The sequence below is a fragment of the Podarcis vaucheri genome, assembly GCF_965113315.1.
Source record: "Podarcis vaucheri genome assembly, chromosome: 8".
Taxonomy (NCBI): Eukaryota; Metazoa; Chordata; class Lepidosauria; order Squamata; family Lacertidae; genus Podarcis; species Podarcis vaucheri.
In genome coordinates, this window is record NC_138766.1 from 78,760,841 (window position 1) to 78,832,929 (window position 72,089).

General features: G+C 46.7%; 2 protein-coding genes across 2 annotated transcripts in view; both read left to right on the plus strand.

The window, feature by feature from the left end:
* Positions 1-14,296: 14,296 nt before the first annotated feature.
* On the plus strand, positions 14,297-48,130 carry COLEC10 (collectin subfamily member 10). Its single transcript, XM_082235906.1, has 6 exons — positions 14,297-14,620; positions 24,007-24,078; positions 33,861-33,932; positions 41,045-41,098; positions 46,089-46,184; positions 46,738-48,130. Exons 1-6 carry the CDS (start codon positions 14,482-14,484, stop codon positions 47,127-47,129), a joined length of 825 nt encoding a protein of 274 aa, XP_082092032.1. The 5' UTR covers positions 14,297-14,481; the 3' UTR covers positions 47,130-48,130.
* A 15,288-nt stretch (positions 48,131-63,418) lies between these two features.
* MAL2 (mal, T cell differentiation protein 2) overlaps positions 63,419-72,089 on the plus strand; it is a 24,547-nt gene continuing 15,876 nt past the window's right edge. The window contains exons 1-2 of the mRNA XM_082236019.1: positions 63,419-63,557; positions 67,843-68,013. Of these exons, the coding sequence (XP_082092145.1) occupies positions 63,423-63,557; positions 67,843-68,013 (306 nt within the window). The 5' untranslated portion in view covers positions 63,419-63,422. The remainder of the gene's footprint in view (positions 63,558-67,842; positions 68,014-72,089) is intronic.

The window sequence follows — 72,089 nt, forward strand, 5'->3', positions numbered from 1 at the left end:
GAAGCTAATCCAAAAAGAAACACCCCCCAAAAACCAAGACACAGAAGAAAACAATGGCATGGCCCTCCTTCCTTATATCAAGGGCACTACAGACAAAATTAGCAAAATCCTCCATAAACACAATATCAAAACAGCCTTCTGCACCAACCAAAAAATAGCCAATATCCTCAGAAACCCAAAAGACAAAATCCAGCTGGAAAACCAAGGGGTCTATGAAATACCCTGCAAAGTCTGCCCAGCCACGTACATTGGACAAACAAACAGACGAATAAATGCACGTATCGCAGAACACAAGAATGCCGTCAAAAAAGAAGAAAAAACTTCCTCTCTTTTCCAACACATGAAAGAAACAGGACACGAAATTAATTTTGCAGATTCCAAATTGCTCTTTAACATGGAACATCACCACAAGAGAATAATCATGGAAGCCATCGAGATAGAGAAACACCCTCACAACATGAACAAGCGTGACGACACGTCCCGCCTGCCAGACATCTGGAAATTAGCCCTCCCCACAAAAACCGACACCAGAACCAGAGGCACACAGAACGCCGTCACCAATCAACCACACCAGACCCAAACCCAGACCCTCTCCACAGACATATTACAGACTCCATCCAGTAGCCAAACTATAGTGGCACCTCCGGATGCTGCACCCCCCTGCAATCCCTACACAGATCTGGCTGGCACAAGGCACAAAATCACAGCTCGCCCCTATACACGAAGCCAAGCCAGAGCACAACTAAATGCAGCACAGCCATCTTCTCAGAAAAACTCTTCACAAGCTCAAGAGGTCAAGACACGAAAGCTTTAGCAACTAATCTACACTTAATGACCCACCCAGTGGTATTCAGAATATCACTCATGAAATCACTCAAGATATCCCTCAAGTAATTAAGGAACAAAAGAAGAAAAGGCACACTAATCTAGGAACTTCCTCTCTGCCCAGAACGTTGGAGGCTATACACCACACCCCTCAACAGTATTTATAGGAACTCAAACACCAGATTCTGCTCTGTTCCAGTAACAAGAAGCCGAAAGCACCAGCCTGAAGATGACGAGTGAGACCTCGTCGAAACGTCGCCCAGACACCCCGACTCTTACACGGGAAGACACCCGAAGACACCAAAACCTGCATATATATATATATATATATATATATATATATATATATATATATATGCTTTCGTAGATTTTCACGGGTACAGGAATGCAGGTTTTGGTGTCTTCGGGTGTCTTCCCGTGTAAGAGTCGGGGTGTCTGTGCGACGTTTCGACGAGGTCTCACTCGTCATCTTCAGGCTGGTGCTTTCGGCTTCTTGTTACTGGAACAGTAACAAGAAGTAACAAGAAGCCGAAAGCACCAGCCTGAAGATGACGAGTGAGACCTCGTCGAAACGTCGCCCAGACACCCCGACTCTTACACGGGAAGACACCCGAAGACACCAAAACCTGCATATATATATATATATATATATATATATATATATATATATATATACCTGCATGAGCCTTTCATTGCTATAGACCTCCAGTTCTGGATATTTGTAGACCACTAGGAATTACTAGTAGCTGTGATGAGTAAAGGTTGGTCAAAGTGAGGGAACTTCTATTTGGATCAGGGTTTGTTTCCACAAAGTCTGTTGAGTCTTTGCCACTGGGACACACGGAAGCTGTTATCCACAATGCAGTGGTATTTGCTGAAAAGTAACGGTAGGGTGACTCACACTGCTCTATGTTGCGCTCCAATTAAAAGCACTATAATTTGGCTGAGCGGTAGCTGTTTCAGTGTTACCTTTCGGGCTCAAGGGTTTGTTTTGATGCGGCAGTGAAAGTTTACCCAAGCTGCATGCAGCTACTAGTCATGCCCTAAGGGACTATGCCATCTCAACATTGACTTCTTTCCGTAATGACTCATGCAACTGACTAACTCCAGTGTCTGTCCAGGTCAAGAAAAATGCTGTTTGTTTGTTGTTGCTGTTTATTACTCTCTCTCTCTCTCTGTGAGATATATATAGCTATATATATCTATATCTGTATCTATAGATGGATATAGATATAGATGATATAGATAGATATAGGTGATATAGATATAGATATAGATGATATAGATGATATAGATGATATAGATGATATAGATATAGATATTCATATAGATATAGATATATAGATATAGATATAGATATAGATATAGATATAGATATAGATATAGATATAGATATAGATATAGATATGAAGAGTTGATGATCTTTTAAAGTTACTGTGTATTTTAATCATGGATGGATTTTATAGTTGTAAATGACTTCGAAGCCATTTTGGCATATAAGCAGTATATAAATTAAATAATATTACTGTACTAATCTGTCTTGAAATTGTTTTAAAGATGTTTCTAAGATGTTCTTATTGTTTTATCACTTGTTGGTTTGCTGCCCTGGGCTCCTTTGGGAGGAGGGGTGGGATTTAATTTCAACAAATAAATAATAGAAATAAATTTCATGTGGCCTCAGGCAGTCAAATCAATTTTAATTAAGTTCTGGCAAAAATTTTGTCTTTGGCTTCACTCACAGTGAAATAGAAAACTGTTTTCTAGTAGTACAAAATAGAGATATTCTGCAGTTCATAATACTACATCTCTGACTGAGAAAAGTCAGCCATAGAGCTGAAAGTACTTAACAGAACTTTTGAGGCTTCAATTTGGTGACTGAGCGGAGAAAATATTACTAAAAGGTTTGCACAAACCATCAAAATTCCCTCTAACCCAGACGATGCCAGAGTGAGGGAAGGATAGGGATGGGGGAGACATTTGATTCAGTTCACAGATTGTTCTGAAACAATATGTGAATGAAACTAAGCCATTCTTCTAAATTCACACTTCTCTGAATTTTGCAATGCAGTTCCCCAGCCAAGTAATGTGTGCAAAAGTGTGCACAAGAATGCATATATTAGAAAAATTCCTTTACAAAGATGTGCATACAGTGGTACCTCGGGTTAAGAACTTAATTCGTTCTGGAGGTCCGTTCTTAACTTGAAACTGTTCTTAACCTGAAGCACCACTTTAGCTAATGGGGCCTCCTGCTGCTGCCGGAGCATGATTTCTGTTCTCACCCTGAAACAAAGTTCTTAACCCGAGGGAATATTTCTGGGTTAGCGGAGTCTGTAACCTGAAGCGTATGTAACCTGAAGCATATGTAACCCGAGGTACCACTGTATTAGGGTAAAGTTCATACAAAAAAAAATGTGTATATTGTATTTGCATAAATTTGCACTTGGATAAATTAGCACTAAAATGCTAACAAATATTCACGAAGACTTAAAAAAATAAGTTTGCAAACTGCTGTGGAAATGTGGAGAGCTGAACATAAGATCGGAAAAATGAGAAACGGAATTTGACAAAATTGCCTATGCCAAGAGCAGGAAGTTTTGTGCTATTCTGAAACTAAAGCAGAGGGAGGACAGAAGCAGGAAATGGAACTATTGCTTCCTTCCTTTCCCCTGGTGTCTTCTGGGTAGAAGAGATTCCGAAGAAAACTGGCACTCAATAGCAGCAGGGAATTTGAAGCTACCACCCCCTAAGTGGGACAAACACTTTGCCCCTCGTCATGCCCCTCCCCTCCCCATCTCCAAAAACACCTCCCCCAATTTGGCATCCCATTAAACGTGTGGCGAAATTAGGAGAGGTATTGCAATTCAACTGTCCCTGACTTTTAGACTGGGAACAATCAATCTGAAACTCTAGGGCAGCCTTCACAACCTTGGGTTGCCTGATGCCGTTGGACTACAACTCCCATCATCCCTAGTGAGAAGGGCCATGATGGGATGATGGGAGTTGTAGTCCAATAACCTCTGGGGACCCAAGGTTCAGAAAGGCTGCTCTCAGGAATATCCAAGTTATCAGACAGTCCACTGGTCTTGTGAGTTGATGCAAAATACATATTTACGGGTTAGAGGATGGGGGCAAGGACAGAAGATGTTGTGAGGGTCCTTTCAGTAAAATATTTGTGCATCGTTGGGTAAAAGCAATGTTTAAAGGCGAGGGAAGCTGACTTCTCATTCCTGACCATATAAGTCTCAAAGTCCATGTATTGCTACATCAATTTGGAATGCTACCACAGAGGATAAAGATACACTTTGTCAGAGTGCCCAGTCCATATGAAAGAAGTCCACATTAATGACGCTGCGATGGAGAGAAAGCAAAGTGCTGTGCTGTGGTGGGTATCCTGTCGCCCACACATGATGGGGAATGACTCTGCGGGTTACTGACTCATGCCGGTTGTAGCTGATACTCTGTAGAGGAGAACACACACACACACATTTGGGGAAATTCTTTCTGGTGCTGTGCTTGCTTGTGAAGCATGCAGGAGGCCGGAGAACGGTCGAGCCACAATTGGTTGCTCTCGCTGCCGGTTGCCAAGCAAAATCCATCTCTGGTGGAGATCGGCACCCTACAGGAATTGGCTTACCACACTAGCGCGAAGGCTTCATACCACGTTTCCCGCCAGGCGTGGAGTGTGCCGCTCCATAGCCATATGTGGGCATTGCCTAGCGGCATTTGGGGAAGAGTTCCAAGCCCAGAAATGTGGCTGAAGCTGTGTGGATGGGTTTTGTTGCACATATATGGCCATTGACAGGACATGGTCAACAATAGCTGGGTAGCTGGATGCACATCAAAGCACAGATCCAATGTTCTGATTGGTCAGATCGATGCCACAGGCTTGCAGTGGTTTCGTGAAAAAGCTCAATCATAGGAACTGGAGATCTCTAAGAGATAATGTGAAGGTAAAACATAGGCACCATTCTTAGCAGCTGTTGACAGCCTTATCTTCCATGGATTTGCCTAATTCACCTTGAAAGCCACGCAAGTTGGTGGCCAACACTGCCCCCTGTAGGAGCATATTCACCCCATAGTTAAATTATGCACGTATTTTCTTTTATCCATCCCGAATTATCTTTTGTCCCTGCCATTTCCCCTTCTGCATATAATTTCTCCCGTTGCTGTTCTGCCATCACTTCAGTCTCATGTACATCCCTGTATCCAGTCTACTGCCTCCAAATGCCTCCTTTTCCTTTGCTATCTGGCGTCAGAATTCCAAAGGGAGGTCCCAGCATGGCATTGCTGAATTACAACTTATTTAGGTCTGAACAGAGACACTGGTTTACTTTTCGACACAGAGCCGGCCCACCCATGAGGCAAGGTGAGGTGACCTCCTCAGGCAGCAGGATTCCCAGGGGCAATGAGATCCTGATGTAGATCTTCCCTCACCCCTTTTTCCCTGGCATGGAGGGGGCTGCCATTTTGGGATCCACCTTGTTGTTTAGTCGTTTAGTCGTGTCCGACTCTTTGTGACCCCATGGACCAGAGCACGCCCGGCACTCCTGTCTTCCACTGCCTCCCGCAGTTTGGTCAAACTCATGCTGGTAGCTTCGAGAACACTGTCCAACCATCTTGTCCTCCATCGTCCCCTTCTCCTTGTGCCCTCAATCTTTCCCAACATCAGGGTCTTGGGATCCACCTTAGGTGCCAATTTGTCTTGGGCCAGCCTACAGATGCTAATCTGCATCATCACATTGATTGTTTTGCCACTTAACGCTGCTGTGATTGGTTTATTACCTATCACATTGCTGCTGAAAAGTGTTGCCGCATTGTAGCTAAAATTGAATTATCACCATCTGTACTTTTTTACGTTTCCCTATGAACCTCACTACTTACCTACCATTTTACGTCTGCCACCTTTATTAATCTAAACTGAAGACATTTCAGAAGTTTCAGCTGGTGCAGAATTCAGCAACCAGGTTGCCCAGTGGGACGAGATGGTTTGAGCACATTTCATTGATCCTGACCTGGTTGCACTGGTTGCCAATTTACTTCCAGACCCAATTCGAAGTGTTGGTTTTGACCTCAAGGGCTACTTCTCCCCATATAAACTGCCCCAGACTTTGCCTTCCTCATCTGAGCTCCTCCTTCATGTGCCTTCTCTGTGTGAGGTCCAGAGGGTGGCAACATGAGAATGTGTCTATTTTATATATAATAATTTTTATTATATTTTCTGTTTTACAATTTCAAACAAACATTTTACAAACTTTAAAATATCCTGTGGCTTCCTTTCTTTCCTTCCCTTGGTTCATTTTGCATATCTTACATCCCTGCATATTTTACTATATAACCATTCAAATCAATTTTCCACTCTTACATCCATCAAGAATTATTCACGCTGTTGAATTTAACTTTAATACTGCCAGCGTTTCCAGCTGTACACAGTTATTTTCCATATATTCAATAAATGTTTTCCAATCTTCTTTAAAACATATGTTCTTGCTCTCTTATTCTGTATGTTAAATCTGCAAGTTGTGCATATTCTATCAACTTGAGTTGCCAATCCTCTTTAGTTGGGACCTCACTCGCTTTCCATTTTATGGCTAACAAAACACGGGCTGCAGTTGTTGCATACATGAATAACCTTTTCGGAAACCTGGGAATTTCAGTCTGGGTTATCCCCAACAGAAAGTACTCTCATTTGTTTTGTTTGTTTTTTGAGAACATGTCTTTTCTGTAGAGGTTTCCAGTTTGTGGAATGCTCTCCACATGGAATTTTGCCTGGTGCCTTCATTATATATTTTCAGGTGCCAGGCGAAAATGTTCCTCTTCAACTGGTCTTTGGCTGATTACTATTATAAAGGTAAAGGTAAAGGTAAAGGTAAAGGGACCTCTGACCATTAGGTCCAGTCGTGACCGACTCTGGGGTTGCAGCACTCATCTCGCTTTATTGGCCGAGGGAGCCGGCGTATAGCTTCCGGGTCATGTGGCCAGCATGACTAAACCGCTTCTGGCGAACCAGAGCAGCGCACAGAAATGCATTTACCTTCCTGCCAGAGTGGTACCTATTTATCTACTTGCACTTTGACGTGCTTTCGAACTGCTAGGTTGGCAGGAGCAGGGACCGAGCAACGGGAGCTCACTCCGTCACAGGGATTCGAACTGCCGACCTTCTGATCGGCAAGTCCTAGGCTCTGTGGTTTAACCCACAGTGCCACCCGCATCCCGATTACTATTATACAGCCTTTTAAATGAGTCTGTGGGAAGGGAGGGGTTATTGTTTTGGTTTAATTATTTACTTGTGTATTGTATTGTATTTTATTTTGCAAAACACCCTGAGATCTTCTGACGAATGGAAGTACAGTGGCACCTCAGTTCTCAAACATCTCAGTTGATGAACATCTCGGAACCCAAATGCTGAAAACCCGGAAGCAAATGCTTCTATTTTCGGACATGCCTCGGAAGTTGAACGGCTCCTGCTGCGTGTTTTTAAATTTTCTCAATTGAAGCCCTTTGCTTTTGGAAGTCGGACGGTCTTCCAGAAAGGATTAGGTTCAAGAACCAAGGTGCCACTGGATATAAAAGCAATAAACAAATAAATGAGGTGCATCCTGGTCCACAAACGATTGTGTAGTAATAAAATGTGTTCGTCTTTTAGGGTGCCACAATCTGACCTCTGTGTGACCTTCTGAATGAGCGCTGTAATTACAAGCTTCCTCCATGAATGCTCAGAAATAGCTTGTCTTCCAGCACATAACGCCGCGGCGTGTGTGCTGCTGATGCCATGCCCCCTGGGAATCCCTGTGCCATTTTCCTATCCCGCCTCACACCACCAAAATGTAATTCCCAGCACCAGTCGTGGCACACAGCCAATTAGAAATTCAACCACAGGGCCACCCCTCTCCAAACATACTCGGGAACAGCGGGAGGTCAGCAAGGGTATGGAAGCTGACCTTAAAAAAGAATGTTTGTGTATCGGCCTACAAAGCAGCGTTCTTTGGGCAACTAGCCTGCTGAATGTTAAAAATGCATGCACAGAACCGAGACAGAGAAGAACTTGGGGAGCGGCGAGGCGAACGACACTCTGTGCTGGACAAATTGGCGCTCCAAAGAATTGGGAACATGGGACACATCAGATAACCTTTAAATAGAGTCATGAGATCTTCAAAGGTGCTGCGAGGGACCTCAAAATGCATGTGGTGGGATGGCTTATTAGGGGGATATAGAGACAAAACATTACATACCGAGGGGGCTGTTTATAGCACATGACATCCCCCCCACAAATCCTGAGAACTGCAGTTTGTTAAGGGAGCAGCGTGAGAGCCAGTGTGGTGTAGTGGTTAAGAGCGGTAGTCTCGTAATCTGGGGAACCGGGTTCGCGTCTCCGCTCCTCCACATGCAGCTGCTGGGTGACCTTGGGCCAGTCACGCTTCTTTGAAGTCTCTCAGCCCCACTCACCTCACAGAGCGTTTGTTGTGGGGGAGGAAGGGAAAGGAGAATGTTAGCCGCTTTGAGACTCCTTAAAGGGAGTGAAAGGCGGGATATCAAATCCAAACTCTTCTTCTTCTTCTTCTAAGGGAGCAGCGAATTGTAGCTCTGTGACAGAGAAAATACATTTCCCATGTTATGTGCTTTAAATGTATGGTGGTGTGTAGGCCCCCTCAGTCTGCACCTTACTCCCATGTTGCTGCCTGAGGCAAAGGGCAAGATTGCACCCCACCCGCCCCCCTCCATGAGTAGAAGCTGACTGGACTAGCACTTGAAATTTACTTGAATGGGATGGCATCCCACAGTGCACCTGAAGGCCGCAAGCTAGTTAAGGGAATGTATGACTGGCATAGGGACGCAGGTGGCGCTGTGGGTTAAACCACAGAGCCTAGGACTTGCCGATCAGAAGGTTGGCAGTTCGAATCCCCGCCATGGGGTGAGCTCCCGTTGCTCGGTCCCTACTCCTGCCAACCTAGCAGTTCGAAAGGACGTCAAAGTGCAAAATAGATAAATAGGTACCGCTCCAGTGGGAAGGTAAACGGTGTTTCTGTGCACTGCTCTGGTTCGCCAGAAGCGGCTTTGTCATGCTGGCCACGTGACCCGGAAGCTGTCTGCAGACAAACACCGGCTCCCTCGGCCTATAGAGTGAGATGAGCGCACAACCCCAGAGTCGGTCACGATTGGACCTAATGGTCAGGGGTACCTTTACCTTTATGACTGGCATAAGGCACACAGAGTCACCTGAGGGTGGTTGCCTCATCTTGTCTAATGGTAGGGCCGGCCACACAAAGCAGCAGCAAGAAATTACTTGTAGGCGTCCCAGCTTGCTGCATCAACTGGCAGGTTGAAGGACATACTTATAAGTGGAACTACTTATGAAAAGGGCTCCACTTGCCCTATGGCCCGATAGCAAGAGTCTGTGGCGCTCCAGATGTTGTTGAATTCCTAACTCCCATCATCCACAGCCAACAAAGCCAATGGTCTAACATTAGGGGAGTTGTAGTCCAACAACATCTGGATTTTCATAGGTTCCCAACCCCAGCTATACATCAAATGGAGCTTTTCATCATTTGATTTGGTTTCCAGTTTCTTTGGTTTCCAGTGGAAGGAAAATTACTGTCCCTGTGGGACCTAACGAAATCTTGGCTTGTGATACATAGCTGGAAAACAGATTTAACTCTGAGCTTCTCCTGTGATCTGCTGTTGTATCATATTAATTTGACCCTTAAGGAAACATTTTGAAGTTACATCTGCTATATAAAGGGTGGACAGATTTCAGGCTTGCAGGATACATTTTGGGTTTTTTAACCCAACTAGATCGTCCACCCAGAGCCAGGTGGAAAAGACTCCCACCCCAAAAAAGTCACCCAAAGATCTACCATTAGATTCATACCTACCTTCTGCCAACCTCTGTACTACATGGGCATTTCCAAAATGTTTTGCTTGGTGGTCCTCCAATGGAGCTTGGTATTTGCTTAAGATTCACTTGCTAGGCTGCCTAGCTCTCTGATCTGGTAAATAAGGAAGTAAGAACTGCTTTGCTGCATCAGACAGCCTAGCCGAACAGTGGCCAGATGAACTGCAGCAACTGAGCTGGCCCCACCATTAGACAGAGTGAGGTGTCTGAATCTGTTAGTCTTGTTTAATTTGATTTTACAAATTAAGTGCTGTGGATGCCAGTCGCAAAATGGATGCAATGGGGCATAGCACAAAAGAAAGTGGCTGCTCTCAGGAGTTGTTGTTGTTTAGTCGTTTAGTCGTGTCCGACTCTTCGTGACCCCATGGACCAGAGCATGCCAGGCACTCCTGTCTTCCACTGCCTCCTGCAGCTTGGTCAAACTCATGTTCCTAGCTTCGAGAACACTGTCCAACCATCTCGTCCTCTGTTGTCCCCTTCTCCTCTGTCGCCCCCTTTCCCAACGTCAGGGTCTTTTCCAGGGAGTCTTCTCTTCTCATGAGGTGGCCAAAGTATTGGAGCCTCAGCTTCAGGATCTGTCCTTCCAGTGAGCACTCAGGGCTGATTTCCTTCAGAATGGATAGGTTTGATCTTCTTTCAGTCCATGGGACTCTCAAGAGTCTCCTCCAGCACCATAATTCAAAAGCATCAATTCTTCGGCTCTCGGGGGTATGAGAACATAAAAAGACTCTCCCTTCTGGAGGGAGGTCTATCTAGTCCAGCATCCTCTTCTCACAGTGGCCAACCTGATACCCCTGGGAAGCCCACAAGCAGGACCCAAGCTGGTGAATCTGGAAATCGGCCATCTGAGTTGGAGATCCTCTGCACTGTAAGCTGCTGATTCTGACAGGTCTTCCCAGAGGATTTCCCCTTTACTGTTTATGCTGTCTTTGTATTTCTTGCACTGTTATCTATCTATCATAAACTGAAAAAAGAAGGGGATAAAAATGTGAACATGAATAACTAACACACGTTTATTATTAGATTCCCTCACACGCAACAGCCTTCCAGCACCATCGCAAAATTTCTGAACCTGTTCAAGGTGGGCATTAGCATTTGCCCCTAAATCTCCCCTCAGCCTAAGCAAACCACTTCAAATCTAAACAGTTATCTCTGCGACAGGAAGACGTGTGTTCACTTTTCTCAAGGCGAAACGGGTGCACCAGAAGGAATTGCATAAATATTTATGAAAACGAAGCAGGAAATATTTTCCCAGGGTAGTTTTTTTCTTCAGAGCTTTATCGGGTCGTGGAAGTTAGCGTTTATTTTAAACTTAGATCTAAGAGCTCTGACACGGGAAAAGGCTGCCTTTTAACAAACTAAGCTGGGACGTGTACATTGATTACCTTACAGCAGGGGTCGGCAACCTTTTTAGGCCTGTTTTATTTCGTGAGCATGTGGTTCTTGGTGTATCCGCTTTGCTGTTGTTGGTTGTTTTGACAACTCCAGTTGAAAAGCGGGATAGAAATCTACTAAACCAGTCAGTGGTTTTCAACCAGTGTGCCGTGACACCCTGGGTTGCCTTGAATGATGGTCAGGGGTGCCATGGGCAACCCTGGTCAATGTCCCTCTTTCCTTCCCTCCCTCCTCTGCTGCCCTCTCACATCTCTGGCTCCTAAAGGCTTGCACAGCTGTTTGCTGCAGAAGCCCTGGCTACTCCCCCCCCCCATTTTTTAAAATTAATTTTCCATAATTTTTTTTTTTTAAGACAGACAAACACTTAACATCTTTCTTTCTTTACAATTCAACTTTAAACATATTAATTCGTCACATTGCATATTTTAATCCTAAGGCTATCTGGTATTTGCAAGCTTTCCAGTGAAGTTAATTTAACTAAATAGTCTTTAAACAGCAGCCCTGGCTACTGCTGCCTCTGGGGCTGGCCAGGGGGTGCTGGTTGCCAGGAGCTGAGGCGGCTCAGAGACCGGGGGGGGGGGCTGCAGCGACTGCTCAGAGGGCTCCCAAGGAGAGGGGGCTGAGGGAGTACCCCACAAGGGAGGGTGTTTGAAAAAGGCTGCCAGCTCGGCAGGCGGGGGTGACACAACTGGGCTCCTGAGCCCCACAGGGGTGCCACAGAAAGAATGTAGGGAGGAAGCCGTGGACTCAAAACGGCTGAAAACCTCTGTACTGAACCAGAAAGAGCAGTTCTCTGCCGCATGTTCTTTCCTCCCCACATGGGGAAAACCTCCCTCCCCCCTTCCATCACCACTACAGTCATACCTTGGGTTACAGACGCTTTGGGTTGCGCAATTTCAGGTCTGCGCATGTGTAGAAGCGCTGAATCGCAACCCGTGCATGTGCAGACACGGCGCTGCAGGTTGTGGACGCTGCGGGTTGCAAACGTGCTTCCCGCGCAGATCATGTTCGCAACCCGAGCGTCCACTGTACATCGTATGTCAACAGAAGCAACATCACATCTCCATTGGCCCTTATTTGGTAGGACTGTGTGCCTACGGAGTCTCCATTTTATGCTTCTAAAGGAGAAAATAGCCCACAAGCAGAATTACGGAGGAAATGTGAACAGGCAGGCCTGGCTCAAGACATTTTGCTGTCTGAGGAACAGCAGCAAATGGAAACATGCATTAAGGGGGCATCACACCCAAGACTGGTCAAGTTATTTTGGCAGCTGAGGCACAAAATCGCAGAAGGGCCTCCCCTCACTTCTCAAGCAATATAAATTATTTACAGTGGTGCCCCACAAGATGAATGCCTCGCAAGACGGAAAACCCGCTAGACGAAAGGGAATTTCCTATGGGCTTGCTTCACAAGACGAAAATGTATTGCGAGTTCCTGCGGGTTTTTTCCCCTCCCTCCCCTTTTCCCCAAGCCGCTAAGCCGCTTAACAGCTGATCCGCTAAGCCGCTTATCAGCTGATCCGCTAAGCCGCTTATCAGCTGATCCGCTAAGCCGCTTATCAGCTGATCCGCTAAGCCACTAAGCCGCTTATCAGCTGATCTGCTAAGCCGCTAAGCCGCTTATCAGCTGATCCGCTAAACCGCTTATCAGCTGATCCGCTAAACCGCTTATCAGCTGATCCGCTAAGCCGCTAAACCGCTTATCAGCTGATCTACTAAGCCTGCTAAGTCGCTAATAGCGCTAATCCGCTAAGCCGCTAATGGGCTTGCTTCGCAAGACGAAAAAACCGCAAGACGAAGAGACTCGCGGAACGGATTCTTTTCGTCTTGCGAGGCACCACTGTATCCATGAATTAAATGACCAACAGTTTGATACCCTGTCATGACCACCAATATCTGCTGCCTGAAGCAGCTGCCACACTCTGCTTATTTGTATGCTGGTCTTGTGAACAAGGAACTAATTATATTATTGAGTCCCTAGCAACACTATTTATAATACCACTTTGAACAGTCATGGCTTCCCCCAAGGCACCCTGGGAACAGCAGTTTCTTAATGGTGTTGAGAGCTGTTAAGAGACCCTCCCCATTGCCCTCACAGAGCTACGCTTCCCAGAATCTCCTGGCTAGAGGGCTTGTGAAATGCAACTCTGTGAGGGGAACAGGGGTCTCCTAACAACTCCCAGCATGCTTAGCAATCTACAACTCCCAGGATTCTTCAGTGGAAGCCATGACTATTAAAGTGTTGTTGTCGGCATCCATCTGTCTCAAGAGGCAATGGAATGTGCATCTGGGGGTGAAGGCAAACTGCTGTGTTACCAGCACCTCCCTGGGGCGCAACCTGGGTAGTGTGTATGGAAGTCCTGAGCTGCCCAGATGACAAGACCCCCAAAAATATTGCTTAAAATGTATCGTGCAGATGTGGTCTGAGTTCAGCAGGGCTTCCTGGGTGGATCTACACACGGGGGGTGGGGGGGGTGGGAATGCTATAAATAAGTCAGAAATCAAATCGTTATAACAAAGGGACAGAAAACACTATGAAAATATCGCATAGAATTTTTGTTGCATGTTTATAACGAATTCAAAATGTCATTTTTTAACTAATGTAGCTGAGTCCCCTGAAAACCAGTCCAAGCCATTTTGCAGTCCAGGGCAGAGAGCAAGATGGCACTGCCTTTCTCACGTTCTATGCACAGATGTGGCAGAATGGCAATGGGACTTCCACTGCACTTGAGAGGCGCAGGTCACCTTAGCAGGCAATGGCATAGGCAGCTCTGTCCTCCAACACCTCATTCTGCTCCCTGACTCCCCAGCATCCTTTTTTCTGAAGTGCCCATGTCTCTCTCCGTCCAATGGTAGAGACGGCCGTGTCAGCCTTAGAGTGCAAGGTGTGTTTACACATCCTGGAGTCCCATTATCTCCAACAGGGATTACTCTCCAGGCAGTGTCTTTAGAATGGCTGCCTTAATGCCTTTTCTATTATATTTCTCTGAGGAACATAAGAAATCAGCTCTCAGATTCCAGCAGGCAAATACAGAGGCCGGCTTGTGCATTCAAGACATCTCCTCTGGCCAGTGCACTTAATTATTTCACAGCCAAGAGATAAACTTTAATAAACAACTGTCACTGCTGCATAAATATATTGCACAGTGTATGCTAACACACACACACACACAGACACAGACACACACACACACACACACACACACACACCCCACACAGGGCCTCTTGATAGTCTTTCTCTATTTAGCTCTAATCAAGCGGGATCTTCAATTGAGCTTGCTTTCCAGAGTTATATGGGAAATCTTATTTTAGCAATTATTAAGGCTGGAACGAGGAAGGGCATTTCCTGTGGAGCTGAACGGCGCAAGCAGCATGAAGAACCAACTTTGGAAACACGAAACCTCCCTGTTGCTTTTTCTTGTCCTCCTAGCGCAGATTTTTGGTTTGGATGACGACAACCGGTCAGCGACGGAGATCTGTTCCACTCATACCATTCTACCAGGACCGAAAGGTGAGCCTTCTGTGTGCTAAACATCTTTGCTGTTGCTGAAGAGACACAGTAGTGTGTGCTTCAGGGGAAACCAACACACTGCTTATGATTCTCCCCCCAGCTCTTGTGTCACATAGGATTGGGGAAGGAAGGTTGCCAACTTTTTGGCTGCTTCTGCAACTGTGCCTTTAAGAGCAGAAGACCTTGCAGGCTTCTGCAGCTAATCATGGTGAGAGCTTATATTTTTTTTGCTGCACCAGATTTGGTGCCGCTGAAGGTCCAAGCTCAGGCATTTTGCTAGTCAGTTGGCAATCCTTCACAGAACAGGCGGGAAACTTAATTGCATTTTAATCTGATCAACAATGCCTGTTGTGGAAGAATAATTCAAATGTCAGTTGTACAATGCTTAATCAGTGTTTCATTATGTAAACCAGGGGTGGGAAGCAGTTGGCCCTCCAGTCTTGTTCTGTTTTCTCGCTTGACTACAACTCCCATCATCTCAGATTACTGGTCATGCTAGCTGGGGCTGATGGGAGTTGGAGTCCAGCAATATCTGGAGGGACAACAGTTCCCCATCCCTGATCTAATCATCTCGTTGGGGAAAAGTAAAGTACTGTAAATTATAATGGAGCAGAAGAAATATGTAGTGTTTGTTTGGGTTATAAAGGGTTAAGCACCTCCCTGCCCCCTGTAGTTGGAAATATTTTAACTTGAATTAACGCCAGGGCTATGCCCCTGGTTTGAGGAGCCCCTCAGTTTGTGGTGTGCTGCAAAATATGGGACTTTTGCTGCAAAACTGTTGGCACTGGTTTGGAGCGATTTGGACACGGATGGTGTTAACTACAAACCCTGTGTTTGATGTATCAATCACCCATTTTGTGGGGTGCTGTGAAACATGGGTTTTTTAACGCTGCAAAAGAACTACAAAACTTTGGCACAGGTTTGGAGGGGACCCGAAATTCTGGGGTCCGTAGTTAATTATCCTGCCAACCCAATTGGAGGAGAGAGACAACTATTCTTTTTCCCACATTGCCTCAGTTCCAGCAGTGTTCTATGATTATGATTTCGCTTCCACCGTATAAAAAAAGCTAGTGCAGCACAGTGGTGGCAGTAGCTGTTTGGTTAGCATATGAAACATTGAGGCTGGAAATCCCTGCCCAGTTACGCTGCTTGTTGGGGAACCCCATGAATCAGTCTGCCCCAGCTTGGACTACCTCACAAGGCAGTTGTGTAGATAAAAAAAATAAGAGGGCAAAGACATGTGCTCACTGTTGCCCCACAGGGCAGGGTTAGATCAAAGGGGTCGTTTTCAGTTGAACAAGAGGAGAAATTTCTGGATAGGAAGAGCAGTCCCAGAGATACACCAGCACAGCTTTGTTGTCTTGGCAAAGAAAGGACCATTCTGAGAATATGTCAGTATCAAAACCAAGCAGTGGGGCTTTATGCAGGATCCTAACTCTGTTCAGCTCAGTCACATGACCTGGCAAATAGGGTGTTTTTACAGCCAAACTCTATTTTAAAGACTTGTTTTCGTTCTGAGAGGCTTGGAACTGCGTAGCCAGCAGCAGTCTTGCTCCTGAATGGGGTTTGGATCTGGCACAACTTTATCCCGGCTTACTTGCTTAACACCAACTCCTCATGAGTAGGAGCGCTCCCTTAGTCTGTCTCACTGTGGTACACATGGAACCCTCGTACTTTTATTTATTTATTTGCTTATTATTTGTAAACCGCTTCGCATTTTAAAATCCGGTAAGTGTATACATAAATACAACGTAAACGCAACCGAACTCTTGTGAAGACCGAGATACAATACCAAAACTAGAATTTCCTTCCCATTTCCCGTAAGTGCTCCAGGATCCACGCTGCCCCAAGAGGAGCACAAGACCTCAGACGTTGAACAGCATCTTTCCCACCAGTTTCTGATTGTAAGCTCCTTGGGGCAGGGGACCTGCCTTTTGCTTACGTTTTTATTCTGCAAAGCACCCTGCAAGCTGCTAAACAAGGTGCACTTCCTCCTCAGTTCTGTGTGTTCACCCAGATGTTACGGTTGTGATAAAAGTCGTGGGCTAAAAATACACTGCAAGGATTACTCAGGGCAGGCCTGATAATCTCAGTGGCCCACGCTGGCTTTAAAAGTCAGTCCTTGATAAGAGCAAATAGCTCAGGCTGCTGTCCTAAGCACACTAACCTGGGAGTCAGCAGCACTGAATCAAATAGGACTCGCTTCTGAGAAGATATGGTTGGAATTAAAAAGTGCCTAATAAAAAGGACTGATGAAACCCCTTGCTTAATAGATATTCAAGGCTGCCCCCAGGTGGCCACGAGAGATACCTGTACTGCAGACCTTCATATCAACAGCCCTGTTTCAATATTAAATGTGCTACTCTCACTTCCTGCAGGCAAGACCAACCTTGGCCTCTGCAGCTTTTTTCCAGGCTCATACAATAATTGTGAAACGATTAAATTCTTTATCAAAGAAATAAAATGACTGAGACTCTAATAAGATGGGTTCTGCTGGTTTGATGTGTCTTTTGTACATTAGCCATAAAGGAAGCTCGGGTATTTAATGCAGGTATGCTGCAGAGGACACAGGTGGCGCTGTGGGTTAAACCACAAAGCCTAGGACATGCCGATCAGAAGGTTGGCGGTTCGAATCCCCGCAACGGGGTGAGCTCCCGTTGCTCAGTTCCTGCTCCTGCCAACCTAGCAGTTCGAAAGCACATCAAAGTGCAAGTAGATAAATAGGTACTGCTCCAGTGGGAAGGTAAACGGCGTTTCCGTGCGCTGCTCTGGTTCGCCAGAAGCGGCTTAGTCATGCTGGCCACATGACCCAGAAGCTGTACACCGGCTCCCTCTACCAATAATGCAAGATGAGCGCAGCAACCCCAGAGTCGGCCACGACTGGACCTAATGGTCAGGGGTCCCTTTACCTTTACCTTTGTGCTGCAGAGCACCTGAATAAAGTTTGCAGGCCACTGGTGGTCTGGTGACCTCCATTGTCTTGGCCTAATTCTCAGGAATGCTATGAGCAGGGAGAAATGGGTGAAGAATTGTACTTCATCCACTGAGAAGTACTTGGGAGATTATTAACACATTAAGGATTAAGCCAGAAGAGATCCAGGTCTCGTTTTTTTTCCACCTAAAAGCAGCTGCAGGAGAGTCAGTTAACCCTTTCATCCCATCTTGCTTCCCTGATCTCACTCACCCTCAACTCCAAACTGCAGTTAGCCTCACATACAAGATTCCTTCATATGAACATACCAAGCTGCCTTTTGATGCAGCTAGTTCAGTGTGCTCTCTGCTCTGCAAGGTAGCTGTTCCCCAAGGCCTCAGGTAAACAGCCTTGCTTCTCTCTTGTTTCTTATTATTTATTGCATTCATACCCCACCCTTTTCTCCAGGGTCTATTGTGGGCTGGTAAAAGGAGTTCATCAGTTGTTTTTAGAAGACACCGGAAGGCAGCCCTTCATAGGGAAGTTTTTAATGTTTGTTGTTTTATTCTGCTTTTATGTAAGTTGAAAGCCAGAGCCAACCGGCAACCCAGTCAGATGAGCGAAGTACAAGTAAAATAAAATTATCATCATCTAATGGAATAAACAATTGCCCATTGTGTGAAACAGGATGCTGGACAAGATGGGATTTTGGTCTCATCCGGAAAGGCTTTTCTTACATTCATACGGCATCCTCAAAAGACTATAATCAATTTATTTCACAAGCCAGAGCCCCCTTTTGACAAATGCATGGCATCACCCAAAGCACAATCTCTTCCTCCATTTTTAATGGTGCCTCATGACTCATCGCAGCGTTGTCTGTAACGAACCAGCACAGCAACACGCCTAGAACGTGTTGAAGGAGTGGTGTTGTTGTTTCAAGCACTATCCAAACTTCAACATGCTGCGTCCTCGTCGAACTCTCCTGAGGACGTAGGAGAGGTGCGACTCCGGAAACATTTTGAAGTAATTGCACGATGGGTTGACCGCGTCGAAAAGAAAAGGAATGGGTGACCTCAGCCAAGGTTGGCGGGATTGTTGCTGAGAACTTCAAAGGAATCTGAATTGGGTCCTATGTGTTCAGTAACTGGAATGGAAGGCAATTGGAAGGGGGAATAATGGGAGTTCACCCTGCAGCTGTGTGGTGTGTTTTGGAACGCTCCCCTTTCATTATTTTGACAAATGTCAATTATAAACTCCTTGACATCAGTCAAGCCCTGCTTCTTGTGGTCACCACTGCTGCTGCTGCTGACCATCTTCCAGACCTGATAGTGGCACTTGCACAGTTCTGCTTCTGGAAAAGGGTGAGCTCAGTCTGAAGAGGAGTTTTCCACGTTCCGAGCTCCCTGTTGGAAGTGCAGAAAGACCTCACCCCACATCCTCCAGGCTGGCCGGACTCTTGTTCCTGTGGTCTCTGTCATCACTCCCTTCTCTTCTGACCTATGTGTTCTCCGTGCTAAAAATGACGATTAAATAATATTTAATTAAAAATCCGAATTCTGTGCCAAATTCTGCAACGAGAAAATCCATGTTCTGTAACCTGTAGTGGAAGAGCATGTGGCTTGCACACACAAGGGCCCGGGTTCAATCTCTGGTATTGCTATGTGTCAGGGAACTGACATTGGAGCTAGAGGCGGAGGGGAGGCTCTCAAATGATGCTGGAGAAGGGCCCAGCAGGGAGAGAGGCAGCTCCGCAGATGGGGAAGCAAATCAGCACAACACCAGGGATATAGAGGGGCTGATGGGGGAATCGGCGAGAGGGCTCCAGGACTCTTCACCAGACACCAGCGGGGAGAGCACGGGTCCTCCGCTACCCACACCCACCCTGCGCAGAAGACTTCCACGCAGAGAGAGGAGGAGGAGACTGGGTGTCAAACAACTTTTATGCTGGAAAAGATTTAAGAAACGCCCACTGACGGATTCTGCTAGCGACTGAGGCAGCCACGAAGTGAAGGGCTGCCCAGACTGAAAGGTTTAGCAAGGCAACAAAGCCTGGAGTGGCGGCAACTTACGCACGAGCAACCCATACACATTACACTATGTAATAATAATAATAAATTATTTTTATTTTATTTTTATAAATATTTTTATTCAATTTTCAAGCATAAGAAAGAAAATCACCAACCATATACCAAACATATACAGTCCCTTCACCAAACAAATAACAAATAACAAAAAAAGAACATATACTTACACCAACATACAATACAAAAAAGAAAAAACATAACTATTTATAACTCTTTTTATATAACTAATTGGACTTCCTCACATCTCCCTTCCCTGCGTTCTCTGTAGTAAACTAAAAACAGCAATTTATTACCTTATTTCAAATCTTATTTTATACCTCTCAAGTATTATGTCTCTAGACTTCAAATAGATCTTATCCACTAGTTATAACTTAAATTTAAACATAATATTACTTTAAGTTTCAACCTTTTCTTACACATCACTTAGTTTCCCATATCTTTCAACTAAATTGCTGGAACCATATTTTTTCCAATCGTGCAGTTTCTTAACATTCATACAGTTTGTACTGTTTTTGTAAATAGTCCTTAAACTTTTTCCAGTCCTCTTCCATTGTTTCTTCTCCCAAATCACGGATTCTGCCAGTCATTTCGGCCAGCTCCATATAGTCCATCAGTTGCGTCTGCCATTCTCCCAGTGTGGGCAAATCTTGTGTCTTCCAATATTTTGCGATGAGTATTCTTGCTGCTGTAGTTGCATACATAAAAAAAGTTCTGTCCTTTTTTAACACTTTCTGGCCAACAATGCCCAAAAGGAAGGCCTCTGGTTTCTTAGTGAAGGTATACTTAAATACCTTTTTTAGCTCATTATAGATTGTTTCCCAGAAGGCCTTCACTCTTGGACAGGTCCACCAGAGGTGAAAGAATGTTCCTTCAGTCTCCTTACATTTCCAACATTTATCTTTTTAGCTCACAACTGCAAACAGCTAGAATCGCCAGCTCACACGAATTTTTAAAAAATATTTGTACCCCGCCCTTCCTGGTTCAAAAACCAGGGCGGCTAACAACAAATTTAAAACAATTGATGCAACAAAAAACAGCATAAAATACAGCATAAAATGTGAATAACAATAAATTCAGAATTCAAAAATCACTTTAGGGGGGAAATCCATCCAGTAAACATTAGATGATCACCAGGGCTAGCTGGCTAAATTAGTCCTATTTGGGCCAGTGTAGAATTCACCAGGGGAGAATTAGCTGTGGGATCCCAGAGCGGGTAATCTTCATAAAAAGGGGAGGGGGAGGGAAGGAAGGGGAATAAAAGATCAGGCTATGTTCAATTTGAAAGCCAGGCGGAATAGCTCTGTCTTACAGGCGCTGCGGAAGGAAGTTAAATCCTGCAGGGCCCTGGTCTCATGGGAGAGAGAATTCCACCAGGTTGGAGCCATCACTGAGAAGGCCCTGGCCCTGGTGGAGGATAATCTGACTTCCTTAGGGCCTGGGACCTCTAAACTATGATTATTCATGGACCTTAAGGTCCTCTGCGGGGCAGACCAGGAGAGGCGGTCCCGTAAATACGAGGGCCCTAAGCCACAAAGGGCTTTAAAGATCAAAACCAGCACCTAGAGCTGGGAATATTCCTCAGTCTGAAACCCTGGAGAGTCTCTGCCAGGCAGTGTAGTCAATACCAGGCCAGATCAACCAACGCTCTGATAAGACAGCTTCCTACTAATATTTTAATAACAGTCGTCTTGTAACAAGGATGCCTGTGAAATCAACTTTTTGAGTCAGGAAAAAACAAAATCAGCTTCAGAGCCAAGTACAGGTTATTCTCAACTCTTTGACTACCCTTCCACATGCCACCAGAATGGGACTTCCAGGCCACCTATGTTCTACAGATGATAGCTTGAGACCCTCTGGTGCAGATGCAAGGCATAGAAGTCCCACCCTCTCTGCACTTTATCTTCACAACAATCCTGTGAGGTCGGTAGGTTAGGCTGAGGCAGAAAGAGTGCAGGCCCAAAGTCACGCTGGTGACCTTTGTGGCTTCGGCCTGGGTCTCTCTCCAACTACAGAAGCCCCAAGAGCAGGTAATGAAGGCTAAGCTTTATTTTGGCTCAAGCACACACGCAAGTGCACAACACAAGAATGTGGCCTCTCTCCACAGCTGATCTGTGCAGCCTCTGTGCCTTGGGTTGACCAAAGGCATAAAGGCAACAGTACTCCCTCAATGTCGCTGTCCCTCCTGCCCCAGGAAATGGTATTCAGTAGCATAATGGTGTTGAGATGAGCGGGGTATGTGTATGTGCGCCTCTTGGCAGTGCAGTTGCCCTCAGAAACCATTGGGATAATTTATTTATTTAGTCTATTTATTTATTATTAATGTTGCAATACATATATGAGATCTTTACATAGTGATACATATACATTATATAAGTAAATTCACATTTGATTATGTACCAACACTTTATCCATTTCTTATTTCTTGCCCTGTGTCTTCCCTCCACCCGTGCATGACTTCTTTGTTATTATTTTGTAACTTTGTAATTTTGTATCTTAATAATTAAACATTCAATATTATATATCTGCTTAGCTTAACTTAACTTTGTGAAATCAGTCTATACATATCAATAAATTATTGTTGGAGCATCTTTTGGTCATGTATTCTTCTACACGTTTCCAGTCCTGTTTGAGATTTTGATTACATTGCGTTCTAATTGTTGCCGTCATTCTGGATAATTCAGTCATTTTAAAAAAAAACATGTTGCCAATCTTTCAATGTTGGTACTTCTTCTGATTTCCATTTTTTTGCAATCAATAACCTTGCCGCGGCTGTTGCATATAAAAAGATTCTCTTCATGTCTTTGGGGATGTCATTTGTTATAATTCCTAAAAGGAATGTTTCTGGCTTCTTACCAATTGTCGTTTTGAACATTTTTTTTCAGTTCCTCATGTATATTTCCCCAAATTTTTAAAATTTTATCACATCCCCACCAGACATGATATAAGGATCACCAATGGGATAATTTATTATACACCTGGAGAAATGGAGTTCTACTACTTTCCTGCTACCAATCTGCCAGCAAAGTGGGTGCAGGCAGTGGCAGACCTACATTTGGGGGGCCCTGAAGCTTGAACTGTCATGTTGACTAGATGACCCTCATGGTCCCTTCCAACTCCACAATTCTATGAGGACCCCTTCACAACCAGCAACGAGTTCTGGGTAACCACTGTTATCTTCTTCAATGGGGTTGTTCCACGACAGATCGCCACACCTTTACAACATCTGTGCGACCGACTCTCAAGCTTTGGGAATGTTGAAATATAAAGGTAAAGGGACCCCTGACCAGTTGTGGCCGACTCTGGGGTTGCGGCGCTCATCTCGCTTTATTGGCCGAGGGAGTACAACTTCCGGGTCATGTGGCCAGCATGACTAAGCCGCTTCTGGCAAACCAGAGCAGTGCACGGAAATGCCGTTTACTTTCCCGCTGGAGTGGTACCTATTTATCTACTTGCACTTTGACGTGCTTTCAAACTGCTAGGTTGGCAGGATCAGGGACCGAGCAATGGGAGCTCACCCCGTCGTGGAGATTCAAACCGCTGACCTTCTGATTGGCAACTCCTAGGCTCTGTGGTTTAACCCACAGCGCCACCCGCGTCCCTTTCTTGAAATATAGACAAAGACAAAAATTAATCTCTCGATTTAATGTGACTCAAACTGGGTCTAGTGTTGGCTTCTGTCAGTCTCAGAATACAACGGAGGACTGTGCCTTTGGGGGTGAGGTCAAGCTGTAGGCAGACTAAAGTCACTTATGGGCCCCCTCTGAGATCAGAGGCCCTGAAGCTTAAACTTTGTTAGGCTCATAACAAATCTACCCCTGGGTGGAGGATTTCAAGGAATAATTTTACACAGCTCTAGAAAAAGGAAATGGGTGAATTTTGGATCAACAAAAGACACCACGAGAGGGCAGCAAGAGTCAACTCTTGGTACACCTTCAAACTCTGTGTTGAGAGAATGTTCTTGGGAGAGGATAGTTTTCCACGCACAAAAAAATCAATTCAAGGTGGTCATAGTTTAGTCTTTTTTCTTTTGCTGACAATAACAACTTGGCTAACACACTGCCAGCAGTGTTGCCACCTCCTCTGTTTGCCCTGATCCTCTACCTTAAACCATCGCTGTGAACTTTCCCCACTTTTTAAGGGAAATTCCCTTATTCCGAATAGGATTCCTCTCAAGAAAAGGGAAAAGTTGACAGCTATGCCTTAAACAGTATGCTGGCGTGCAAGAATTAAGACAGCACTCTAAGGCGTCTGATTGTTTCCTTTGCAGCTATGCCTTTACCTGTATCACACCTGACATCAGGTGTGGGGCAGGTGAGCTGTATCATATGACTTGTATCATAGTGTCTGTTTTCTCCCTCTCTGCCCACTCACCCTGTGTGTTTGTTTTGAAGGAGATGAAGGCAAAAAGGGAGACCAAGGAGAAATGGGCAAGCACGGGAAACTCGGCCCCACCGGATCCAAAGGTAAAGGTGTACGTGGTTATTTGCTGTGCCCTGGAAATGTCTTTTGCCCCCTCCACCTTCCCATATTCATCCCGTCTTTGGAATGCTCTCGCAAGTGCTCAGTAATGCCTCTGGATTAATGGGAAAAAGCATAACCTCTCACCCTGCAATCATCATCTGAGGCCCTTTTCTGTGTGCATTAGGATGCAACTTCAGAACGGGACTTTTCAGCGGTGGCTACCTGCTTGTGGAATACTCTCCCCAAACCTGGCGCCATCGTTGCTGTCATTATGCACCAGCAAAAACATTTCTTTTACACCAGCCATTTGGCTTTTAATTCTCTGTGGCCTCCTTCAGCAGGTGAGATGCTCAAATTCAGCACCAAAAGCAAGCCCTGATGGTTGAGGAACAATCAAGCACACTTTAAGCCTCCCAGATGTTTCCCTTGCAGCCATGGCTGTCCCACATCTGATGTCAATTTGGTGTGGGGCAGGTGGGCAGGGTTTGTGGAGAACAGCCTCATTGGCCAAACTGAATGGGCCTACTGAGACTTGAGAGTAGCCTTCACCATCCTGGTGCCTTCCATTGGCATCGTGTGGGCAGGGCCACAGGGGTGGTTGCCCCGGGCACAAAATTCTTAGGGGTGCAAAATTTCAAAAGGAAAAAAGGAGAGGGAAAATAGTAGTTTAAAAAATAGCGCACCCTCCGCCTCACACAGTAAACCTCCCAATATTTGCGTGGATAGACTGAGGAATGGATTTGGGTGGCAGCCAGTTGCTAGGGCGCCCTCTGCAGGGCTTTAGAAAGAATATCTGCAAAAGGAAGCTGATTCTGGCTCTGTAGAGGAAGCTGTTGATCTCTGGGGGAGCAATATGTACTTGTCTTGCCCCGGACTCTGGCAATCCATGCTATACCACTAGGCCAACAACGTCTGAAGGACACCAGGATGAGGAAGCAGTTTGTTTAGAGGAAGCAGCTAGCCACATACTGGGATGCCCCACGGTGGATACAGAAAGGGAGCACCCATCAAATACATTGCGCATCAAGGTGTGGGGAGGAGGTGCCACAGTTTGAGCTATTAGGAAGTTGGATAAAATAGGGCAAAGGGTGACAAAAAAACATAAGGTGCTAAACAGGCCATTTATTGTACCAATGGGCCCCATGCCAGCTCCGTAGGTAAAATTTCGCGGCAAAATTGCTTCGTACTTCAGACAGCTAGTTGGGTGCAAATAATGGCCGTATAAATTCTGTCCACACATTTATAATGGCCTAAACGCTTCAGGTTTTTGATCAATAAGATTTTACGACCGAAATACGTTCAATACGCAGCTATAATAAAACACTCTCTGGTGCGACGCTGCTTCATATTGCAAAAATGGGATTTGACATGGGGGTGGGGGGGTGGGGAGATAGGCCGCCTGCCATACACATTTATTGGCTCTTAAAAGAACCTAAATTGCCACCTCTACAAAATCAGGGCTGCTCCATTTATTCACGTTGTCAGGGGTTCAGGAGCAGAGACGCAGGAAAGGGAGGAGACAGAGAGCGAGGGGGAGGAATCCGAAGGAAGGATCAGTGATGATGACGACCCGAGATCCCCGAGCCTTTCCAGTGAGTCAGAGGATTCCCAGAAAGGAGCCCCAGTGGTCAGAGCAAGGGGGGAACACAGGGGGACACCCCAGGAAGAAGGGGCCAGAGGGGAATCAGAGAGCAGCAGCTGGAAGTCGGGACCAACGTGCCCAGCTGGGAGCAGCGGGGAGAAAGGGAACCAGGCATCGGGTTCCGGAGGCTTGCAGCAGGAGGGAGGGCATGAGTCAGGAGTGGTCACGCCCACATCAGGGAGCGAGGAAACGGTCAAGAGGAAAGTAGAAGGTTGGGCGCGCGCGCCAAGTTCAAATGCAGCGGAAGCTGGCGCAGTAAGCAGCCCGGAGAGGGAGCCAGGTCCTAAAGCCCGCCGCAAGGAGGCAGAAGGCTCCGGGGGGTCTTCAGCCTCGGAAGAGTCGAGGAGGGAGGAGACCCAGGGGGGCAGAGGGACCCAGAGACGGAAAGAAAGACACAGGAGGTGGAGCAAGGCTAGGGTATTAAGTTGGTGTGCAAGAGGCGGAGACTCAGACGGGTCTTTGCCGGTCTAACGCAGAAGACGTAGGGCTGCACATTGCAGTTCGGAAATGGAACCTGTAACCCAATAAAGACTCTTATAACGTGAACGCTGGCTAGCGTGGTCCTATGTGAGCTGGGACGGAGTAGCAGCCCTGACAGTAAGACCCGTCTCCTCAAAGCTTCGGACACCTGAAACCTCGCAGCGGGAGCAGACGCAGCGAGGGGGGGAAGATTGGTGTCTGTGAGCAAGCTCACAAGAGTTAGCAAGATGACGGAAGAACAGAGAATTTCAGCGCTGCAAGAGGCAGTGACCCAGTTGAGCGCAGAGGTATTGGCTTCCAAGAAACGGGAAGAGGATGCTGCGGCCGCCTACAGAGACCTCCACGCCAGGTTTGAAGCGCTTGTTAAGCACGGGCAACCGGGACCCAGACCGGAGGGCGTGGGGTTAGCACGGAGAGCAGGCGGTCTTGTGCCTCACTTTGATGGGAATTTACAACAGTACCCCAATTTTCGAGCAGACGTAATGTGCGCACTGCAACTGCTGGCAAAAGACTTTAGAGATGAGGAAGAGAAGGTGGGGTTCATACTGTCCCATTTGCATGGGGATGCTAAAGCGTGGCTGCGCAATTTGTGGAGGGATAAAGATCCGGCGCTTCAGAGTGCAGATGCCTTTATCAAGGCGATGGATGCATGTTTTTTATCTACCATAGACGTGGATATTGCTCGAAGAGAGATACATGGACTGAAACAGGGGAGGGCGAGTGTACGGCAGTATCACGCCCGCTTTTTTGCACTGGTCAGTGCCTTGGAATGGGACAGAGATTCACCTCCAGTTCGAGATCTGTTCTGGGAAGGTCTGAGCAGTGCAGTTAAAGACGAAATTGCGAGGGGGGAGAGGCCCCGGAGCACGCAGGAGGTGGTCCAACGGGCGCTGACTGTGGGGGTGAGACTGGAGGAACGCCCATGGTGCAGAGACGAAGGACGTGGAGGGCGCGAAGCAGCGAGAAGTTTCTCCTTCGTTCCCAGGGAAGCAGCACGTGCGCAATCCACACCTCCGCCAGGGGGGGGGTGGAACCTATGGAGGTGGGAGGTGCCAGGGCTCAGTCAGCTACCAGAGCCCCAGCACCGGGAGCAGTCAAAACTAAGCCTCCTAGAGGGAACCGGAAGTGCTACATCTGCGAAAGCCCTCACCACCTGGCGAAAGAGTGTCCCCAGAGGAACTCCAAGCACACTGCAGCCTCCGCAACAGTGACTGCAGCTGAACAACACAGAGAACCACAGCAGGGAAACGACGAGGTCTGGCTGGAGACAGAGGCACTGGGGCCCAGCCAGACGTATCAGTGAAGCAGTCCCCAGAGATCTTGCAGCCCACAGACCCCCTCCCACCCAAACCAGTAGTGCAGCTCACCGCATCACTCCAGCTACCCAATGGCGTCACAGTGGACGTGCCACTTTCTGTAGACTCTGGAAGTAATGCAGACTTTATAGTGCAGGATTTTGTGGAGCAGCACGCTATACAGCTACTGCCTGCCACTCTGCCCCTGCAAGTCGTCACAGTGGATGGCAGAGAGTTGCTGGGGGGGCAGGTGGTGAAGCAGACACCGCCTATGGTGATGTGACTTGGTAACCACAGGGAAGTCATCAGTTTTAATGTCACCAGACTGTCGGACACACCCATTGTTTTGGGCATGAGTTGGCTGGACAGGCACAGTCCGACGCTGGCTTGGTACCAGCGACAGCTGATCTTCGGTTCTTCTTATTGTGCGGAACACTGCATCCTGCCCAGACAGGAGGGAGAGGAGGAGGAATCACAGCTGCAGTTGGGAACGTTGCAAGCGGTCCCCCACAAATACGCAGACTTTCTGGAGGTCTTTTGCGAGAAGGAGGCGGACAAGCTACCCCCTCACCGGCCGTATGACTGCAAGATTGACCTCCTACCAGGGGCGACGCTGCCGAAAGGGAAGCTGTATTCCATGTCTGAGGACGAACTACAGGAACTCAAACAGTTCATAGAGCACAATTTGGAGCGCGGTTTCATCCGGGAGTCCAAGGCAGTGGGGGGCAGTCCTGTTTTCTTCGTGAAGAAGAAAGACACGCCCCAAAAAAGACTTGTAGTTGATTACCGCATCTTGAACAAGATGACCAAGCCCTCTGATTTCCCCATGCCCAGGATTGACGACCTCCTAGCGACGGTGCGCAAGGGACGCGTGTTCACCAAGTTGGACCTGCGAGGGGCGTACAACCTCATCCGCATGCGGGAGGGCGATGAGTGGAAGACAGCCATGTTCACGCCTCTGGGCACTTACGAATACAGAGTTATGCCGTTTGGATTGCAAAATGGTTCCCACTGTTTTCAAGCTTTCATGCATCATGTGTTGGCAGGGCTCCTCTACAAGAAGTGTGTCTGCTTCCTGGATGACATCCTGATATTCTCTGAATCGCAGCAAGCACACGACCAAGACGTTCAGGAGGTGCTGAGTAGGCTGCAGCAGCATAGACTGTACGCCAAGCTGGAGAAGTGCCAGTTCGACACGACGGAGGTGGATTTCCTGGGATACAAGTTGTCGGACAAGGGGCTTGCCATGGACAGCGCCAAGGTTTGCGCAGTATTGGATTGGAAGAGCCCGCGCAACCGGAAGGAGGTCCAGGGGTTTGTGGGCTTTGCCAACTTCTATCGCAAATTTATCAAGGGGTTTGCGATGCAGACGGCGGCCATCACGGACACGCTCAGCTCCAAGAAAAAGAAGTTCATCTGGACGGAGCAGGCGGAGCAGTCCTTTCAAGCGCTCAAGCGTCTCTTCGCGTCGGAAGAGCAACTGCTGCACATCGACCCCAGCAGACCGATGCGGGTAGAGACGGACGCGTCCGATAGAGCCGTGGGAGCTGTCCTGCTGCAGCGAGACCCGCAGGGGGTCTGGAGGCCGGGAGCGTTCTACTCCAGAAAGCTCAGCAAGTCGGAGCAGAACTACACCATCTGGGACAGGGAGTTGCTGGCCATTCATGCAGCGTTCAAGGCGTGGCGGCATTTCCTGATTGGCGCCATGCACACAGTGCAAGTCTGCACGGACCACAAGAATCTGGAGCATTGGCGCACGGCGCAGTTCCTGAACCAGAGGCAGATACGTTGGGCAGAGTTCTTTGCGGACTTCGATTTTCGAATAGAGTACGTCCCAGGCGAAACCAACGTCATGGCGGATGCACTGTCCCGAAAACCGCAATACCTCGAAGAGGTGACGCCAGCGGCGGCCATGCACATCTTCGCGCCAACAGCGTGGGCGTGCGCTTCGGCTACAGTAGACCTGGATGCGGTGCGGCGTGCGTTGCAGGACGACTCATTCGCGCAAGCGAAGATGGCCGAGGTGCACAGGGGCACGGGAAAGAGCGACGAGTTCCAGATATGAGTCGGCTTGCTCCTACGTAAAGGGGCTATCTACGTGCCGGGAGACGAACTTCGTGCCAAGGTACTGCAACAGTTGCATGACGCACCCACGGCTGGACACTTTGGCACAGAAAAAACGGTGGAATTGGTCGCAAGAGATTTCTGGTGGCCCAGACTGAGAGGGGAGGTCGCGGACTACGTCGCGAGGTGCGACACCTGCCAGAGGGCCAAGACAGTGCACAAACCGCCGGCGGGACTGCTGGAACCGCTGCAAACGCCGTTTGAACCGTGGGAGAGGGTGGCCCTGGACTTTGTCACGGATCTACCCAGCTCCAGAGGCAAGACAGCTGTACTAGTGGTGGTGGACTTGTTCACCAAGATGGCACATTTCATTCCGTGTGCGAAGGTGGCCATGGCGGAACAAACCGCCAAACTGTTCATAGATCACGTGTTCAAAGTGCACGGTCTGCCACGGTCTATACTGTCCGACCGCGGGCGCCAGTTCATCTCGAATTTCTGGCAGAGGCTGATGGGTTTCCTGAACGTCAAGATCAACCTGGCATCAGCGAGACACCCGCAGACCAACGGGAAAGCGGAGAGAGTCAATGCCATCATGCAGCAGTACCTGAGATGCTATGCCAATCAACAGCCAGCGACGTGGGTGGATTACCTGCCGCTAGCCGAGTTCGCCTACAACAACACGAAGCACGTGTCCACAGGGGTGACGCCGTTCTTCGCCAACAACGGGAGACATCCCCGAACCTTCCCGGGACTGGAAAGAGTAGGGGAAGGGGAACCACAGACGGCGGACGCCTTCGCGTCAGAGTTGCAGGAGGTCCACGATCAACTCCGACGACAGCTGGAACTAGCTAAGCACGCATACAAAGTGCAAGCTGACAAGCACAGGCGGGTTGGTGAAGAGATCCGAGTGGGAGACTGGGTCTGGTTGGCAGCCCACGCAGTGCCGACCAGATCGTTAGCGAAGAAGAAGCTGGGGCACAGGCAACTCGGTCCCTACCAAGTCGAAGCACAGATCAACCCGGTGGCTTTCCGGCTGGCGCTTCCGGAGGGTTCCAGGATGCATCCAGTGTTCCACAGATCGGTGCTCACTCCCTACAGGGCACCTCACAGATTTCAGGAGCCAGGGACGGCACCGAGTCCGCTCCGGGAGGGGACAGAGCCGGAGGGGTTGCCACAGCAGGACCCCATCAACGAAGTCACGGAGATTTTGGACTCCAGATGGGGGGAAGAGGGAGTAGAATACCTCCTAGCCAGAGAGGGCACCCGGGCCAGTGCCAATAGCTGGGTGCAAGACTACGCTTTGGAGGAACCTCTGCTCAAGGACGAGTTTCATGCCCTTTTCCCACATAGACCCATGCCAGCCGGTTTCTTCGAAGACTGGCTTTTCACACCCACGCTATCGTCAAGCACGTTCCACGGGTTCGAATCAGACGGGGAGCCCGCACAGAGCACACGTTCCCCGGAAGGGCCACCCACGGGATCGGCATCGGACACCGCGTATTGGTGGGTCGATCAACCGGAGGAGCAGTGGCGCAGGAAGTGGCTGAGGATGCCAGAGCGAGCCGCGGACCCAAGAGAGACCGACGCAGAGACTGACAGGGACGTGTTCGGGGAGGAGCTTGGGTTCGAGCACGGCGGCACAGAAATGGAAGCGGAGCTGATCAGCGTCGACGAACACGAGGAGAGAGAACCGGAGGTCTTCAGTTGGCGGCCAACCACGGGGAGCGAACTGTATCCGGCATTCACTCCCATGACGATGGAGCACCCAGCACCCACACCTGAAAGCGGGGAGGGGGGAAGGGGGGGCTTCGAGGGGGGATGGATGTCAGGGGTTCAGGAGCAGAGACGCAGGAAAGGGAAGAAACAGAGAGCGAGGGGGAGGAATCCGAAGGAAGGATGAGTGATGATGACGACCCGAGATCCCCGAGTCAGAGGATTCCCAGAAAGGAGCCCCAGTGGTCAGAGCAAGGGGGGAACACAGGGGGACACCCCAGGAAGAAGGGGCCAGAGGGGAATCAGAGAGCAGCAGCTGGAAGTCGGGACCAACGTGCCCAGCTGAGAGCAGCGGGGAGAAAGGGGAACAGGCATCGGGTTCCGGAGGCTTTCAGCAGGAGGGAGGGCATGAGTCAGGAGTGGTCACGCCCACATCAGGGAGCGAGGAAACGGTCAAGAGGAAAGTAGAAGGTTGGGCGCGCGCGCCAAGTTCAAATGCAGCGGAAGCTGGCGCAGTAAGCAGCCCGGAGAGGGAGCCAGGTCCTAAAGCCCGCCGCAAGGAGGCAGAAGGCTCCGAGGGGTCTTCAGCCTCGGAAGAGTCGAGGAGGGAGGAGACCCGGGGGGCAGAGGGACCCAGAGACGGAAAGAAAGACGCAGGAGGTGGAGCAAGGCTAGGGTATTAAGTTGGTGTGCAAGAGGCGGAGACTCAGACGGGTCTTCGCCGGTCTAACGCAGAAGACGTAGGGCTGCACATTGCAGTTCGGAAATGGAACCTGTAACCCAATAAAGACTCTTATAACGTGAACGCTGGCTAGCGTGGTCCTATGTGAGCTGGGACGGAGTAGCAGCCCTGACACACGTGATTTGCAGCTTTAAGAGATGCTGAAGGAAGACGCTGGGACATTCCTCTCATGTGTTGTGAAATTGTTTGGAGCCAAACTAAGGCCCCGTCTGCACTATATGTTTAAAGCAGTACCATACTGCTCTTAAACAGTCTTGTCTCCCCCCCCAAGAATTCTGGGAACTGTAGTTTGTTAAAGGTGCTGAGAGTTGTGAGGAGACCCCTATCTCCCCCAGCCAGCCCCACGGAGCAATAGTTCCCAGAGTGATTTAGCAATCAACCCCTCCTCACAGGAAACCATGGGAATTATGAAGGGGGAGTAGAGATCTAACAGCTCCCAGCACCCTGAACAAACTACAGTTCCCAGGATTCTTGCAGGGGAGAAGCCATAACTGTTTAAAGTGGCATGATACTACTTTAAAATACAGTGGTACCTCGGGTTAAGAACTTAATTCGTTCCAGAGGTCCGTTCTTTACCTGAAACTGTTCTTAACCTGAGGCACCACTTTAGCTAATGGGGCCTCCCGCTGCCGCCGCATGATTTCTGTTCTCATCCTGAAGCAAAGTTCTTAACCCGAGGTACTATTTCTGGGTTAGCGGAGTCTGTAACCTGAAGCGTCTGTAACCTGAAGCGCCTGTAACCTGAGGTACCACTGGGGTCTATAGTACACATGGGGTCTAAAGTATATTTTAAAAAGAGATAGAGCTGCCATGGAGTGGGGCAACAACCCCTGCATTAAGGTCTCCCTTTCCCCCTCCATCCGTGAACAGAAACACAGCCATCCTTTGAAATTCACACTTATCCAGTTTTTGCAAAGGGTGGCGCAAGACTCTTTTAATCTCAGTGGGGTTTGCTTCCGAGGAGGCTTGAATAACAGCCTTCCTAACTTGGTGTCATCAAGATGCTTTTTGGACTACCAACGCCACCATCAGCCTTGGCCATTGGCAATGCTCCTTTTACACACACACACACACACACACACACACACACACACACAACCTGAGCATCATCATTATGGCAAGCACATTGCTGGTAATCAGTAAGCGCTGAGAATTACATTCCTAAAGGGGCTTGTGGATTAAGACTGTCACATTCTGGTTTCAGCATTGTCCTTTTTTTAAAAAAAAAGCTTTATGAAACAAAAACACAACAAAACCAAAAAAAAAGATGCCTCCAGGCTCCTCAACTGGGAACTTTTAGTTTGGCAAATAAGCTTTGAAATTTCATACTGTTTCTTCTGCAAGAGTGCTGCCGGCGGGTGCGTAGAGCCATCTGCTGCTAGTCGGCACAGAACCTCCAGTGCCGGTGAATCAAAGACAGTCCCTCTGTTGGATTGGGCTCTCAGAGCATATGGGAAACCTACTGTTCGGCTGGGAAACAAGGGAAAGCATGAATGTTCACAGCTTCAGCTCCACAGATGGCTACAGCGTCATGGCTGAAGCCTTGGCTTGCTGGAGGAAACTAAATGTCCCCACTTCTTAAAAAAACAACAACAGTGTTGTTGTTGTTGGCACCACCACCCCTTAAAGGGCCTCTGAGTGACAATCAGAAATGTAACAAGGGAAATCTTTCCCATCACTGCACTGGAGAAAGATTTGCCCTGATGAATTTCTGCCTGTCACACAGCTATTAACAAGAACAGAAGTCCTCTCGGAAGAAGGCGGTAGGGTCATCTAGTTACATAAGGTCATATGAAAATGGCGTGAGAATGAATAAAACGGGAACTTGTCGCTGTATTTCCTTCGCAGGAGACAAAGGAGCAGTTGGCGATATCGGCGACCAAGGGATTATGGGTAAAATTGGACCGATTGGCAGAAAGGGTAGGTTTGCCTTTAATACTTTTGGACTGTGTTGCGATGGCGCAGAGCAAAATGTGGAACATCTGCTATTTATGCTTCCCAAATTAAACAGATGGCTTTTATTGCCAAAGAAAAGAAGAAAAAAGAAAGTCATGAATTACATTAGGTCTTATGCCTTCAACCCATGACTGGCAGAGTAGAAGACCTGAGATTTACCAGGTTTTCGAAAATTCATCTTATATGAATTCATTTATTCATTTCTTTGGGATTTCTATGCAATGGTCAAGCACACAGTGACCATTCATGACACCAGTGATTGACAATAACACACACCCTTTGTGTGTTCAGACCCAGAAACCTCCCCCCTAAATAAATTCACACTTGACTCAAGATTTTGGTTTGGTTTTTGGCAGAATTTAGGCCACAACTTTATTGATTACAGAAAGTGACTGGTTGAAAAGGCTCTGGTTTGACTAGCTCCCTGCCATACAGATAGTGCTGACCCAGGGTTCCAGCATAGGTCAGCCAAGGGTGAACACCCGGATAAGCGGAAAGCCGGGCACAGAATAACTCTGCCACCCAAATGTCTCCCTGGACTCAGGCATGGGCACAACTCCCTCACAGGGGTTTACCAAACCATCGAGTCCCTGGATTCCTTTAACAGAATACCCTTCACATAGGGATGGCGAGAACATTCTCCCATCCCTATCACCTGAACCAGTGCCTATCCGCAACCTTACAAGTTGTGACAATTTGCTACTTAGCAGGTGAAACCCAAATGGCAACAGCCAATCAGCCAAGTGGGGGAAATTCCTGCTGTACCCCTGTCCCAACGACACACGACGGCATGGCAAGGTCAAGCACAACAAGCCCTAAAAGTAGGGTGAGGTGGGTGGGTGTTCCGAATGCATGCACTGAAAGAGGAAGGTCTGGGTCACGTGCATGGGCATAAATAGATCCCTTGAACCGTTTAGACTGCGTCCCATTGGCCAGATTGTACCCAGCTTCGAGGGACCTACCAATCGGGTGGTGTGGCTAACCAGTTGTACCCACCCACAACACAGGGTGTCGGTTGTCCAGGTCTTGCCACAATACTTGCCCTCTTTAAGGAAGGACCCAATTTGCTAGCTTCAGTGTGCTAATTTAATGCCTGTGGTCAGAGAGAAACTCTTGGTATCAGTTGAATCCTAAATTAATAGAAACAAACTAGCTAGCAATGCCCGTTCAGCACACTTAAACTGAAGTATTCCTCTGAAGTTCTTCTCTTGGAGAGTCTTAACTTTAGAGCCACCAGCGGCATGTCCCGAGAGAGGGAAATGTTCTTCTGCTGTTTTCTGAACTTTGTCATTTTCCATGTGTTCTGCTTCCTTTCCCTTATGGCATTGTTTTTCAACCGTTTTTGGGCAAAGGCACACTTGCTTCATGAAAAAAATCACGAGGCACACCACCACTGTGTGCGGAGAGGGAGATGTCAGAGCCCCACTGCTCTCTATGGGGAATCGGATGAGAGCGGACCGCCTGTCCGCTCTCATCCGATCCCATCCAATCTGATCCCCACCCAGGACAGATGGAAAATAGGGTGGACACAGTCCAGCGCCCGCCTAGTGGGCGAAAATGTGACATTTTTTTTAAAAAAAAATCTTTCGAATTTTTCAATTTTTCCCACGGCACACCAGGCAACATCTCGCGGCACACTAGTGTGCCGCGGAACAGTGGTTGAAAAACACTGCCTTATGGGATATTTCAGAGTCCCTATAGAGTCCTTAAGTGGGTTCTCTATAGGTAGGAGAAAATAACAGAGGCCAACCAGAGTATATTGAGAAGCAAAGTGACTAGTAAGCCTGATCTTTCTTCAAGGAACTGTTGCAACAGGGTTCCCACTCACCACAAGCAGGAGGGAGGAGAACCCTGAACAACTTTTGAAATTGTCCACCCTGTAGCCCAAGACCACCTCCCCCCAAAACATCATACATACATCACAGAAGGAGGCAGTCTACAGCAGAAATCCTGTCTGGCAGGATACCTGAAAATGGCCACTGATTGCATTACCTGGGCAGCCTGGCCATTCTTTTGTGATGGCTAATACTTTAGTCCCAGAATCCAGGTCACAGGCTCACCCTATTCAAACACAAATACGCCCTTAAAGACAGGATTTGCAAGCAAAAATACAATGGGAAGGCTTTCCCCATTTGCCTCCCTTATTGTAGAGGAATATTTGAGGTTAAATGAGTCAAAATGACTTCAGGATTGCTCCCCCATACTATTTCAGACACATGGTTCATATATTTAGATATGTGTGCATTTATGGATATTTATTCTGTGTCTGAGACCTTAAAATTTATTCTGCATCTGAGACATTAAAATTCTTATAACGCATACCAGATGTGCCTCCCTGCTTGCCCTTTACAGGCAAGAACTGAGCAGGAAGAGGAAGCAGTTTCTCATGCACTGTGAATTTGTGAGTGAATATTGACAGAAAGCTTTCACAGGCACCACAGGAGGTGCCACTGAGCTTCCTCATTCCACCAGGCACCACATTGACAATCCCCTTGTCAGAGGCAAACCAGACGTGGCCCTAAGCAGGTACAAAAAACCACATCTGTCTTTTTTAAAAATTAATAGTATGCACTAGGGTGGGGGGCAATTTCCTACAGAACACCTGTGCATCTGTGGTGCCATCCTCCTTGGGGGACGCCTTTAGGGGTACGCTTGGCACTTAAATCATCTTTCATGTCAACAGCACCAAGCGGAAAGCCTATTAGTTCGCCCAGGTATTCATAGGTTGTTAGTTTCAGGAATGAAGGATGCCTGTTTGTAGTTTGCAAGGATTTGTAGGGGTGCTGTTTTTTAAAAAATAAAAGAATTTCTGATTTTACCTACAGCTGTTTTTACCTGTTTTTGCACTTCACAGATTTCAGGTCTGTAATCATTTTAATGAGATTTATCTCATGGCATAACGCCATTGTACTCTGCCCTGACCCCTTCATGGATCACTGCCTTGCCGTGGCGAAGGGGCTTGAAGAACTCAGAGAAGCTATGAACTACGCCGAGCAGGGCACACAAGATGAACAGGTCATAGTGGAGAGTTTTGACCAAACGTGATCCACCTGGAGTAGGAATCGGCAAGCCACTCCAGTATCCCTGCCAAGAAAACTCCATGGACAAAGACAACAGGCATATAAAAGTTATGACACTGGAAGATGAGCCCCTCAGGTCGGAAGGTGTCCAACATGCTACTGGGGAAGAGCGGAGGACAAGTACAAGTAGATCCAGAGCTGATGAAGCGGCTGGGCCAAAGCCGAAAGGACGCTCAGTTGTGGATATGCATGGAAGCGAAAGGAAAGTCCAATGCTGTAAAGAAAAATATTGCATAGGAACATGGAATGTAAGAACCATGAACCTGGGTAAGTTGGATGTGGTCAAAAATGAGATGGCAAGAATAAATATTGACATCCTGGGCATCAGTGAGCTAAAATGGACGGGAATGGGCGAATTCAGTTCGGATGACTACCATATCTACTACTGTGGGCAAGAAACCTGTAAGAGAAATGGAGTGGCCCTCATAGTCAACAAAAGAGTGGCGAAAGCTGTACTGGGATGCAGTCTCAAAAATGATAGAATGATCTCGATACGAATCCAAGGCAGACCTTTTAACATCACAGTAATCCAAGTTTATGCACCAACTACTGGTGCTGAAGAAACTGAAATTGACCAGTTCTATGAAGACTTACAAAACCTTATCGAAGTGACACCAAAGAAGGATGTTCTGCTCATTATAGGGGATTGAAATGCTAAAGTAGGGAATCGAGAGATAAAAGGAACAACTGGCAAGTTTGGCCTTGGAGATCAAAACGAAGCAGGGCAAAGGCTAATAGAGTTCTGTCAAGAGAACAAGCTGGTCATCACAAACACGCTTTTCCAACAACACAAGAGACGACTCTACACATGGACATCCCCAGATGGGCAACATCGAAATCAGATTGATTATATTCTCTGCAGCCAAAGATGGAGAAGCTCTATACAGTCAGCAAAAACAAGACCTGGAGCTGACTGTGGCTCAGATCATCAGCTCCTTATAGCAAAATTCAAGCTTAAACTGAAGAAAGTAGGAAAAACCACTGGACAGGTAAGATACAATCTAAACCAAATACCTTATGAATACACAGTGGAAGTGAGGAACAGGTTTAAGGATTTAGATTTGCTGGACAGAGTGCCTGAAGAACTATGGATGGAGGCTCGCAACATTATACAGGAGGCAGCAACTAAAACCATCCCAATGAAAAAGAAATGCAAGAAAGCAAAGTGGCTGTCCAACGAGGCCTTACAAATAGCGGAGGAGAGAAGGCAAGCAAAATGCGAGGGAGATAGTGAAAGATACAGGAAATTGAATGCAGATTTCCAAAGAACAGCAAGGAGAGACAAGAAGGCCTTCTTAAACGAGCAATGCAAAGAAATAGAGGAAAGCAACAGAATGGGAAGAACCAGAGATCTGTTCAAGAAAATCGGAAATATGAAAGGAACATTTCGTACAAAGATTACCATAATAAAGGACAAAAGTGGTAAAGATCTAACTGAAGCAGAAGACATCAAGAAGAGGTGGCAAGAATACACAGAGGAATTATACCAGAAAGATATGGATGTCTCGTACACCCCAGGTAGTGTGGTTGCTGACCTTGAGCCAGACATCCTGGAGAGTGAAGTCAAATGGGCCTTAGAAAGCACTGCAAATAACAAGGCCAGTGGAAGTGATGGTATTCCAGCTGAACTGTTTAAAATTTTAAAAGATGATGCTGTTAAGGTGCTACACTCAATATGCCAGCAAGTTTGGAAAACTCAGCAGTGGCCAGAGGATTGGAGAAGATCAGTCTACATTCCAATCCCAAAGAAAGGCAGTGCCAAAGAATGCTCCAACTACCGCACAATTTCACTCATTTCACATGCTAGCAAGGTTATGCTTAAAATTCTACAAGGAAGGCTCAAGCAGTATGTGGACCGAGAACTCCCAGAAGTGCAAGCTGGATTTAGAAGAGGCAGAGGAACCAGAGACCAAATTGCAAACATGCGCTGGATTATGGAGAAAGCCAGAGAGTTCCAGAAAGACATCTACTTCTGCTTCATTGACTATGCAAAAGCCTTTGACTGTGTTGACCACAGCAAACTATGGCAAGTTCTTAAAGAAATGGGAGTGCCTGATCACCTCATCTGTCTCCTGCGAAATCTCTATGTGGGACAAGAAGCTACAGTTAGAACTGGACATGGAACAACTGATTGGTTCCAAATTGGGAAAGGAGTACGGCAAGGCTGTATATTGTCTCCCTGCTTATTTAACTTATATGCAGAATTCATCATGCGAAAGGCTGGGCTGGATGAATCCCAAGCCGGAATTAAGATTGCCGGAAGAAATATCAACAACCTCAGATATGCAGATGACACAACCTTGATGGCAGAAAGTGAAGAAGAATTAAAGAACCTTTTAATGAGGGTGAAAGAGGAGAGCGCAAAATATGGTCTGAAGCTCAACATCAAAAAAACGAAGATCATGGCCACTGGGCCCATCACCTCCTGGCAAATAGATGGGGAAGAAATGGAGGCAGTGAGAGATTTTACTTTCTTGGGCTCCATGATCAGTGCAGATGGTGACAGCAGTCACGAAATTAAAAGACGCCTGCTCCTTGGGAGAAAGGCGATGGCAAACCTAGACAACATCTTAAAAAGCAGAGACATCACCTTGCCAACAAAGGTCCGTATAGTAAAAGCCATGGTTTTCCCAGTAGTGATGTATGGAAGTGAGAGCTGGACCATAAAGAAGGCTGATCGCCGAAGAATTGATGCTTTTGAATTATGGTGCTGGAGGAGACTCTTGAGAGTCCCATGGACTGCAAGAAGATCAAACCCCTCCATTCTGAAGGAAATCAGCCCTGAGTGCTCACTGGAAGGACAGATCGTGAAGCTGAGGCTCCAATACTTTGGCCACCTCATGAGAAGAGAAGACTCCCTGGAAAAGACCCTGATGTTGGGAAAGATGGAGGGCACAAGGAGAAGGGGACGACAGAGGACGAGGTGGTTGGACAGTGTTCCGAAAGCTATTAACATGAGTTTGACCAAACTGCGGGAGGCAGTGGAAGACAGGAGTGCCTGGCGTGCTCTGGTCCATGGGGTCACGAAGAGTCGGACACGACTAAACGACTAAACAACACTCTGCCCTGAAATCAGTTCTGATGAAGGGCAGGTTCGAAATACCTTAAATAAATGACAAATAAATAAATAAATGGATACTCCTATTGGGCAAGTGGGACATTTTTACCCCAGGGCTAATAACAACTGGAGGAGGATTTTTTTCGCCTGAGGTTGCAACAAGGGGGGGGGGAATCTCCCCATCCCACACACTGAGGTTCCAGCAAAAAAAACAAAAAGAAAAAACCTTCCCACTAGTGCCTGCTATTAATATTTTAAGAAACACAAGTGTGGTTTGCAGTCATGACACATTTAGCAACATGTCGGGTTTGGATCGGGATGCTTCAGAACTCTTCAGTTGGAAACGATAGCGAGATTCCCAAGAAATGGCTGTGTGTGTGTGTGTGTGTGTGTGTGCACATCGCAAGCAATTGTGATTCTCTCACAATACCCCCATCGACTCCTCGAAAAACTATTATCTGTCTCCATTACTTGCTGCTCACGCATGCAGGAAGGCAGTACCAGGCGCCATCCAGCCACGAAGCCTCTGAACTTTTAATGGGTCAGCTATTAAAAGCTCGCAGCTTTGTCCACTAAAACAAAAGCCCGAGAGAGCTATTCCACGTGTGTTTGCTCAGAAATAAGTCTCACTGTGTTCGGTGGAACTTACTCCCATCCGAACGGGCCGGTAGGGTTGAAGCAGACCTGTTTAATTTGGCACATCCGCTTAGCCCTGTATCGGGAAAGCTTTTAATGTTTGACGTTTTGCTGTGCTTTTATTATGTTGGGAGGCTCCCAGAGTGGCAGGGGCAACCCTATCAGATGGGTGGAGTATAAGTAATAAATTATTATTATTATTATTAGCCCTGTCCATCTCTCAAACCCACTCAGCAAACATTACTCAACAGAGCAGTTCTGTTTTCTTATGTGTACCTCCTGTGTTTTCTTCCTTTAATCAGGTGACAAAGGACTGAAGGGGTTATCTGGTGTATCTGGAGGAAAGGGCAAAGCAGGTAGGCGGTTTCGATTTATTTTTGGCTTCCCAAGCAGCTCCTGTCTGCGGGCAGTGATTCCTTGGTGCGTGTAAGCCAGGGATGGAGAATCTGTGGCTCTCCCAATCTGGCCACCCAGTTTCCATCAGCCCAGTTAGCCTGGCCAATGGTCAGTGATGATGGGAGTTCATACCCTCCAGCATTCCTCAGATGAAAATAGAGACACTTCTCACTCCCCACAACTGAAAAATACACACCAACAAATACAGTCATACCTCGGGTTGAAGTAGCTTCGGGATGAGTATTTTCGGGTTGCGCTCCGCGGCGACCCGGAAGTAACGGAGCGCGATACCTCCGGGTTTCGCCACTCACGCATGCGCAGACACTCAAAATGACGTCGCGCGGAAGCGATGAATCGTGACCCATGCACACGCAGACGTGTGGACTCGGGTTGCGTTCGCTTCAGGATGCAAACGGGGCTCCGGAACGGATCCTGTTTGCATCCAGAGGCATCACTGTAAACTTTAGAAAGAGACAATATCAGACGCGGACACACAAAGCGTTTTAAAATAAAACAAAGACTCCTTGCGCTCCACTCTGCTCCCTTTTCTTCCTGCCCAGGGCAGTCCTGCCCTCTGCCTGGTCCTCGTAGTCATAGGGCTGGGCCCCACTGGCTACAGCCTCTCCTCCTCCTTGCCCACTCTCCAGCAACTGCTACAAATTGCCCAAGGGTGGTGGCCAGCGGCAATGGCCAGGGAGAGGCAATGGGATTGTCAGGAATGTTCCTTCCCGGAGTGACAGCGAGAGCTCTGAGGACCAAGGGGGGTGGCAGGCAGAAAGAGATGGAGGCTTGCTTTCTTCGAATGCAGAGAGTGAAGTGAGGGCCTCCCATCCAGGAATGCAGGCTGTAAATTCTCAGGACAGCGTAAGGCAGGCAGAGAAAAAGGAGAGATAGAAAACAAACAAACAGTTATATACAAAACCCCAGGTCAGTGGTGCAACATTAAAACCTGGCACACATTAAGTCCTGATTTCTGTTATCTTAACACACTGAAAACTTTTGTTAAAGAAAGACATAACTCTTTTTGTTGTTGTTGTCATCACACAAGGGCTTTTCTGTTCTAAATCCAGTTTTTTTCCTTCTTAAGGGCACCAAATTATTTTTTAAAGCACATATTGACATTCTCCCTAAAGCAGAGAGAGTACTATGCAAACAAAGGAAAGATCTTGCGTAACGTAACTCTAATCCCTCTCCTTTCAACAGGGGAATTAGAAAGAGTTCAGGAGTACAGGTTGCCGGGGTGTTTTCGTTTTGGCCTTTTTTTGCCAGGCCCAAACAGAATCCAAGGCCAGTTTGCAAGGTTGAAATATTTTGGGTGTTTCTTGCCAGCCCAGCTGAAGCACGTGCTGAGGACTAAAGCAGTCCAGCGAAACGGTCCTCGGCATTTTGCAACAAGCGTTCATCCCGAATACATGGCTGTGATAAACTGTGTGTATTTGAAATTACAGTATGCTAATAGGCCCAAGCTGCAAAATGACAGAAGCCCACTAGACAATACAGCTGCAAGAGAGGACAGTTACCAAAGAGTCGTCAGTACCAAAAACTCTACAGCAGTGTTCCCCAATCTTGGGTCTCCAGCTGCTTTTGGACTACAATTCCCATCATCCCTGACTAATAATAATAATAATTTTTTATTTATACCCCGCCCTCCCCAGCCAAGGCCGGGCTCAGGGCAGCTAACAAGCAATAATAAAAATAAGTTGAATGAATACAACTTAAAAACAAAATTAAAATACAATATTAAAATATTGAAACACTAAAATATTAAAATGTAGCCTCATTGCAGGAGGAGAAAGGAAAAGAAAAAAGAAAGAGGGGGAGGGAATCACTACAGTAGCACTTGGGTTACATACGCTTCAGGTTACAGATGCTTCAGGTTACAGACTCTGCTAACCCAGAAATAGTACCTTGGGTTAAGAACTTTGCTTCAGGATGAGAACAGAAATCGTGCTCCGGTGGCGCAGCAGGAGGCCCCATTAGCTAAAGTGGTGCTTCAGGTTAAGAACAGTTTCAGGTTAAGTACGGACCTCTGGAACGAATTAAGTACTTAACCTGAGGTACCACTGTACTGGTCTTGCTAGCTAGGGGTGATGGGAGTGCAGGAGACACAAGTTTGGGAAACACTGCCGCAGAGGAAGAGTGAGGAACCTTTGTCCTCCCCGAGATGTTGCTGACGTGAACTGCAACTCCCATCATCCCTGGCCATTGACCATGCTGGCTCAGCCTGATGGGAATTGTAGTTCAACCGCAACATCTGGAGGGGCAAAGATTCCTCACAGCTGCTCTAGAGTGTGGTCAGTAACAGTGTACAAAAGTCACCCCCACAAAAAAAAAAGAAATTACTTGCTCTCCTGTAGCCTCACCTGACTCCAGCAGACAGAGAAGCAAAAGTCAGCAGAACGCAGGTTGAGACTGCAGGTGGCAGAAAGCAAAAACGCTTTCTGCATTTTCCTCCATAACAGCTTGCCTATTTTCCCAGCCCACAAAAAAAAAGTATTTTTATCCTCCCTACTCCCACAGGAGCTTGAGGCAGCTTGCATTAAAAACACGACTGTAAAATAATCACGTTGAAACCTATAAAAGACAGAGGACACACAGCGGCAATAAACATGCTTTTGCCAAAACATTGACTAACGCCGCTGGGCTGCTGTGGGAGTCAGGCCTACGTTAAATGTTCTGCCGTGTTTCAAGTCAGAGGCCTGGTTCATATATAATGAGAAAGCATGTTTTCCATTATGTGAACATGCTGTGATGAGCATAATGTCTGCAGGTCCGCCCCCCTTCACATACCAGAGGAGAGTGGAAGTTTTTCTTGCTGCTGCTGTTGTTATGGAAGCCACGGTTTCCTGTTACGTCCAAACATTTGTAAGAACAAACCAGAATCAAACTAGCCCTATCCGGGCTTTCACTTCCGAACATGCAAAGAGGCCCATTGGAATGTGTGTGATTAATTCTGCGCCTCTCAATGACATCAAGTACACTAGAAGTATTCCCAATCCAGTGTGTCGCTTGCCGAATCTGAAAGGAGAAACAGACTTTCCAACATGGGGGCAGGAATTCTGGCCAGTCGGGGTTTTTGTGATAACTCTGTCATGATGGTAGCCTCCTTCAGACTTGCCCAATCACGTGTAGTTTCGGGACAGTATCACCAAAGGGACAGAGCTAGCCCTGCACATTTCTTCAGGGCCCTTCGCATTTCAGACTGAGCACCTGAACAGGGCTCCTTTGGCTTCCGAGTCTGGTTTGCACCCTCACTAGAGTTTAAACAAACCATAGTCCCCTGACAAATTGTGGAACCATGAGTTGTTTAAAACTGGAAGCAGGAGCTTCTGATCTCCCCCTGGTGGGTAAAAGAGAAGAGTGTGGACATGTTAGCTAGAGCCTCATCCCAGCTCCTTCCCAGCATGATGCTCATTCCTGAATTAAGAAGCAGTGGCCGAATAAGCCAGGATTGTTATGTCCAAATTGTCCCATTGCATGTTCTACCCCTGACCTTCCAGTGTTAAACAAAAAGGGGGATTCCGTGTGCATTTGACTGAGCACACTTAGAAGCATTATAATGATTATTTCAATTTCTTAGCTGCCCTTTGCCATAAGGTCCCAGATTGGGTTGCAGCAATTTAAAAATGCAATATTAAAAAGAGTTTAAAACAATTTGCAGTCACAAGATGAGTCTGGATCCTAAAAAAAACCATGACTTTCAGGTGTCAAAGGATGCGGTAAAAAGGTGCACATTCACCATACAACAGAAACTCCGCACTGAAAATGCCACATGCATTGTCCTGTCTAGAGGCAATTCTGCAATTTAGGAGCTGCCACAGGGAATGCCTTTTTCAGGGACTCACCCACCCACAAAATTCTGAGTGTGGTGAAACGACCACGACGGCCCCTTCTGCCAATTTTAGCGCCCAAGAGGATCTGTAGGGAAGGGGGTCTTACAAATGAGGACCTTGTGTTATAACGGTTCCCAGTCTCAAGACTGCTTCTAAATGCAAGCTTTGTCCTCTGCTTCACAGCTCATGGTTTGGCTGGGAAAATGGACGACATGCTACAACAAACGATGGCTTAGCTCAGTGTGGCACAGTACCAAAATGGCATGGGAGGAGCGAGGTGGCCTCTATTTCCCTTCCCAGAGCCTGTATGCTTCTGCATTCATGCTTCTGAGCCATAGTTTGGCTTCACGTGGCAAAAGTCCCCTTTGTTGTTGTTGTTTAGTCGTGTCTGACAATTCATGACCCCATGGACTAGAGCACGCCAGGCACTCCTGTCTTCCACTGCCTCCTGCAGCTTGGTCAAACTCATGCTAGTAGCTTCGAGAACACTGCCCAACCATCTCATCCTCTGTCATCCCCTTCTCCTTGTGCCTTCCATCTTTCCCAACATCAGAGTCTTTTCCAGGGAGTCTTCTCTTCTCATGAGGTGGCCAAAGTACTGGAGCCTCAGTTTCAGGATCTGTCCTTCCAGTGAGCACTCAGGGCTGATTTCCTTCAGAATGGAGAGATTTGATCTTCTTGCAGTCCATGGGACTCTCCAGAGTCTCCTCCAGCACCATAATTCAATGTCCCCTTTAACCTTAGTTAAAGGTTAGCCAACATGTCTCCATGCTTTGGGTGCTGCAAATGGTCAGTGCAATTCCATTGGGTGGACTCAACTAACTCATTTCACTAGTGGAAATCAGCACAAGGACTTCCAGTCTTGCAACAGGGGTTTTCTTCCTTTCCTTCGGTCATTACCCCTGCAACCCCAAACTGACTCAGGCGAACGGGTTGTGAGAACCTTCAGAGCAGCTTGCATGGGGAAACTCCTTCCCAGGAGTTGTGTGTGGCATCAGACCACACCCGGGTCCTTCCTGACTTTATCATATGTACATTTGTTTTGAACGGCTATGTAACGCTTACCCACTTTGATGCTTTGCGTAGCCTATTTGATTATATACCTATATGGGGTTAGGTGCTGTCTGTGACTGCGGGAAATATCGCAAAGTCGTTGGACAACTGGACATCAACGTTGCTCGGCTCAAGAGTTCCATCAAGTTTGTGAAAAATGGTATGTTTCATTTCCTTGGTTCTAAAACTGCCATTTGGGAAAGGTGGCATAAAAATGTAATTAGGTGCCAGGCAAAGGCATACCTCTTCTCCCAGGCCTTTGGCTAATTAATCAACTTACGGCCTTTTAAACTGTGGGTGGGAATTTATTGCTTTTGTTTGTTACTATACCATAGCCTTTCATATACTAACCTTTTATGTTCTTCCACATCCGTTTAATGCTCCTAACCCTTCTTTTACATTATTTTAGTCTCTTTGAGAATCTAATAGTCTTTTATATATACCTTCTGTTTTAATAATTTTAGCTTTCCAAAATGTTTTATAGATTTTAAATGATTGTTCCCCACCCTACTTATGCTGGTCTATGACTGTAATAAATATTTGATTGATTGATATGTATCTTTTTGTTTTTACATTGTAAATCTCCCTGTTATCGTCGGATAAAGGGTCATGTAGAAATTTAATAAATCACAACAATAATGATTCGGGGCTTTTGAGGATATCCTGAAAAAGTCTGCTTTGTTAAAACAGGCTTTTTGTTTTTCTTCCCCAAGTGTTAGCAGGTATCAGGGAAACAGAGGAGAAATACTATTACATCGTACAGGAAGAAAAGAGCTACAAGGAAGCGCTCACTCACTGCAGGATTCGAGACGGGGTTCTGGCGATGCCCAAGGATGAGGCTGCCAATGCCGTGATCTCTGACTATGTATCCCAAAGTGGCCTCTTCCGGGTCTTCATTGGCCTGAGCGACATGGAGAACGAAGGGCAGTTCGTGTATGCTGACCGTACTCCATTGCAGAACTACAGCAACTGGAAGGAAGGAGAACCTCAGGACACCTCCGGGCAGGAAGACTGCGTGGAAATGCTCAGCACCGGGCAGTGGAATGACACGGAGTGCCATCACACGATGTACTTTGTCTGCGAATTCCCAAAGAAGAGAAAGTAGGCGCCAGAGGGAATCTGTGGCACACCCTGTGCTGGTCAGCTATTGAACTAAGAGTCTAGGAGAAGAATCTGCTTCCAATACACCAGGTATACAGAACTGGTGGCCCTCCATAAATTGTTGGACTCCAAATCCCCTCATCCTTATGCTGGCTGGGGCTGATGGCCCTTGGAGTTCAACAAACTCTGGAGGGACATTAACGATGACACTATAATTTGGATATTTACTACTCAATAAATCTTTTAGTACTGGAGCTTGAGATCTGGGCCTTCTGCTAGGTCTCCTCATTATCTTCATACTCAGCATCCTAAGCTGTTGCCTCTGGTCCTTTCTCCTTGCTTCCAACATCTGGAGCTCATCCACAGGCCTGATTATAGACAACCACTGGCAAACACAATGAGTGCCAAAGCCACAAGTGATAGAAGAAAGGGCATCCTTGATGTATGCAAGTCCTTATCATGCACCAATCCTCAGAATACTTACAGGCCAGTCCTAAGCGGCTTTTCTTGGGGGTATGTCCCACCAAGTTCAATAGGACTTAGGTTTGGTCTACACCTATAGAAAAATGAGAATAGAATACACCTTCTGAGAGCAGGTGGTGGAGTGAATGCTTATGAATTCTGCTCCCCTCTTAATTATTGTATTTTAGAAACTCCAGCAAATAGAGAACCAGTGTAACAAGTAAAGGTCTGGTTTTCTGTTTGGAGGCAGGATTGATTTTGTTTTTCTACACGGAAGCAATCAAAATTATTATCCCTTACTGGCTATAGCACAATCTGTTCTACCACCACAACTGGAACTCATTCCCCTGCATGTTGGTTCCAGCGTAAGTATATTTAGGACTTTACCTTTCCTCCGACACAGCAGCCTGGCTGCTCCTGATAAATTTCTGTGCGATGTCAGTGAGATTATTCCTGGGGCTTCATTTCTCATGCCATGTACTATATCACAGAATTGTTGTGAAGGTTAAGACACAATAAAGACTATAGCATGGTGCACTATGATGTACTGCATGATAAGTAGTCCTCTATAGTAATCCCACTTCTTCTTTTTACAAGCACCTAAAAAACAGACACCCACCTCCCAGTCGTCTCCCTGTTCCAACTAGAGATGGAGGAGAAATTTTATTCAGTTCAAACTTCAAGGCAAACCAACATACTTCGCATTTTGCAAAACAATATGCAAAACTGAAACACTCCCAAAATTCACACTTCTCCGAATCTTGTGACGCAGTTTTCCAACCAAGCGTTGTGTACAAAAATGCATATATACAGTGGTACCTCAGGTTACATATGCTTCAGGTTACAGACTCCACTAACCCAGAAATAGTGCTTCAGGTTAAGAACTTTGCTTCAGGATAAGAACAGAAATCATGCTCCAGCGGCGCAGCAGCAGCAGGAGGCCCTATTAGCTAAAGTGGTGCTTCAGGTTAAGAACAGTTTCAGGTTAAGTACGGACCTCCGGAACGAATTAAGTACTTAACCTGAGGTACCACTGTACTGGCATATTTATATACTGGTGGAAATAACACACAAAAATGTGTTAGGGGAAATTGCTTTGACATTATGTATACAGCAGTACCTCTGGTTACGAACTTAATTCGTTCCAGAGATCTGTTCTTAACCCAAAATCATTCTTAACCTGAGGCGAGCTTTCGCTAATGGGGCCTCCTGCTGCCGCCGCGCCACCGGCATGCAACTTCTGCTCACATCCTGGGGCAAAGTTCGCTACCAGGAGCACCTACTTCCGGGTTAGCAGATCTCATTACTCGAAGCATTCATAAGGAGAACAGTACGCAACCTGAGGTTCCACTGTATTCGGCAAAAATCATGATAAAACCCTGATCAATTTTCACAAGGACTTAAAAAAACCAAACCTGCCGAAAGATGTGGAAATGCGGAGAACTGAAGTCAAGATTGGAAAAATGAGAAACTGAGAGAAACCAGGATTGACAGACTCATCCATCCCTAATTCCAACCCTCGTGGGTGGGGAATGGGTTATTAGTTTCCTGTTCTTCTTAGGGACTTTTGCCAAGAGCTAGTTAATGAATCACAATAATTGTGAGTTTAAATGAGCAGAGAAACTTGATTCACAGGTTAGTTCAGGAGATATCACCTGAGTCACGAGCTTCCTGGGATGGGTGTTGACTAGTAGCGGGCATCTGCCTGCCAAATTAGCACCACTGGAGGTAGAGATGATGAAAGAGAAGACAGGAACGTTCCACAGCTTGCAAAAATGACAAAATAGCAAAGGACCAAGTACTGTCCAAGTCTAAGGTAAAGGTAAAGGTACCCCTGCCCGAACGGGCCAGTCTTGACAGACTCTGGGGTTTGTGCGCCCATCTCACATCTATAGGCCGGGGGCCAGCGCTGTCCGGAGACACTTCCAGGTCACGTGGCCAGCGTGACAAGCTGCATCTGGCGAGCCAGCGCAGCACACGGAAACGCCGTTTACCTTCCCGCTGGTAAGCGGTACCTATTTATCTACTTGCACCCAGGGGTGCTTTCGAACTGCTAGGTTGGCAGGCGCTGGGACCGAGCAGCGGGAGCGCACCCCGCCGCGGGGATTCGAACCGCTGACCTTTCGATCGGCAAGCCCTAGGCGCTGAGGCTTTAACCCACAGCGCCACCCGCGTCCCATTTGTCCAAGTCTAGTTGTCCTTTAATCAGAAGGACCCCATTATGATGCACCAAGAAAACACAAGAGGGAGAAAAATTAATACATCGTCTTTGGATACTGAGTTGTCCATGCCTATTGCAATTGGATCTGAAGCATGTTTGCTCAGCAGAAAATCCGAGAGCTGCTTTTGTAAGTTGTGCATAAGATTTCTGCCTTGGGCTACTTTCACGTGTCATATAACCAAGAGCAGTGAAGCCAAGGTGCCCCATGATATTCTTGTAAAGAAGCTGGTAAAATGCGGTCTTGACTATGCTACCACTCAGTGGATTTGTAACTGGCTGACTGACCGAACCCAAAGGGTGCTCATCAATGGTTCCTCTTCATCCTGGAGAAGAGTGACTAGTGGGGTGCCACAGGGTTCTGTCTTGGGCCCGGTCTTATTCAACATCTTTATCAACGACTTGGATGATGGACTCAAGGGCATCCTGATCAAATTTGCAGATGACACCAAACTGGGAGGGGTGGCTAACACCCCAGAGGACAGGATCACACTTCAAAACGACCTTGACAGATTAGAGAACTGGGCAAAAATAAACAAGATGAATTTTAACAGGGAGAAATGCACTTGGGCAAAAGGGAGTATTGCACTTGGGCAAAAAAAATGAGAGGCACAAATACAAGATGGGTGACACCTGGCTTGAGAGCAGTACATGTGAAAAGGATCTAGGAGTCTTGGTTGACCACAAACTTGACATGAGCCAACAGTGTGACGCGGCAGCTAAAAAAGCCAATGCAATTCTGGGCTGCATCAATAGGAGTATAGCATCTAGATCAAGGGAAGTAATAGTGCCACTGTATTCTGCTCTGGTCAGACCACACCTGGAGTACTGTGTCCAGTTCTGGGCACCACAATTCAAGAAGGACACTGACAAACTGGAACGTGTCCAGAGGAGGGCAACCAAAATGGTCAAAGGCCTGGAAACGATGCCTTATGAGGAACGGCTAAGGGAGCTGGGCATGTTTAGCCTGGAGAAGAGGAGGTTAAGGGGTGATATGATAGCCATGTTCAAATATATAAAAGGATGTCACATAGAGGAGGGAGAAAGGTTGTTTTCTGCTGCTCCGGAGAAGCGGACACGGAGCAATGGATCCAAACTACAAGAAAGAAGATTCCACCTAAACATTAGGAAGAACTTCCTGACAGTAAGAGCTGTTCGACAGTGGAATTTGCTGCCAAGGAGTGTGGTGGAGTCTCCTACTTTGGAGGTCTTTAAGCAGAGGCTTGACAACCATATGTCAGGAGTGCTCTGATGGTGTTTCCTGCTTGGCAGGGGGTTGGACTCGATGGCCCTTGTGGTCTCTTCCAACTCTATGATTCTATGATTCTATGATTCTATGATTCTAGCCAAAGGTAAACCCCTAGAGGATCATGGAGCAATTCTAAGATATATAACCAAGGCCTTTACCATCCAAATATTGGAAGCTCTCTCTGATGCGTTCACCAACATGAAAAGCTTTGGATATAGCTGTACACTTTGTTCCTCAAACACAGGAGCTGCCTCTTTCGTCAAAGGCATCAGCTGTCAGTTTTGGGACAGAGTAAGAACAAGGTGTGAAGGCTCTTCAGTTTTGCACAGAGCCTTTGGTTCCAGTGAATCACACGCCTCATTTCTGCAACAATACCAATGAAATACAGTCATTCACAAACAGCAGAAACTACTGTGAGTGAATGGACTCTCAAAATTCGTATCCTATTTGTGGGCAGAGGAACTGGAGGGGCCATTTCACCAAATTTCTGCAGGAAAATGAGAAACTCTCCAAAAGTGTCCCTGGGCTAATGGCAGAAATAGCACAGCTTCTTTCTCCTCCTCCTCCTCCCTGTTTTCTTTTTCTTTTTGAGCAAATAACAGTGAAACAGCATCCTCCACAATGCCCTAGGCAAAGAAGTTTAGATGCAATTGTTTTGTGGAGTATCTTCTACTCAGTACATGAAGGTAGTCAACATGGTGTCTTCCAAATGTTGTAGACTTGTAGACTACAACTCCCATCATCCCTGACCATTAGCCATGTTGGCAGAGGCTGATGGGAGCTGTAGTCCAGAACAACTGGAGGGCAGCACCGGCAGAAGTACATATGGTACCCCTGCAATCTGTGTTCAAGCTCAAAAACACTAGGGTTGCCATATTTCAAACAGCGAAAATCTGGACAGAAAAGTTGTTGAGCTGTGTTTTTGTGTGTGGTTTTTTTGGCCAAAGTTGTTGAGCTTTTATTAGTTTTGCCCAAAGCTGTTGGGCTTTTTGGACAAAATTGCTTTAAAAACTGCCAGTCTCAAGCTATTTTTATGGGGAAATGGCACAAAACTGCACTGCCGACGTCCAGATTGTCCCAGAAATTTTCCTGATTTCTGCCCAGACACTGCTGCTAACTACAGTATTCTGGATCTGTCCGAGAAAAGCCGGAACGATGGCAACCCTGAAAAACACACTAATGCTGGGGGGGGGGACTCATTCCTTGGTGTTAAATATAGCCAAGAGGTCTTCCATTTCAGTGATGGTTATACAGTGGTACCTCGGGTTGCATACGCTTCAGGTTACATATGCTTTAGGTTACAGACTCTGCTAACCCAGAAATAGTGCTTCAGGTTAAGAACTTTGCTTCAGGATGAGAACAGAAATCGTGCTCTGGCAGCGCAGCGGCAGCAGGAGGCCCCATTAGCTAAAGTGGTGCTTCAGGTTAAGAACAGTTTCAGGTTAAGTACGGACCTCCGGAACGAATTAAGTACTTAACCCCAGGTACCACTGTATTGATCTGTATTGATGCTAGATTTGTGTGGTGTGTGAGAACTCCAGAGCAGAGCAAATGCATATTCCCCTCAAGTGTTGTTGCTGCACCTTGCCTGCCTTCCTGCCACACCCTTAACCATCCCCAAAATATTTCCCCACTGCGATATTGCACCATGCAGTTTCACAGCCAGTGTTTTACTCTCTTGATTTTCATTCAAAGGGTGGAATCTTGGAACGACTTGCAGAGTCCTGTTTAGCAGGAAGAAACGATGATCAACAGAGAAACCCTTAACAAATATTATAATGGAAGGCGCACAGGTCTGTACAAAGGCATGTCCATTCTTAATAGATGATTCAGCACTTAAGCCTGTGTTTAATTTTAAGTGTGCATTTGGCATCCCAGTGCCAAACATTCCAGTCCTATACAGCCTCGGTGATTTTGACCGGAAGGTTAAACACAGGCTGAACTCTCCAACTGAAACCAACAGGACTTTAAAAAGGGCTTAATTGAGCAGGATCGTGCCCATTGTGTAGAAGTCATTCCTGCTGAAGTTTATATGGCATGCATATATAACAAAAGGTAAAAAGTTAAAGGTAAAGGACTCCTGGACAGTTAAGTCGAGTCAAAGGTGACTATGGGGTTGTGGCGCTCATCTCCCTTTTAGGCCAAGGGAGCCAGCGTTGGTCCACAGACAGTTTTCCGGGTCACATGGCCAGCAGAACTGAACAGCTTCTGGCACAATGGAACACTGTGATGGAAACCAGAGCACACGGAAATGCCGTTTACCTTCCCGCCACAGCAGTACCTATTTGTCTACTTGCACTGGTGTGCTTTCGAACTGCTAGGTTGACAGCAGTTGGGACAGAGCAACGAACAGAGCTCACCCCATCACATGGATTTGAACAGCCGACTTTTGATCAGCAAGCCCAAGAGGCTCAGTGGTTTAGACCACAGCACCACCCGCATGTCCACTATGCTTTTAAAGAACTATGATACAGTCATGATTTCCCCAAACAAATTCTGGAAGCTGATTGCGTGGCATCTTTAAAACTTTGCTCTCCACCCCCGCCCAATCCCACTGCAGTCGCAATCCAGATCAGGGTCCCCATGCCTTCAATCTGCATTGCGAAAAGGTCCTTTTTTTCCAGGGGGGAGTTCAACATGGACTGATGGATGTTGTACTTCAGCATCATCTGAAAGAGCCAAAGCTTCCTCACAGCTGGGTTAAATGAAACAGTGCACTTTGTATGCACAAGGAAGAGAAGTTACAGTCACAGTGAACTTTATTCATTTTAAAGGTAAAGGGTAAAGGGACCCCTGACCATTAGGTCCAGTTGTGGCCGACTCTGGGGTTGCAGCACTCATCTCGCTTTATTGGCCGAGGGAGCTGGCGTACAGCTTCCGAGTCATGTGGCCAGCATGACTAAGCCGCTTCTGGCGAACCAGAGCAGCGCACGGAAACGCCATTTACCTTCCTGCCGGAGCGGTACCTATTTATCTACTTACACTTGATGTGCTTTCAAACTGCTAGGTTGGCAGGAGCAGGGACCGAGCAACGGGAGCTCACCCCGTCGCAGGGATTCAAACCGCCGACCTTCTGATCGGCAAGTCCTAGGCTCTGTGGTTTAACCCACAGCGCCACCTGCGTCCCTTTATTCATTTTAGGTGTCTGCAAAATCTCGGCAGGGTACTGGGTTGCCATTAAATTTTGACATTGATGAGATGGCTATCTTTGACGAAAGCAAAATCTGGCAGGGACTGATTTGTGGCTGTGCCGCTTCACTGCTGCAGAGCTCCAGCCCTGCTAGATTTCAGGAGCACAAAACTGAAATTAAACAGCCATGAATAGAAGCACGGAGGACCAGTTTCTCTGGAACACACCATCTGCATGGGACTATGGTCTGAATGCCTCAAGCAAGTGTGTTCCTGGCTTAAGTGCCCGGCTGAAAAAGACTTGCAGCTGCCGTGTGCCAGCAGAGGACCACAGAACAGCTGCCACTTGCAAGGGGAACCTGTCTAATGACATTCCTCACTTGCCTTCCTTCGTAGAAGGACATGATCCAGCAAGCATTATTGCTGAAAATCTGCAAAGATTAATTTACCGTATTTTCGCTCTATAAGACGCACCAGACCACAAGGCGCACCTAGTTTTTGGAGGAGGAAAACAAGAAAAAAAAAATCCTGAATCCCAGAAGCCAGAACAGCAAGAGGGATTGCTGCGCAGTGAAAGAAGTGATCCCTCTTGCTGTTCTGGCTTCTGGGATAGCTGCGCAGCCTGCATTCGCTCCATAAGATGCACACACATTTCCCCTTACTTTTTAGGAGGGAAAAAGTGAGTCTTATACAGCAAAAAATACAGTAAATTCCATTGGAGCAACCCTTTTTGCTGTTGTTGTTCTCAATAAACTGGGACTGATCAATGCAACCAACATATAGGCAACACCATAGCTGTGCATTTAGGCAGCACTCGATTCCATTTTCACGACAATTTCCTAACCTAACTTCTGTGTTCAATGTGATTTTTCACACAACACAAAGACTAGTGAAGTTTATTTTTTTATATAAGTAATATTTAATAAACTTTTTCAGACAATAGAAAGTTACAAAATTATAAATAGAAAATAAAAAACCATAACAATAACAAAAGACAAAAGACAAAAAAATACAAAATACAAATACAAAATACAAAAATACGAAGACAAAATACATAAAAAGTAAAGAAGAAAGTTAAAAAAAAGAAAATTAATCAATATTTTCATATCTTATATTTCATTTACTTATTTCCTGCCCTCCTCACACACCCCTTTTCTGTATTCCACTTCACATAGTTAGTTCAGCAAATCCTTACCCTCTATCATTTGTCTTTACTTATTATCTTAACCTATTATAACTATATATTTCCAACCATTGTCAATCCACATTTACATATTCCTGTTCATCTTTTTACCAATACTGCTTATTTTCAGTCCAACATCCCTTCAACATTCATTAATTTTACAGTATTTCTGCAGGTAGTCTTTAAATTTCTTCCAGTCTTCTTCCACCACCTCTTCTCCCTGATCTCGGATTCTGCCAGTCATTTCTGCCAATTTCATGTAATCCATCACCTTCATCTGCCATTCTTCCAGTGTGGGTAAATCTTGTGTCTTCCAATACTTTGCGATGAGTATTTTTGCTGCTGTTGTAGCATACATAAAGAAAGTTCTGTCCTTCTTTGACACCAATTGGCCGACTATGCCCAAGAGGAAGGCCTCTGGTTTCTTCAGGAAGAAGACTAGTGAAGTTTAGTGCTCATATGCATATTAAGGGGAAGGGCAGGGGGAGTTTGCAACTTGGTTAACCTGGAAAATCGTGGGAGTTTTGTGCCGCAATTTTCCCACTGCTTTTATGGACCTCGCCATGCGACAAAATTTAGGGTGGTATTCCAGCATGCAGATATTTCCTGTGGGTGATTCATGGAGGCACAGAACGGTGGAGATTGATGCCCACTGATGCCCACTGTTGCATCACAGCAAGCCCACCAGGTGGGGTAGAATGAATTTTCACTTGGAATGAATTTTATGGCAACATGGTGGCATAGTGATCAAAAAGCCGCAGTTCCATAATGCAGCAGGCATTCCTGTGTAAACAGAATTATAGAAACCAGGAGAGAAGCAGCAGCACTCTAACCAGGAAAACAAACACAATAATCGCAATGTCTGAATCAGGCATAGGCAAACTTAGCCCTCCAGATGTTTTGGCACTACAACTCCCATGATCCCTAGCTAACAGGACCAGTGGTCAGGGATGATGGGAGTTGTAGTCCCAAAACAGCTGGAGGGCCGGGTTTGTCTATGCCTGGTCTGAATGCATTCTGAGTGGTGCTTTTGCAGTAGTGCATTCCAGACGATCAAGACCCATCCTATTCTCCTTTAATTCTCCCCATCCTATTCCTCCTTTGAGTTCCAGCTCTGAGGGCCTTCTAGCTGTTTCCTCTCTGCGAGAAGCAAAGTTACAGGGAACCAGGCAGAGGGTCTTCTCGGTAGTGGCACCCACCCTGTGGAACGCCCTCCCATCAGATGTCAAAGAAATTAACAACTATCTGATGTTTAGAAACCATCTAGGCAGCCCTGTTTGGGGAAGTTTTTAATGACTGATGTTTTAATGTATTTTTAATTTCTTGTTGGGAGCCGCCCAGAATGGCTGGGGAAACCCAGCCAAATGAGTGGGGTATAAATTTAAATTATGATTATGATTAGTATTATTGCTCCAAAAGGGTTGCCTTTTATCTACACATAAGTGTATTTTACAGCCTCTGCTTAAAAACATAAGAATAGCCCTGCTAGAGCAGAGCAAAGACTCATCTAGTCTGGAACAAGCTCCTTTAAATCCTTTTTTGAGCGTTGACACAATTACGTTGTTGGCGGCTCATCTCTGAAACCCTCCTACACCAGAAACCAGAGTTTGTACGTCAGGGTAATTCCTATCCCAGTTCAGGATCAGACCTATGCTGTATCATTTTTATTACTATCAAGCACCTCTTTCCTGCTTGAAAATTGCAACATGACTCCATAGCGAGTTGTAACTATGCAGTCCAACCAGAATGTGGCCTGCTGGTTTGGCACAACACGAGTAAGATGAATAAAGATTTTTTTAAAAGGACCTTGAAACCTGATACACAGTCACAGGCACTTATTATAGCCACACCTACTAGGGTGTGTGTGTGTGTGTGTGTATACTGGGTACAAAAATGAGAAATCCTGTTGGAGGTTTCTGAAACCTAGCAGAGTGCTGCAAACAGGATTGGAGAACAGGCCTCTGATTATCTTCTGGAAGTCTTTTTCATTCCATTTAATGAGAAAAATAGCCCAAGGCTTTCAAATTAATCCCATTTCCTTTCATTTTGTTGAATGTGACTAGGCAGAGTATATGCATACAGAGAGAGAAAGAGAGACACACACTCATTCCAACTCTCTGAGTAGCAAGAAGTTCCAAGGACACAAAACTTACCGTACCCAGGTGTGGCATCCATTAGAAGATAGTGGCACCCGCCCTGTGGAACACCCTCCCATCAGATGTCAAAGAAATAAACAACTATCTGACTTTTAGAAGACACCTGAAGGCAGCCCTGTTTAGGGAAGCTTTTAATATTTGATGAATTATTGTATTTTAATATTTTGCTAGAAGCCACCCAGAGTGGCTGGGGAAAGCCAGCCAGATGGGCAGGGTATAAATATTATTATTATTATTATTATTATTATTATTATTATTATTATTATTAATAACTACTACTACTACTACTGGAGGCTTGTTGGTGTTTTTAAATGCTTGCAAATATATCTTCTTTTTCTTCTCGCTCGTAGCTGAGTAAGATTGTCTTCCATAAACACAGTTTTAACAGTGAGTCCGTAAGTGACTGTGGAGGCCAATTCTGAATCCACATGTCCTTCCACATTGGGGACACAAGTTTCAGGGTGGGAGTTGATCACGGTGAGGGTTTGCCAAGCGTGCCTTCCTCTTAGCATGTTTCTCCCTTTCATCCTGAGTTTGAACATCTTCAAAGCCCACGACACCTTTGGTAAAGGCTGTTCTCCAATTGGAGCGCTTGCAGGCCAGGGTTTCCCAGTTGTTCATGTTTATACTACATTTTTAAAGATTTGCCTTGAGAGAATCTTCAAAACTCTTTTGTTTTTGCCACCAGCATTACGCTTTCCATTTTTAAGTTTGGAATAGAGTAGTTGCTTTGGAAGACAATAATCAGGCATCCGCACAACATATACAGTGGTACCTCGTGTTACAGACGCTTCAGGTTACAGACGCTTCAGGTTACAGACTCAGCTAACCCAGAAATAGTACCTCAGGTTAAGAACTTTGCTTCAGGATGAGAACAGATATCACACGACGGCAGCGGGAGACCCCATTAGCTAAAGTGGTACCTCAGGTTAAGAACAGTTTCAGGTTAAGAACGGACCTCCAGAACGAATTAAGTTCTTAACCCGAGGTACCACTGTATATGCAAATATACAGGTTTGTGCACAGCCTATGCAACAGAGGCACAGCTTGAACACTTCAAAGTCCACAGCCCCCACATCAGATCTCCAGAGAGACAGTCAACACTCTAAGTTGCCCACACAGCCCAAACTCAGCCTTTGTCGCTCTCTCTCAAATTGCAATCACAAGCACAACCCACGGTGCTTCCGGATAGCCTGTTCATTGAGCATTCATTCCGATTTGTTTGTGGGGGAGATTCTTTAGCGCCTGGAGACGATCGGTCAGGTTGTGTAGCAGTGTCCAGAGAAGGAATGACCGCTGGAAGGATGGCAGAAAGAAACCCCATGGTGCACCTGCATCAGCACAACCAGATGCCCCAGCTGCAACAAAACATGTCTCTCCCACATTGGTCTCTACAACCACAGCAGGCGCTGTAACTCTTCAACACTTTGACTTCACCTCTAAAGGCACACTTCTCCATTGTCTCCCAAGGCAGATAGATGCCAACCAGTCCAGTCCAGATCATAGCAAGCATTATCCCATGCTCTCCAGAGCATTTCCCTGCCACAAATAGACCGATCTTTTGGATAAAGCAGATTTGTTGTGCATGAGTTTGGAGTCAACCATAATTGCACAACCTTAATTTGCTGCTATGTGGTTGAATCCTACCTGAAAATAGTGAAAGCCTGGAAGTACCTCTAGATAAGCGTTTCCCAAACTTGAGTCTCCAGCTTTTTTGTTTTTTTTTTTTTTTTACTACAACTCCCATCATCCCTAGCTAACAAGACCAGTGGTCAGAGATGATGGGAATTGTAGTCCAATAAAAGCAGCTGGAGACCAAAGTTTGGGAAACACTGCTCTAGATTATACATCATCCTTAGCAAAGGGTGGAAAGAAAAGAAAGAGGACTTAGCTATATTAGTCAAAAAACAACTTTTGAATGTGTTATACACATACAACACCAGATGGAGCTGGAGAGTAAAAAAAAAAATCAATGTAATTTTCCAAAGCATTTTTTTCTTTTGTTATAACAATTTTATTTCTGACTTATTTATAGTGTTTTTCCCCCTTTGTATAGATCCGTCCAGAGAAATGTATCCAGTTCTCAGTTATTTCCAATCCACTGAAAACCACCAGCTGATTTCCCTAAGAAAAGGAAGATACTTGGCAACTATGCTAGGGCGGTTAAAGCTGTCTCTGGCTCCATTGATCCTTACTGTCCCAACCCACAGCCTCACAACAATATTAAAACATTGGTACATATCTATATAATGCTTTTGCAATCTGCTCAAAATGGCTTACAATCTTCTGAGAGCTAATGGCTGGCATTGCATTTATGGAGCAGCTCCTCATGGCTGCTCCACCTGCCTTTTTATAATGCTGGAGGAAATGCAAACACAGGCTGGGTGGGTGGTTTTGAAAAAAAGGATTTACAAGCAATAATTTTTCCAAAAAAAAAAAAATTGGGGAAAACAAGCAATGCAGAAAAAACAAATGGTGTGATGCATTTCAGGATTGTAGAAATCAAAAGACTCAGGTGCAGGCATGGGAAACCTTCAGAAATTGGTGGGACTCCAGTGGATTCCCTATCCAATGATCAGGGACGATGGATGTTGCAACACAACAATATCTGAAGATCCACAGTGTCCCCTTCCTGCTGCTCTAATGCAAAGACAGTGGGACACAGGTGGCGCTGTGGTCTAAACTACTGAGCCCCTTGGGCTTGCCGATCAGAAGGTCAGCAGTTCGAATCCGCATTACGGGGTGAGCTCCCGTTCCTCTGTCCCAGCTCCTGCCAACCTAGCAGTTCGAAAGCATGTCAGTGCAAGTAGATAAATAGGTACCACTGCAGCAGGAAGGTAAATGGTATTTCCATGTGCTCTGGTTTCCATCACGGTGTCCCGTTGCACCAGAAGCGGTTTAGTCCTGCTGGCCACATGACCCGGGAAGCTGTCTGCGGACAAACACTGGCTCCCTTGGCCTGAAAGTGAGATGAGTGCTGCAACCCCATAGTCACCTTTGACTGGACATAACCATCCAGGGGTACTTTGCTTTTACCTTTTTACCTGATGCAAAGACCCAAAGAGTTGCATGTAAGAACTGGTGGTCATGGAGGAAGAGATGCATCCTGCTTCATCAGCAGAGCCCGGATGAATATCCGTAAGCCTCTAGAGCAGGAGTCAGCAAACTTTTTCAGCAGGGGGCCGGTCCACTGTCCCTCAGACCTTGGGGGGGGGACTATATTTTTTGGGGGGGAAATGAACGAATTCCTATGCCCCACAAATAACCCAGAGATGCATTTTAAATAAAAGCACACATTTTACTTATGTAAAAACACCAGGCAAGCCCCACAAATACAGTGGTACCTTGGGTTAAGAACTTAATTCGTTCTGGAGGTCCGTTCTTAACCTGAAACTGTTCTTAACCTGAGGTACCACTTTAGCTAATGGGGCCTCCCACTGCTGCTGCGCCACCGGAGCACGATTTCTGTTCTCATCCTTCTTAACCCGAGGTACTATTTCTGGGTTAGCGGAGTCTGTAATCTGACATCTCTGTAACCTGAGGTACCACTGTAACCCAGAGATGCATTTTAAATAAAAGGACACATTCTATTCATGTAAAAACACGCTGATTCCCGGACCATCCGCGGGCCGGATTTAGAAGGTGATCTGGCCGCTAGGCCTTAGTTTGCCTACCCATGCTAGAGGCACACTTGCGTCAGAAATGCCTGTGAGCTCACAAGCCTGCTTCTGCAGAGCACTCTTCCTTGCTGGAACATAAGGACATAAGGAGAACCTATCACCATGTCCATACACACAGAAAGGTCTGCAGTCTGAAGCAGATCCTGGAAACCTAACTTCAGTATGGACAAGAAGACTTTCCCCCATTCCCCCCATTCGTTCGAATTATGGGTGGACTGATGGAATTCTGCTCCGCTGCTGAACCTTGAATAGTATCTGATGAATGTGAAACACGCATGGAGCTACAACGACAACTCCCAAATCTCCATTGTGAGGAATGTGCAAAAGCTCACTTCTGTAATGTGCAAAGGGGCAGACCGAGCATCTTTTCCCCGTCTCAGGTGCATACTTGAAGAAGCATCTATGTGGATACCAGGTAACCTTTATGCATCATGCAAGCTGCATACACAAGATGCAAGAGGCGAGATGCAAATTCCCTCATCTGCAGCATCATCCCTGTCCTCTTTTGCATCTTGTCAACCTAGTTCAGACTCCTGGTTGGCTGCTCTTCCCACCTCCTTGGCTATTTCATTCCCCTTTCAAAGGCACAATTGGAACAGGAAGAGAACGAAACAGTAAGAGATTACTGTGTTACTATTCTACTACAATAGTAACACAACAGGAGGGATGCGGGTGGCGCTGTGGGTTAAACCACAGAGCCTAGGACTTGCCGATCAGAAGGTCGGCGGTTCGAAACCCCGCGACAGGGTGAGTTCCCATTGCTTGGTCCCTGCTCCTGCCAACCTAGCAGTTCGAAAGCATGCCAGTGCAAGTAGATAAATAGGTACCGGTACTGCTCCGGCGGGAAGGTAAACGGCGTTTCCCTGTGCTGCTCTAGTTCGCCAGAAGCAGCTTAGTAATGCTGGCCACATGACCCGGAAGCTGTACGCCGGCTACCTCGGCCAATAAAGCGAGATGAGTGCCACAACCCCAGAGTCAGCCACGACTGGACCTAATGGTCAGGGGTCCCTTTACCTTTAACACAACAGGAACATGCATATATTTACATATCAATGGCGGCCAACACTCCATGCATCTAGGCCAGGGATGGGGAACTTTTGGCCTTCCTGATGTTGCTAAACTACAACTCCCATCTGTCTCAGCAAGCATGACTAATGCCCAAGGATGATGGGAGCTGCATCAGGAGGCTCAAAGGTTTCCCACACCTGATTAAGGCCATGAAAGCTATCAGGCAGCAATAAAACGTGTACTAATCTTTACAGTACCACCAGGTTCTTGGCTGATTTTTGATGCAGCTCAGAGCAAACCTGTTGAAATCAGTGCGTTTCCGTAACTTTAGTCTTGATTTCAAGGGGTCTGCTCTTGAGTGTCACTGAGCTGGGGGGGGTCACTTCAACAGCATTTCCCTACTCAGAAGTAAGCCCCCATCGAGTTCAATCGGTCTCACTCCCAAGCAAGGGTGCACAATGCTTTTTAACAGGGGGCCTTAGCATCAGCTTTGCACGCGTAAAGTTCCGGGTGCGTTCTCCGGGATGGACTGGGAGAGATCCGTGCCTGAAATCCTGGAGATTCCTGTTGCCACTCAATGTGGCCAATGCAGAGCTAGACGGGACAATTGTCCGACTCAGTTTCCTATGCTCCTGAGCGTGTGCAAAGTTCTATTTCCTTCCTTCTTTCCTAGCCTTCCCCCAAACACAAATCGGGCACCAGGGATGTTCCCACCAGAAAAAAAACAACCCCTTAAAAAGGACTCGGTGCTTAAAGACGGCCAAGATTCCGGACGCAGGCCAAGTCTGTGTCAGCCTGTACAGCGCCGAGCACACGCTTTGCCCTGATTAAAGAGGCGTGTGGAAGAAGCGTGTGCGTGTGCATGCGCGCGCACGTGTGTTTGCGTTGCCTTGATCAAGACGGAGCCCCCTCTAGCTCGGCAGCGGACGCGGGAAGGTGGGCGCCAAGGCCGCGTCGGCGATCGGCGAAAGGGGGCGGGCGATCGGCGGGGCGGCGCCCAGCGAGTACACTCTCCCGGTCCGCCACCTGTGCCTCCGCGCTTCCCTTTCTGGTCCCTCCTTCTTCCTTCCCTACCTGGCCGCGGCCACGTCAGGGGCTCCTGCTGCCGCCGCCGCCGCCGCTTCTGCTGCCTCTCTCTCTCTCCCTCCCTCCCTCCTTCGCCCGATCGCTCGATCCCTGCTCTGGGATCCCACCCCCTACCCCGGAGGAACCATGATCTCCTCCCGAGGGGGCGCCATGCCGCCGCCCCCCAACGCCACCGCCTACTACCCGCCGCCGCGCATCACCCTGCCCTCCGGCTTGGAGATCCTGCGCACCTACTCGGGGGCCTTCATCTGCCTGGAGATCGTAAGTGGGGGAGCGCGGGTGGGAGGAGAGGCGACCGGGGCGGCAGCAACAAGTGGGAGGCAGAAAGAAAGCACTCCGGGATCTCTCTGCCATGATTGTGCCGGAGGGGATTTTATGCAGTTGTGTTGCCTCGCTGGGCGCTAAAAAAAAACCACCACCACCAGTTGCAGTTTTTGGTTGGAAAATATAGGTTTCCCATGCATGCTTTTTCTCTTTCTAGCACTTCCCTAGCAGAAATGCACCAGGTGACATGACTGTCCCACACCTGCCCCTCTTCCCCTCTCAAACCAGGGCACATAGTTTGCTGGAATTTAGCAGAGCTGCACCTGGTCATTGCCAAGATGGACCCCTACCTTGAGTTCTTCCATGGAAGAAAGGTGGAATACAAGTGTGTGTGCGTGTGTGTGTGTGAGAGAGAGAGAGAGAGAGAGAGAGAGAGAGAGAGAGAAAAATATCTAAACTGACACCAGGGTGAAAGGTGTACCTGTTTGATTGCCGCTTACCAAACACAGCTGTTAGTCATGAGATTCCCTAACCACTTCTTAGAATTGTGTTTATCTTTTCCGTCAAAGTCCCTCCTAGCTACAGCTTTTCACATTTCCTCCTTGATTTGGATTTTTTAAAAAATTATATAGTCTTCAATCGATGTTCCATGTTTACTTGGTCTTTGAAATGATAGCTGCATTAGGGGCAGTTATGGGTTTAAATCATGCAACACGACCTCATTCGTAGAGCCCCCTTAATTGCTCACTTAATACTTATTTCTCTTCCCAACCCTACACGTCTTGCTTGGACCCGTGCCATCTTAGTTAAAAGCTTCCTGTCTTGCCTGATTATGCAGTGCTCATCTGTATAAGCCCCATGCTGTCTGAATAGCAGCAGCTTCCCAGGGTCTCAAGTAAAATTCAGAGATCTTTTAACCAGGAGCCAAGACCTTAACCTCTGACATTATGCATGCATCCAAAGCTCTGCTTCTGGGCTATGGCCCTTCCCCACAAATCCCTCTCCCCTCCCCCCCCATCCAGCCTTCCCAAGGTGGCCAGATGCAAAAGAGACAGGGCACTCCATAGAAGAGGAAATTTCAGCAGGTGTTGCATCCCTCTCCACCGCAACGCTCTCATCCTGACCAGTTCATACACCCATTCCATTCAAGGTTAACTGGTTTGTTGTCAAAGCAGCCTCAGAGTATGTGGTGACAGCCAGTCTTGGGTGTGGCTCATCGCAACTACAGATTGCAACCTTCTTGTAACATGGATAGCGAACTCTGCCTGCCCAAATGTGGTTGGACTTAGCCCTAGCCAGGATAGCTAGTGGCTAAGGATGATGGAAATCGTGGTCCACAGGTTCTCCAGTCCTCTTCTGTGCTATCATAGACACTGCTAAGCCAGGTTTAGTTTCAGAGTTCCCCTGGCACGGCTCCTGTAACGGCATGCAGAAATTCAAGAGCTGGCATTTCCCGCAGCAACGAAAAAATTTTCTTCCTTCTATGCAGCTGTTAAAATCCATAGGAGCCCAGCCAAAGAACCGGGTTGGCAACCTTGTTTTTTTTCTTATTCTCACCTGTGTGGATGTACCCAGTCTGCTACACCTTCGTCAGACACACCCACATTACAGGAACACCTCTCCCTACTATTCTCACCTGCTGTCATTATTTCTCGGGATCACGCATGCGCTTTCCTGAACTTCATTCTTCCTCATGCGCTCAGCTCCATGATGCTTCCACTCCCTGTTACCCACATCCCTGGACCTGCTAAAGACAAACACTGCCCCCCCCAAAGGAGTTTAATGGTAGCCCATGAAGGCGCTTTAAATCCAGAATGTGATTCACAAAATGGACAGTCAGTCATATACCATTTGCCTAACAAGCCAAATTGGAAATCCAGTCACAGGCTTCCCTCTCTTAAAACCTGCCATTTGATTGTAGGGTAGATTCATTGAGCTCTCTCCCACCGCTGCACACACACAAATAATTTCAGCAATGGATTTCAATCTGTTCTCTCCCTTCTCTTTAAAATTCATGTTTCCTGTACAAGTTTGCATGCTAATTGTTTGCTGTAGGAATTGAAAAACATTGCAACGCTTGCTGGTTCACAAGTAAATAAGGTACGTCTAGACTACAGTGGTACCTCGGGTTACATATATTTCAGGTTACATACGCTTCAGGTTACAGACTCTGCTAACCCAGAAATAGTGCTTCAGGTTAAGAACTTTGCTTCAGGATAAGAACAGAAATCGGGCTCTGGCGGCGTGGCAGCAGCAGGAGGCCCCATTAGCTAAAGTGGTGCTTCAGGTTAAGAACAGTTTCAGGTTAAGAACAGACCTCTGGAACGAATTAAGTACTTAACCCCAGGTACCACTGTATATTGAAGCGATCCATACATTGTTTGTGTGGACAGTAGTCTCTTGCACTCCAGAGTTGTAACTCCTTAGAGACAGGGAAGTGGAGGAGGGAGCAATTGCGAAGTGAATTGACTTTTGTGTTGCTCTCTCTTGGTAGAGATGCAGGGATATGGAGCAAGATTGCCTGCTTGAAATCCAAAGCTGCAAATTCCTATGCAAATAACCTGGGTGTAAGCCCCATTGAATGCGCTGGGACCTACTCCCAAGTAAACATGCATAGGATTATCTTGTATGTGCCTAGAGTTTTCCAGAATAATCAAGTGGTTAAAAGCAGAACAGTGTTTCCCTCTTTGAGATCGAAAGTAAATTCCCTCCTTGTTTTCTTAGTAGGGTCATAAATATTTAGCGACTGGGAAGTGAAAGCCTTGCAGAGCTCAAGTTAGGCAGAAGGCGTAAAACAGGAGCACAGGATCATGCAGATAGGTGGCGGAGTTAGTGAATTACCCAAGCGAGATCATGGACAGTGTCTACTGCGGTGCAGAGAACCCTTGGCCCTCCAGGCAGTGCTGAACTACAACTCCCAACAGCTCTTGACAGCATTGACCAGGGATGATGGGAGTTGTTCAGCAACAGCCAGAGAGCCAAAGGTTCCCCCGCACCTGGTCATAGAGCCGTGGAATTGAAATGGTTCTCAAAAACCATCTACTTCCACCCCCTGCTCAACACAAGAAAAACAGATCTGGGGCATCCCTGACTGATGCTTGAAGACCTATAGTGAGGTACAGCCCACCAGCTTCCTAAATAATTGGGAAGCTGCTCTTACCATTAAGAAGTTTATTACAAGGCCTAACAAACCCAGGACAGTTCTGACATACAGCAAGTATGGACAGAAGGAGCACACAGTTTGGCTGAAATTAAACAGGTGCGGTTAGTACCTGAATGGGAGACTGTCTGAGAACCCTGTGAATGTCTCCTTGAGCTCCCTGGAGGAATAGAAAGATAGAAGTATGTAATACAACGGGTTTGCGCTTAATTTCTGCCTGCAAAAGTGTTCTTGGTGGAAATGGTTCACCAAAATGCCCTACCTTCTTTGCAGCTGGCGGGTTCCCCCTTCCCTGCTGCTCCTTCAGCTCCGCTCTTTTCTCAAACCAATCAGCTATCACACAGCGAGCACGATGACACCCCAACTCCACATAGCCCACGAGCGTATCTCCGTTGCTGAGGCAGCCAAGGCAAGGCTCCCTGGCAGGATGCAGCGATTCCTCTCACAGCACGACAAGGATCATTGGTCCAGTTGCCTTGGCAACAGGGACATTTCTTCTCATGCACACCCAAGGCACTGCTGCACCCTTTCCTGCCTTCCCTGGAAAAAAAAATCACAGGGGGAAAGGTGTGCTTTTCAGGGTGTGCAGAAGCGCTAGCAAAAAACTGAGCCGTTTTGTTTTGACTTAGTCCTACAAAGTACTCCCTGTTTCCTCTTCCAAGCGTTTGCTTTGCCCTTCGGAAGGGGCTGAGAATGACCACCCTGCAGTCTGTGTCAGTTGATCCCTGGCCAGGAGAGTACTGGATCCACCATAAACCAGAGGATTAGTGGGTGGTTGGGGAGTGCCAGAGGGCCCATGGCTCCAGGCGTGGATTTTTGAGGGGGCAAATCTTGGGCTTAGGTATCCTGGGCCCAAATCATTCAGGGCTCTGTCTATCAACACAAAAGCCTTGAACCTGGTGCATGGCATGTGCTGCCCACATCAGTTGTCTGGCTATTGCTTCCTATATTCAGAATGGAGTGGCAATGCTCCAGGAAGTGAGGGAAGCCTCACTTCTGGCAAACGGTGACTTTCTGAAGTCCGGGACGACACATATTTTGTAAATACAGTGTGATTATTGTGCACATACGTTTCGGTTTTAAGACCTTCTATTGTTTTGTGTTTTCCTTTTGTGTTCTCAGCTGTTCGGAGCACTTGTCTGGATTTTAATATCCGCCACCCACGTCCCTCTGCCGCTGCTGCAGGGCTGGGTGATGTTTGTGTCGGTGACGGCTTGCTTCACCTCCATCTCCTTCCTCTGCGTTTTCCTCTTCAGTTACAGAGAAAGAATCGCAATTGATTGGAACCGTTTGGTAAGCATTTAAAAGGCAGCACATTGTTGTTATTATTAAATAGAAATCAGTTAATAGTGTTTTCAGGGGCTGTAACATTCTCTGGAAAGTTGGACCCAATTTGCAGATGCAGTCTCAAGTTTGTTAGCAGGTACAAAACAACAAAGCTAGAAAAAACACATTTTATTTATTTGATTTCAACCCCACCTTTTGTCCAAGGAACTGAAGGTTCACCCCTCTCAGCATGGTTCACCCCTCTCTGCATTTTACGACATCCCTGTGGGGTGGGCAAGGATAAGAAGCAGAGAGTGGCCCACGGCCACCCAGTAAGTTTTGAACCTTGTTCTCCCAGGTCCTGGGATCCCACAGGAGAGAGAGTGGTCTAAACTACTGAGTTTCTTGAGCTTGCCGATCAGAAGGTCAGCGGTTCAAATCCCCGTGATGGGGTGCTCTGTCCCAGCTTCTGCCAACCTCGCAGTGTGAAAGCATGCCAGTGCACGTAGATAAATAGGTACCACTGTGGTGGGAAGGTAAACGGTGTTTCCGTGCGCTATGGCTTCCATCATGGTCTTCCATTGTGCCAGAAGCGGTTTAGTTATGCTGATCACATGACCCAGAAAGCTGTCTGTGGACAAATGCCAGCTCTCTCGGCCTGAAGCAAGATGAGCACCATACCCAATGGTCGCCTTTGACTGGGCTTAACTGTCCAGGGGTCCTTTACCTACCTTTTAGTCCCCCTAGGGCTCCTAACATTTACAGCTCAATATTTTGTATGTTTTCACTCCCAAGTAATGGATGCATAGCATTGCAGCAGTAATGTATAGGAGCATCAGAGTTTACTTAAAATGTCCCTCCAGTTAAATCAGAGCAGATAGATATAGACATAGACTTAGAGGTATAGATATAGATGTTTTATTTTGTATAAGTACCTCCCAAAGCCATGGATATTATTATTTAATACTATTCTAATGATTGTTGAATGTTACTTTTTTATATCGGTTACCTTTTTTAAAGTTATGTTTTATTATCACATTTTTGTATTGCATTAGATTGTTATAAGATGTCCATTTTTTGTTTCTTCAGCTTGTAAACTGCCTTGGGTATTGTAAGATAGAAAGACGGTATACAAATTAAAAATGATGATAATCATGATGATGGATGATAAACTTCAATTTTTAAGAGAGGTATCCGTTCTTGTGTGAGAGGGCAGGGGACATGCCTTTTTTTATTAAAACCCCTACTGCAACATTGGAAAGAAGACTCTCCTCCCATCTTAGAGCACCTGATTTCTTCAACAAATGTGTAAATTAATCCTGAAACAATTTAGTTTATTATGATGCATGCAAATAGCTCCAAGGTGACAATGTGACAGCCACACTTTCCCATTAGCATTTTGTAAATCTCTGCTTTATTAGGAGGAAAAGTTGTGCATCTTTCACGACTAATTAGCAGTTACGCGGGGCGGAACATTTTCCATTTCATAAATTCATCAGTAACGAATAGATGTCAGTTGCAGATACAGTGCTAGGCAAGTCTTGGCCGTTTCAAAGCTTTTAGCTTTGTTTACTGAGCACAAGTAAAATAAACATGCTACGTTAGATCGCTTCTAGTAGTCAAATAACGTACGAAGGGCACAGCATTGGCTACCTCTCTTCTAAGGCATCAGGGGGAGGAAACCACCCTGTCAATGTGAAAATTTTACAGTGCGAATTACCATATTCCAATTCAAAATTTCCTGTAAACTGCACATCACCGCTGATTCACAAGTGTGAGTTCATCACTTATCACATCATGTCTCTTTGCTGAATGTGTGAACTCTCTCAACTGGGAAAAGTGCATTTGAAATGACACTGAGTGGTATGGCTTCTCCTCCTTTGTTCTGTGATGATTCATTCATACTTATGCAAGTCATAACTTGATGCTGCCATAAGGGAGTGATGAACATACATGCGTTTGGCTGGCTAGTGGATGTCCAGGAAGACCTAAAGCAGCCTTCCTGCGCCCTCAGACATTGTTGGGTTACAACTCCCATCATCCCAGACCATTGCCTATACTGGCTGGGGATGATGGGAGTTGTGGTCCAAAAACATCTGGAGACCCAGTTTTGGGGAAGGCTATATTACTATGGCTGTGAGCATGATTGCTTGGGACGCTAATATTCTGGAACAAGGGTGGACAGAAATTAGCTTCTGATGCAGTTTTATGTCATCTGATCAAGTCCACAAAAATGTTTTGCTCTTAAGGAAGTCAAACCCTCCTGATGGGTAGCCAGGGTGATGTTCTCCAGATGTTGCATCCGTAATGCCCTTCATCCCTGACCACGAGCTGGGAGATGATGAGAGCTGGAGTCTAGTAACATGGAGCTTTTCAAGCAGAGGTTGGATGGTCATCTATTATGGATGCTTTAGCTGAGATTCCTCTGTTGCAGGGGGTTGGTCTAAATCAGTGATGGCCAAACTTGGCCCTCCACATCTGTTTTGGAACTACAATTCCCATCATCCCTGACCACTGGTTCTGTTAGCTAGGGATGATTGGAGTTGTAGTCCCAAAACAGCAGAGCAGACCCAGGCAAGTTATTGAAACTGACTACTTCATGGTCATTCATTCCAGTGAATCTCCTCAGAGTAGGACTAATATGAGCGGCAACCCAGAAACTCTGTGAAGGCTGTGCAAACTAGCAGCTTTCAAGACCGCACTATGCTGCAGGGCCACTGGAGAGATTGTAAACCTTTCAGACCCAAATCAAAGCACTTAGAAATTTTATCACTCCCGGGAGTGAACAATTCCATTAGTTTCAATGGAAGCAAATTTCAGCTGGGGATAGGCTTGTCAACACCTACTCCTCAATGTTTACACCATGCCTGCAGAGATGGAACCCTCGTGGTTTATCTGGGTGTTCCTTCGGTGTTGTTGTGGCATTATATTCATCTCTTTCTCTGTTGTGTGTGCGCAGAGTGGGAGCACTCTGAAAGCACTTTTGATCTGGAAAGCCACAAACACCTCCATGTATGTTTGCATTCATCCTTTCCTTGCTTGCACAGCAAACAAGAAAGGCCCATGGCCAGAGCTCAGGCTTCGCCTGCACAACACACCCCAGTCGGCAGTGCCATGGAGAATTGTTTGCTCGTTTGACCTATGTTTTACACCAGGCGCTTAATTTGTGTCAGCTAATGCAGGTCCAGGCTTGCCTGCTGTGTATCCCACACCAGGGAACCATTCCTAAATTACATCGGGCCTTTGCATCAATTTTGCAGCATAGAGTTAGCCATATTGCCATATTGCCTTTAACCCCACACTTTGGGCTCCATACAACCTGTTTGTTCAGCATTCATCCCGAACCGCTTGCACAAAGCTCATGCACTGGTTAGAGAAGGCCCAGTCTGTATTCAGCATTTATTTATTTTTTTGTCTGTGGAGAAGATAAACAGCAATGAGCATTCATGCTCATTTGTTTGTTTGGTGGTTATACATCTTCCCATTAACCCATTGTTAATGACAGGAGGACCATAGCTTGGCGGTAGAGCATCTTCTTCGCATGCATAATCGCTGGCATCTCCAGGTGGGGCTGGGCAGAAACCCTGGAAAACTGCTGCCAGCCAGAGTAAACAATGCTGAGCTAGATGGTTTGACTTGAGATAAGGCAGTTTCCTATGTTTATCCCACACTTTATAGCGCATATCCCTGTCATTTCCCTGTCTGCAAAAGGTCTTATTTTTAAAAAGCAGCTAATTTGTTATCCCATAATCCTTTTTATGAAAACCTACATTTCCTTTGCATAAATTAAAAAAGGACCTACATTTCTTTTGTAGGGACGCAGGTGGCGCTGTGGGTTAAACCACAGAGCCTAGGACTTGCCGATCAGAAGGTTGGTGGTTCAAATCCCCGCGACGGGATGAGCTCCCGTTGCTCGGTCCCTGTTTCTGCCAACCTAGCAGTTCAAAAGCATGTCAAAGTGCAAGTAGATAAATAGGTACCACTCTGGCGGGAAGGTAAACGGCGTTTTCGTGCGCTGCTCTGGTTCACTAGAAGCGGCTTAGTCATGCTGGCTACATGACCCAGAAGCTGTCTGTGGACAAACGTCGGCTCCCTCAGCCTAT

What these genes read in the sequence shown, in the direction of transcription:
- COLEC10 (XM_082235906.1), top strand. Translation starts at nt 14,482, where the DNA reads ATGAAGAACCAACTTTGGAAACACGAAACCTCCCTGTTGCTTTTTCTT. An exon ending in TGGAGGAAAGGGCAAAGCAG is followed by an intron (nt 41,099 to 46,088) that starts GTAGGCGGTTTC and finishes ATATGGGGTTAG; the next exon opens with GTGCTGTCTGTGACTGCGGG. An exon ending in CATCAAGTTTGTGAAAAATG is followed by an intron (nt 46,185 to 46,737) that starts GTATGTTTCATT and finishes TTCTTCCCCAAG; the next exon opens with TGTTAGCAGGTATCAGGGAA.